At 40.4% G+C, this 71,082-nt stretch overlaps 5 protein-coding genes across 6 annotated transcripts in view; 2 read left to right on the top strand and 3 right to left on the bottom strand.

Annotated features, from left to right (window-relative positions):
- The first annotated feature begins 5,367 nt into the window (after positions 1-5,367).
- Positions 5,368-39,727, top strand: nr3c1 (nuclear receptor subfamily 3, group C, member 1 (glucocorticoid receptor)). Of its 2 annotated transcripts, XM_072668247.1 has the most exons (10): positions 5,368-5,730; positions 7,536-8,713; positions 28,150-28,301; positions 29,565-29,591; positions 31,832-31,948; positions 32,983-33,264; positions 34,099-34,243; positions 34,733-34,863; positions 35,016-35,173; positions 37,530-39,727. In XM_072668247.1, exons 1-10 carry the CDS (start codon positions 5,728-5,730, stop codon positions 37,680-37,682), a joined length of 2,346 nt encoding a protein of 781 aa, XP_072524348.1. In that variant the 5' UTR covers positions 5,368-5,727; the 3' UTR covers positions 37,683-39,727. The 2 variants fall into 2 exon arrangements, with proteins under 2 accessions (XP_072524348.1, XP_072524350.1); XM_072668249.1 differs by lacking the exon at positions 29,565-29,591 and having other exon boundaries at positions 5,369-5,730.
- Positions 39,728-41,900: 2,173 nt separating this feature from the next.
- On the top strand, positions 41,901-44,567 carry fgf1a (fibroblast growth factor 1a). The gene is made up of 3 exons (XM_072673576.1): positions 41,901-42,219; positions 42,957-43,060; positions 43,900-44,567. Exons 1-3 carry the CDS (start codon positions 42,063-42,065, stop codon positions 44,095-44,097), a joined length of 459 nt encoding a protein of 152 aa, XP_072529677.1. The 5' UTR covers positions 41,901-42,062; the 3' UTR covers positions 44,098-44,567.
- Positions 44,568-45,056: 489 nt separating this feature from the next.
- Positions 45,057-51,812, bottom strand: ndfip1 (Nedd4 family interacting protein 1). The gene is made up of 8 exons (XM_072668250.1): positions 51,584-51,812; positions 48,646-48,730; positions 47,866-47,996; positions 47,691-47,778; positions 46,598-46,722; positions 46,374-46,440; positions 46,183-46,291; positions 45,057-46,037 (listed from the first exon to the last, which is right to left on the bottom strand). The coding sequence occupies exons 1-7, from the start codon at positions 51,611-51,613 to the stop codon at positions 46,185-46,187; spliced, it is 633 nt and encodes a 210-aa protein (XP_072524351.1). The 5' UTR covers positions 51,614-51,812; the 3' UTR covers positions 45,057-46,037; positions 46,183-46,184.
- Positions 51,813-55,399: 3,587 nt separating this feature from the next.
- gnpda1 (glucosamine-6-phosphate deaminase 1) lies at positions 55,400-60,624 on the bottom strand. Its single transcript, XM_072673579.1, has 7 exons — positions 60,564-60,624; positions 60,085-60,275; positions 59,870-59,971; positions 58,579-58,761; positions 58,274-58,458; positions 56,277-56,451; positions 55,400-55,603 (listed from the first exon to the last, which is right to left on the bottom strand). The coding sequence occupies exons 2-7, from the start codon at positions 60,206-60,208 to the stop codon at positions 55,563-55,565; spliced, it is 810 nt and encodes a 269-aa protein (XP_072529680.1). The 5' UTR covers positions 60,209-60,275; positions 60,564-60,624; the 3' UTR covers positions 55,400-55,562.
- Positions 60,625-62,287: 1,663 nt separating this feature from the next.
- hspa4b (heat shock protein 4b) overlaps positions 62,288-71,082 on the bottom strand; it is an 11,105-nt gene continuing 2,310 nt past the window's right edge. The window contains exons 4-19 of the mRNA XM_072668251.1: positions 70,873-70,995; positions 70,590-70,689; positions 69,373-69,506; positions 69,014-69,258; positions 68,715-68,791; positions 67,805-67,956; positions 67,471-67,577; positions 67,245-67,378; positions 66,949-67,145; positions 65,087-65,179; positions 64,823-64,975; positions 64,600-64,725; positions 64,196-64,303; positions 63,983-64,102; positions 63,207-63,368; positions 62,288-62,764 (exon numbers count right to left, since the gene is read on the bottom strand). Coding sequence (XP_072524352.1) covers positions 62,567-62,764; positions 63,207-63,368; positions 63,983-64,102; positions 64,196-64,303; positions 64,600-64,725; positions 64,823-64,975; positions 65,087-65,179; positions 66,949-67,145; positions 67,245-67,378; positions 67,471-67,577; positions 67,805-67,956; positions 68,715-68,791; positions 69,014-69,258; positions 69,373-69,506; positions 70,590-70,689; positions 70,873-70,995 — 2,229 coding nt within the window. The 3' untranslated portion in view covers positions 62,288-62,566. The remainder of the gene's footprint in view (positions 62,765-63,206; positions 63,369-63,982; positions 64,103-64,195; positions 64,304-64,599; positions 64,726-64,822; positions 64,976-65,086; positions 65,180-66,948; positions 67,146-67,244; positions 67,379-67,470; positions 67,578-67,804; positions 67,957-68,714; positions 68,792-69,013; positions 69,259-69,372; positions 69,507-70,589; positions 70,690-70,872; positions 70,996-71,082) is intronic.

Here is a 71,082-nt window from a genome sequence, read left to right on the forward strand (position 1 = left end):
AAACAATCAAAGTGCTCTTATTATTCAAGAATAATTTAATTTTAATAGTTTTGCAAGGTACTGTATATTATACACTCTTAGGGAAACAGGGTTCCAAATAAATCAAGAAAAGGTTCTTTACATGTTTAACAGTAGATCCCTTTTCTGTTTTGTTTTCTAAGTGAAAATATGTGAACACTGTATGTATTGAACAGTGTGTATAGTCGTGCGTAAATATTGTGTATATTCAGAATGACAGCATGTATAATGTAAGTATTCTGAGAGTGTGTATTCTGTTTATTCTGAATGGTAGTGTGTATATTAATTTTTATTTAGTATATTTAGCTGATAGTCACCGTGCACATTCCACCTAGCGCTAGTGCTAATGCTAAGGAGGCACTATGCAATCTGTACGGGGCCATCAGTGAGCAGCAGAACAAACACCCGGCGGACAGTTCATTATCATTGGAGATTTCAACCATGCAAATCTCAAGTCAGTTCACACACTCGAATCCATAGTGTGAATCCATGGCCACTTCAAAGACACAGTGACATGTGGCAAGGCATCCAGGCAATCACCAACTACAGGACATGGTTTAAGGCACAAAATGTCACGTCGGCGAGGAAGACCACATCCAAGCCTGACGAGCAGATGTTATTTCTGACTATGGAGGATGTGAGGAAAACCCACTAAATACTGCAGGACCAGACAACATCCCTGGCAGAGTGCTCAGGGAATGTGTAGACCAGCTGATGGATGTTCTCACGGACATCTTCAACATCTCCCTGAGCAGCTCCACTGTTCCAACGTGCCTCAAGGCCATCATACTGGTGCCAAGGAAGTCCACAGTGTCCTACCTTAATGACTACTGTCCCATTGCACTTACTCCCATCATCATGAAGTGCTTCGAGAGGCTAGTCATGAGTAACATCAAGACCCAACTGCCCAACTCACTGGACCCCCTGCAATTTGCATATCGTCCCAACCTTTCCACGGACGATGCCTTTACCACTACCCTTCATCTTCCTCGCTCTCTCCCACCTGGAGAAGAAGGACACTTATGCCAGAATGCTGTTCATAGACTTCAGCTCAGCTTCAACACCATCGCCCCACAGAACCTCATCAGAAAGCTAAGCCTGCTGGGCCTCAACACTTCTCTCTGCAACTTGGTACTGGACTTCCTGACTAGCAGGCCCCAGTCAATCCGGGTTGGGAACAGCATCTCCAGCACATCACACTGAACACTGGGGCCCCCCAGGGCAGTGTTCCGAGTCCTCTGCTGTTCACCCTGCTGACTCATATACACTCACCCTGCTGCAAATCCCAGCTCAAACCACATCATAATGTTCGCTGATGACACAACTGTGCTGGGTCTCATCAGCAAAGGTGACAAGTCAGCATACAGAGAGGAGGTGCAGTGGCTGACAGACTGGGGTAAAGTCAACAACCTTTACCTGAATGTAGACAAGACCAAGGAAATGGTTGTTTACTTCAGGAGAGCACAACACAACCACTTTCCCCTCAACATTGATGGGTCCTCTGAGGAGATTGTTACGAGCATCAGGTTCCCTGGTGTCCACTTAACAGAAAACCTCACCTGGACCCTGAAAACCAGCTCTATAGCCAAGAAAGCCCAGCAGCTCCTCTACTTCTTCCAGAAGCTGAGAAAGGCCCATCTCCCTCCACCCATCCTCACCATCTTCTACAGAGGCACTGTAGAGAGCATCATTGAGCAGCTGCATCACTGCCTGGTTTGGGAACTGCACCATCTCTCAGTAAATAGTGAGGACAGCTGAGAGGATCATCAGAGCCTCTTTCCCATTCATCATGGACATTTACACCACCTGTTGCATCCATAAAGCATCCAGCATTGTGGATGACCCCACTCACCCTTCTCACAAACTGTTGTCCCTCCTGCCATCAGGTAAAAGGTATCACAGCATCCGGTCCAACACGACTAGACTCCGCTACAGCTTTTTCCCACAAGCCATCAGACTTCTCAACTGAATGGATGGACTCCTCCATACACACACACACACACACACACACACACTCATTCACCCAAGATTTGAAAGCATTTTTGTACTAAATACTACCTTACAGCGTCATTGCACTCTTTTGCACATAGTTTCTGCACATTGCATTCATATTCTGAATGACAATGTATATAATAGTGTGTATATTCTGAATGACAGTGTATATAATAGTGCGTATATTCTGAATGACAGTGTATATAATAATGTGTATATTCTGAATGACAGTGTATATAATAGTGCGTATATTCTGAATGACAATGTATATAATAGTGCGTATATTCTGAATGACAGTGTATATAATAGTGTGTATATTCTGAATGACAGTGTATATAATAGTGCGTATATTCTGAATGACAATGTATATAATAGTGCGTATATTCTGAATGACAGTGTATATAATAGTGTGTATATTCTGAATGACAGTGTATATAATAGTAGATATATTATGAATGACAGTGTATATAATAGTGTGTATATTCTGAATGACAGTGTATATAATAGTAGATAAATTATGAATGACAATGTATATAATAGTGCGTATATTCTGAATGACAGTGTATATAACAGTGTGTATATAATAGTAGATATATTATGAATGACAGTGTATATAATAGTGTGTATATTCTGAATGACAGTGTATATAATAGTAGATATATTATGAATGAGTGTCTATAATAGTGCGTATATTATAAATGACAGTGTATATAATAGTAGATATATTATGAATGACAGTGTATATAATAGTAGATATATTATGAATGACAGTGTATATAATAGTGTGTATATTCTGAATGACAGTGTATATAACAGTGTGTATATTCTGAATGACAGTGTATATAATAGTAGATATATTATGAATGATAGTGTATATAATAGTGTGTATATTCTGAATGACAGTGTATATAATAGTAGATATATTATGAATGAGTGTCTATAATAGTGTGTATATTATGAATGACAGTGTATATAATAGTAGATATATTATGAATGACAGTGTATATAATAGTGTGTATATTCTGAATGACAATGTATATAACAGTGTGTATATTCTGAATGACAGTGTATATAACAGTGTGTGTATATAAGTGTGTATATTCTGAATGACAGTGTATATAACAGTGTGTGTATATAACAGTGTGTATATTCTGAATGACAGTGTCTATAATAGTGTGTATATTCTGAATGACAGTGTATATAACAGTGTGTGTATATAATAGTGTGTATATTCTGAATGACAGTGTCTATAATAGTGTGTATATTCTGAATGACAGTGTATATAACAGTGTGTGTATTCTGAATGACAGTGTATATAACAGTGTGTGTATATAACAGTGTGTATATTCTGAATGACAGTGTATATAACAGTGTGTGTATATAACAGTGTGTATATTCTGAATGACAGTGTATATAACAGTGTGTGTATATAACAGTTTATATTCTGAATGACAGTGTATATAACAGTGTGTATATTCTGAATGACAGTGTATATAACAGTGTGTGTATATAACAGTGTGTATATTCTGAATGACAGTGTATATAACAGTGTGTGTATATAACAGTGTGTATATTCTGAATGACAGTATCTATAATAGTGTGTATATTCTGAATGACAGTGTATATAACAGTGTGTGTATATAATAGTGTGTATATTCTGAATGACAGTGTCTATAATAGTGTGTATATTCTGAATGACAGTGTATATAACAGTGTGTGTATTCTGAATGACAGTGTATATAACAGTGTGTGTATATAACAGTGTGTATATTCTGAATGACAGTGTATATAACAGTGTGTGTATATAACAGTGTGTATATTCTGAATGACAGTGTATATAACAGTGTGTGTATATAACAGTGTGTGTATATAACAGTGTGTATATTCTGAATGACAGTGTATATAACAGTGTGTGTATATAACAGTGTGTATATTCTGAATGACAGTGTATATAACAGTGTGTGTATATAACAGTGTGTATATTCTGAATGACAGTGTATATAACAGTGTGTGTGTATATAACAGTGTGTATATTCTGAATGACAGTGTCTATAACAGTGTGTGTATATAACAGTGTGTGTATATAACAGTGTGTATATTCTGAATGACAGTGTATATAATAGTGTGTGTATATAACAGTGTGTATATTCTGAATGACAGTGTCTATAATAGTGTGTATATTCTGAATGACAGTGTATATAACAGTGTGTGTATATAACAGTGTGTATATAACTGTGTATATTCTGAATGACAGTGTATATAACAGTGTGTGTATATAACAGTGTGTGTATATAACAGTGTGTATATTCTGAATGACAGTGTATATAATAGTGTGTGTATATAACAGTGTGTATATTCTGAATGACAGTGTATATAACAGTGTGTGTATATAACAGTGTGTATATAACAGTGTGTATATTCTGAATGACAGTGTATATAATAGTGTGTGTATATAACAGTGTGTATATTCTGAATGACAGTGTATATAACAGTGTGTGTATATAACAGTGTGTATATTCTGAATGACAGTGTATATAATAGTGTGTGTATATAACAGTGTGTATATTCTGAATGACAGTGTATATAACAGTGTGTGTATATAACAGTGTGTATATAACAGTGTGTATATTCTGAATGACAGTGTATATAACAGTGTGTGTATATAACAGTGTGTATATTCTGAATGACAGTGTATATAACAGTGTGTGTATATAACAGTGTGTGTATATAACAGTGTGTATATAACAGTGTGTATATTCTGAATGACAGTGTATATAACAGTGTGTATATTCTGAATGACAGTGTATATAACAGTGTGTGTATATAACAGTGTGTGTATATAACAGTGTGTATATTCTGAATGACAGTGTATATAACAGTGTGTGTATATAACAGTGTGTATATTCTGAATGACAGTGTATATAACAGTGTGTGTATGTAACAGTGTGTATATTCTGAATGACAGTGTATATAACAGTGTGTGTATGTAACAGTGTGTGTATATAACAGTGTGTGTATGTAACAGTGTGTGTATGTAACAGTGTGTGTATATAACAGTGTGTGTATGTAACAGTGTGTGTATGTAACAGTGTGTGTATCTGGTAGCTTTGGTGCATTCAGTATCTAGTATGATACAGTGGGTCAGACTTCCAGTCCCCTTCACCCCTGTGAGCGACCACCAGCAGTGATCTTACTAGCTAAGTACTCAAACTTGTAGCGTGGGGTCCCCCGGCCTAGTACTGGTACCGAGGACCCCCGAATGACACCAAAAGCAACGACACGCGACATGAAGGGCCGTGTGAGCCATTACTGTGAAGGCGAGGAGCTGTTATGGCGCTGTGCTGCCAATAGGTCGCAGTGCGAGTAGTAAACAGGGCGGCCGCGGCTCTACTGTAATCTCCATTTTGAATGTTTTCATGGCAAAGTTAGAGCCTGTTTGCTGGCGGCGGGGAGCGCAGGAAAGCCACTACTTTCTGTCCCGCGGGCTGTTCTGCATTCTCAGGAATACAAGCAAGCCGTTAATCTCGTCAAATCGTCTGAACTGGCTGCTCCGGCCAGGCTTTAAAGTTGGGCAAAGCTGTTGAGACGACCTCGGCGCTCAGAGTTTGACAGAGGAGGAAAGTGTTGTCGCCTCGCTAACGGCTTAGCAGCAGAAATAACAACCTCCAAAACAATGCCAGATGATGCGACAAATCCAAGCGGGATCCTAAAGACCGAATGGTATGTGTCTGATCACCTATTTACCTGTTTACCTACCCGCCTCTTATTTAGCTAGCTAGTCTCCTACTTCAACTGCTGTAGCCTGCCTGCACGCTAGTTAGCTAGCTTTGCCCAGCTAGTGCTAGCCAGCTAGCTATAGCTAACAGAGCTGCGTTGCGTTGCGCTGCCCATGACAGGACCCCATTAGGGCACAGTTGGCATGTTGTCATTGCGACCTACACGTTTGAACCCCTTATTTTGCAGCCCTATATGCAACACAGACAGTGTGCTTGAATCTCTGCACACGTTACCATGTGCAGCAGTCCACGGCTCTAAATATAGGCCTGTCTCGATACAGCCTACTACGCTAAGCTATTTTAGCTACCGTAAGCTTAGAGCACGCAGCCAGTGTTTTCCAGCCCCGCTCCTGGAGAGAGAGATGGAGAGCTGGAGAGAGAGAGCTGGAGAGAGAGATGGCACACATGAACTGGGCAGGTCACTGCCTTCCCCCCCTCTCTCACCCGGCTGATCTGATCTGATCAGATCAGATCAGATCAGTCAGATCAATAAGCACCACATTATAAAGGTTAGAAGGAGAGTTGGTGAGTGTTATTGCAGGGGGGAGTGCTCCCCTGCCAGACTTAAAAAAGAAGAAAAAATCACAGTCCTGCAGACCAAACACTCTTATCTAGCTCCTGATTCAGCTCTGTAACTAATTCAGCAAGCTCCTGGTGTGCTGGACAGGTCAGGTTAGTCCGGGTAAAGGAGGGAGGACACACAGCGCTGCAGAGCAAGGGGGTCTCCAGGACTGACTCTGGGAAGCACTAAGGAAAGAGAAAGGGCTCCAGCTCTGAGGTTATAGATATTATGGATATTTGGGACAGTTTGACTTCAATAAAAAAAAACATTTTTTAATGCTTTGGCTTTTCTATGTTAGCAACTGAAGCTGTAGATTAAATAAATGACTATATTTCCATTATCTGAGCTAGAGTATGGACGGACAGTTTTTTGTGTTAACACACTGGGATATTAATGATAACATGGTCTTTATTTATTGAGTAAAGTGCTGGGTATAAGGAAAGGGTGTTGAGTTATCATCACCATAATACTTAGATACAAAAAGAAAAACATTTAACATTTCTGTATATGTTTGTGTCGCCAATTAAGAGGTGATATCAATCACATGTATGTTTTTTTTTAACGTTTGATTTTACGGGATTTTCTCACAATCGTCTTTCTATAAAATGATCTTAGTGCACTTGCTATTTATTAGGCTTCTTTAAATCTAGAAAGTAGGAAGAATTTTTTGTTTGCAAAAAAAAGTAGTTGTAATTTTGTGAATTGGTTTAATGAACAACGTTTGGTGACCGGTTTCTCCTCCATGCCCTCAGCCTTCACTTCCATGTGTTCACATTTACCAGCAGCTCACCTGACTTAACCTAATGAAACACTGTTTAACCAAACCAGGTATGGGGTGGTAACTGTAAATATTGGTCTGCCTCGAGGAGAGCTTTGGACAAACTGACACACACAACAGAAAAAATGGATGCTGTTATTAATGGTGCTATTCTGTGTTGTTTATATATATGTGTATTGATAAATGTCACCAAGACTGTTCCACCTCTCAGTTATGCAACATAATCATACTATAATAATCATAATTTTAATGTATTTTATTACAAGGCCACATTTAACACAGTGGGGAAGAAGACAATATAAAAGTACAAGGAATGTAATCGCTGTGTTTTTGTAGGAATGTAAGGAATGTAATCGCTTCTCTAAGTGTGTTTTTAAAAGAAATTGTCTTTCCTTGTGTTCAACTACAGCGTCGAGAGATGGATCAAAGAGGTCTGAAGAACGGCGTGAAGAGAGATGAGCGCCTGATCACCCTGAATTACAGCGACAGCCAAGCTGAGGGAGTTTTGCATAACGGAACACGCAGCACTATGTCCATCGCCCCGACTTCTCTAGTCCCTCCGCCCAGCCCCTTGATGCAGCCCGTGTCTGGGGACCTCCCAAATGGACTCAGCAGCTCCCCCACTCCGGAGGAGCTCACTGCATTACCAGCCACACTGGACCTCTATATGGAAGATCCGGACTTGAAAACGGCTGGGAAGGACCTGAGGGCTCAGCAGGCTTTCCAGCAGCCATCTTCGCTGGGCCTCTACAGTCTGGGCGACAACTTCTCGCGGCTCGAGGCCAGCATTGCAGATCTCAACAGCTCCTCTCCTTCTGTGGACTCTCTAATCGGAGGAGTGGATCCCAGCCTCTTTCCACTGAAACATGAGGACTTCTCACCTATCGGCAAAGGAGATATAGATCTGGAGCCGGATCCCTTCGGCCCTATCGGGAAAGACATAGACTCCAGTAACACAAAATTATTCAGCGAGAACACCATGGACCTCCTGCAGGATTTTGAGATAACTACATCACCTTCGGATTTCTATGTGGGAGATGACGAGTTCCCACCGTTGGGTGAGGACTCTCTACTGGGAGTCATTGGTCCAGAAAGGGACTTAAAGCCTGCAGTTTCAGTGAGCGACATCAACGGCACTAGCAACAATAGCAACAACATCAGCAGCAACGCTGGGGTCAGCAGTGCCACCGGCTGTGCTTCTTCTGGTGTGTCCACCCCCATTGCCGCCCCTGTGGTAAAGGTGGAGAAGGAGCCTCTGATCCAGCTGTGCACTCAAGGAGTGATCAAGCAAGAGAACGCCAGTGGGCGGACCTTTTGTCAGATGGCTGGGTCTAATGTGTCGAGCTCTCTTGGTGCCCCTTCCATCTCCATCTGCGGGGTCAGCACCTCCAGTGGACAGAGCTACCGATTCGGAAGCCCTGCTGCCGCCGCCACCATCAGCATCCAGCAGAAAGATCAGAAGCCTATTTTTAATTTGTATACCCCACAGACCATTGTTGGGGACGGCTGGGGGAGAAGTCTTGGTATACAGCAGAGGCCCGGTGACAGCTTCACCAGCACCCAGAGCTTTACAACCAGCTATGCCAGGTAAGGATCTACACTGATTACTGCAATGTTAACAGGCTTGTTTGGTCAGTTTGGACGGATGAGGAGCACAAATCTAGTCGGGAAATCGTTCGCTACTTGTGTTAATTTCATTGAGGTTCAGAAGATCAGTTCACACCCACTCCTGCATTTCACAGATGCAAACAGGACCAAACCGGTCACGTATGATGGCATCTGTGGTAGATGGTAGACAAATGAAAAACACAGCGCATTTCCTCCACACGCACAGCCAGGAAATAATAGGTCATGTAGCAGACAAAACCCAGGCCCCAATGCGAACTCAACACTGCCAACTGCATTAACCATATCAGCCCTCTGGCCCATCACTTTCCAGATTCCACTCCTACGCCTCCAGCCATGATCGCTTTCATGCGGCTATAATCTAGGTTGAGATGCTGTTATTTATGCCATTGATGGGCCAGACAGTCTGACTCGTTCTCCTCAAACAGCAGCTGTTCTGTTTGCCCTGGCATGATCACTGTGCTCGCGCTCGCTAGTCTACAGAGACATCACTCATCACCTGGTACAGTAAGAGACTGAACAGACTGTTACCTGCAAACCAAGAGCGTGACCTCCATTGAACTGCTGAGAAAAGCCATGATCATGATCCTGCTATTCGTGGAAAAACAGTTTCATTGAAAGGCATATCTGCTTTTTGCTTCTACCCAAAAACGGTGCTTCGAGGGGCTTTGAGCGATGCCATAGAAGAACCACTTTTGGTTTCATTAAGAACCTTGTTTGAGAGATGTGTGATTGTGAAGGACCTATACATTGATAACGAACCTTTACATCACATGACAGATTATCATTTTGGACATGCTTAACCTTTCATACTGTTTCACATTTTCCAACAAATGATCTGAAATGTATGACGCTATAGAGACGTAGCATCAGAATCTATATATACATCTGGTTTTGTACAACAAATTATGTTTATTTTAATGAATGATGAATATTAATGTGTACTAAAATGAAATTTCAGTAAACAGACGGACTTCTGTGCAAACTGGTGGGGCTGTATACACTTTTGCCCTGCCAGGAGGCCATAGACCTTTTAAGGTGGTAAGATATAAGGTGAGGATACAAGGAATTAAATGCTTGCTGTAGCATAGTGAGTAACAACACCTTTTTCCCAGAGTAGGGTTCGATTTCCTTACCGTCAATCACCCTACACCAATCAGAGTCCTTGGCCAAGTCTACTAATACCACATTCTCCTACCTAATTCCTAATTAATACGTAAGTTCTTTTGGAAAAGAGTTGTAATCTATTTATTTGGGACTCTAGAGACGCTCCTTCTTTCACTTTCACTATGGTGACTCTATGGTAAAACGCCCCACAAAGTGACTGGTGTGCTCGATTATTTATACATGCAGTAAACCCTGTCGCATGGCATTTGTGAAGCCCCTGGCTGAGTTCATTCCCAACCAGGTGTGGATATGACTGAGACAGTGGGCGAAGGGTGGTGGTATCGCGGGAACTGCTAACTTCCTGGGATATTCTAGAGCTGCCATAGTGAAGGTGTACTGAGAATGGACGTCTCGCACATTGAGTGCCTCCCCACGGCATAACAGTAGCACCCCACGGGCCATTGATGCCAGAGGGGAACGATTACTCCAGCAATAGGTACAAACCAATCAGCTCACCACTGTGGATCGGTTAAGCTCCACAATAAACACTTTACTCATCTAATACATCAGTCCATGCCACAACGTCTCGCTAGTGTCATCCGAGCCATGGGCCGTTATTCCAGCTATTAGGTATGTGGCCATAATGTCCTGATAATAATGACCGTGTATAAGACTGATTAGTAGCTGTGTAATTAGACAGTAACTATAGACTTCTGCAGCTTGTGTTATTGGGTTCTGTCGTTATGGTCAATCGTAAAGTGGTGGGCAGCTTTTACAGAACTATTCATAATGTAATTGTATTAAGGTTAATGATGGACATGGCTCTTCTGGGGCATCGTTCAAAGAACCATTTGAAGCTCCTTTATTTTTAGGAGTGTTGCTGTCAGCTATCTGGTGCAGCCATTAAGAGTTAAGGAGTTTATAAAAGCAGTAAATGGCAGCTCCTTCAGATGAGTAAGAGTTATGTAACTGATGCATAACTGGATCATTTAGTCTCAACAAAACAATGCAGAGTGGCCTCGTCTGCTTTTCCGATGCCACGTTTCCACGCTCCCACTAATCTACAGTCTTCTGAGGACGTAGAAACAGCTCACAACACTGAATTCGTTGTTTCCTCTGTATCTTAATGAAATAGTAGTTACGTAGGAAACAAGGAAGTGTCTGTGTTGCCTCTAGTGAGCAGGCCGTTTGTGACACGCCCTCTTCTGCATCACGCTGAAAATAAATATGAAAGCAGCACTATGAGCCTGCAGACCAGGAAGGAGACCAGGAGTTCTGGATCGGTGCCATTGAGGAAATGAGTAGGAAAAAACACTGACCATTTTGTTAATGACCCCACGAAACTTGTTCAGGAGTCAATAGGGGTCAAGCCCTGTTTAACCAGTGCAGGCAGTTCAGTCTCCCAACGAAACCTTGATACAAACAGTCCCTATAAAACCTCATGTGCTTGATGGGTATGTTGTTGTGGAAGGCTGCAGTGTGGGGCTTTTGTTCAACGCCCACTTGAACAAAAGTGGCAGAAACTACAGCGCACAGTCCTTGGCTGGGGAAGCCTGCAGCTTTTGTGGTTGAGATCTGAAGGAAGTCTAGCGTTTAGGAGTGTCAGAAACTACATGTGGCCCAGGCTGTAGACCAGGTCTGCATCTGACTGTGGTTTAGGCCTGTATTTGGGTGTTATGCAATGGCATACAGTACGTATACAATACTTCTGTGTGGTTTACTGAAAACTGAGTCACTATTTCAGTCCTTAACCAATATCATAAGTCCCAGTAGGGCTGTCAGAAGTTTAATATTAATCCAATTCAGTGAACAAATGCAAATAGAAATGTGGGGAATGTCTATTTGAATGATTATTCAGCATTATTCAGGCTACCATACGCACGGAAGAGTGCGCCAGGTCCATAAATAAAGAAAATGGTCAGTTTTGGCTTTAATTGAGTGTTTTAATATATCAAAATATAGAACCTTTGTTTACTTTGAATGGTAACAGGCAGAAATGCAACTGTCTCTTGAGCAAGCAGCTCCAATCCAGTGCTCTGTAGCACAGTATTATAATAACATGTGATGTTTATTTACATATAATAGGGAAGCATTTAAAAATTGTAATGTCATGATGCCAGAAATGTGAGAGTAGACATCACAGAAACCATCAGTTCACTTTAATGCAACTACATTTATGATAAGTAAAGTTTGGAAGCCGTCAGCACCAACTCCAGCACGCTCATGCCATGCTCCTCGCTCCTTCCGCCGTCCTGCTCTCGACTGTTATTTCCAGATCTCAGTAGTTAACCCTCGGAAGCAGGGCTGTACCTAATGATTCATTTTTATATCAATTAATCTAATGATTATTTTTTTAGATTAGTTTATTAATCTAACAACTAATTTAACTTTAGATTACTCTAATGTGAGTGTGTTAGGAATTAAAATAATTTCTCAAAAATAATTTCTCAAAAAATAATTTCTTTAACATTGCAATATTTTCTGTAATCGTCTTTTCTTAAACACCTAGAATGCGCTTGAGGGCATGATTCTTTAAGAATAAAGAAAATGCAACACATCTAACAAAATAAATAAAACTAAATTCACGTCACTTCCCAGAGAAACACGAGATCAGTTTCAGCAAAAGTTACCTTTTTCCAAATGACTCAAAGTAGTGCAGAAATCAAATCCTTTAGCTCACAGGCTCAGCCTTCATGCCTCTCTCTCTCTCTCTCTCTCTCTCTCTCTCTCTTTTTTTTTTTTCTTGTTGTTGAAAGAACACAATAGGCTGTGAAATTGATGACCATTGATGACTCCTCACAAACAAGAAATCGGACATTTTGCGGACTATATATGTTGGCAGAGAGCCATTTGAGAACCAGCTATGTGTGTTTTAAAGCTCCCGTGGAAAAAAAGCCTTAGGTATCTACAATGGACGATTAAGAAACGGTTAGCAATGCAACTTTCTGTGTGAAATACTCCCACACTTTAAATGCATGCAGCCGATTTATTTATTTATTTATTTATTTATTGGTAGCTGCAGCTTGCGCTCGGGAAAGATCCATGCTTTCAGTAGGCAAGGCCGTCTTTGTGACGCATCAGCGCACAAATGAAAATCGATATAATTTCGTAGTCGATGCGTCGCCCCCGCACTACTCGGAAGTCCGGTATCACCAGCAATAACAAAAGCATGGAGCAATTTGATTTAAGTTGTTTCGCATTAATGGCTTGTTGAAACAAGCTGTTGATGAAGTGATGAAGGTTAAAACACTGCCTTTCCTGTGGCAGACAAGGGTTTGAATTCCCCAGCTGAGCTGGGCAAGTACACCACACTACACCATACCACTACACAATTAGAGTCCTTGGGTAAGACTCCTAACACTGCTTTCTCCTACTTATGTAGCAGGATTCACATGTAAGTCGCTCTGGATAAGCGTGTCAGACTCGTACTTGCATGTTAATGTGCCTTACACATGGGGCTAATTACTCATATAACTGTGTAATTGCACTTAATTACATACATTAAAAAATAGCAGTAGCTACAGCCATCTGCAAATTGTGCTATTGGAGGTCGTTGTGGGAGCGCTATTAAAAAACTGCTCACCCTGAAAGTGCACCATGAGGTCCGAGTAGCTGGTAGTTTTGGGGGGTGGGTGAAGGCCACTGTCAGGTGGTGGCTTACAGCCAGCAGCGACAGATGGCGAAACAGAAGAGAGCTCTCATCTTCAGTTTTCATGTGGGCTTGATTATCTGGCCTTTGTGGTGCGCGGGTTCCGAGTGGGAGTCGGGCTTTAGCTGTGTTTGTGTTGGTGCATCTCGACCTGCGTGACATTTAATGTTGCTCTGGTCTGCGGTTAGAGCTCTCTCTCTATCATGTGTGCACACTCTGTGGGTAATAAGGTTGGCGCTGGGTCATGGATGCCACTTTGCTCTCACGCAAGCACACCCCAATCACAGCTAGACTGGTTTAACGTGTGAGAGTGTGTGTGTGTGTGTGTGTGTGTGTGTGTGTGTGTGTGTGTGTGTGTGTGTGTGTGTATATGAGTGTGTGTTTGCTCCTAGGTATTGTTTTTGTCTCCTCCTCAGTCTGGCGGGGTGTCTCAGTCAGAGGCAGGTCGTGTGTAGACTGGCTCCAGCTGAATCGTTCCCTCCCCCCACTTTGCTGGATAAAGTTCTCATACTAATATGTGACTCAGTAAGGCCGGGGCCTGCCCAAGCTTCTCACACAGATGTGAATAAGTAGTTTTTTTTTTTTTTTTCCCCTTCTCTCTCTCTCTCTCTCTCTCTCTCTCTCTCTCTCTCTCTCTCTCTCTCTCTCTCTCGTTTTTCCCCTCTTCACTCACTCCTCTGCCAAGCACACGCCCACAGATATATTTTTAACACGCTCTAACCAATTCCCAAATGAAGATCTTTAGGCTAGTTAAAATGTAGGTTGTCGGAGAACGAAGAAATCTCTCATGCATACAATACACCTAGAGTATGCACCTTTGGGGGGGGGGAAATGTGAACACCCCATGAAAACATTTTTCTTTTTTAGATATTTAAACATCTGAACATATGATCTCCATCTGAGCAGTACTGAGAGATAGAGGTTATATAACCAAACACACACAACTGAAGAGGGTCTTTCATCAAATCATTTAGAAAATGTAATTAATAGAAATCCAGGCCTAAGATTAGGCCTAAAATTCTAAGCAGTTGCTCCACATCAGCTGCAGATTATTAGAACAGGCTTAGAGAGACTTTTTAAGGAGAATGTCTTATTTAAACCTGAGACATTAATTATGATTATTTAGTGTGATCACCATGGCCAGATCCAAAGAGTTTTCTGAGGCCTTTAGAAAGATTGTAGATGCGAGATATGAGTCTGAGAAGGAATTTAAAAAGATCTCAGAACAATTAAAAACTCAGCCGCTAAATGTCCTCTAAATCATTTACAAGTGCAGAACATTTCAAACGGCTGCCAACACGGCCAGGTCAGGATGTTCTAGCAAGTTCTGCAGACAGCAAGATGCGTAAATAAGTCTCCAACAATCCTGAAATGTCATCACGGGACCTACAGGTAGCTCTCGCCACAGCTGATGTCAAAGTACAGCATCTACCATCAGAAAGAGACCAAACAGGTTTAATTGAATGGGAGATGAGCAAGGAGGACACCCTTGCTGGCAAAACCCAAAAAAAATAAGGGCAAGACTAAAGCTTGCCAGCGAACACCGAGACCCTGTTTACACCTGGCGTTGATTTTAGAGTTCACTCTTCCCCATTTAAACCTAGATGTAAACACCCGAAAGACGCATTGTGATTGGATAATGATCAGGTTACAATCGAATCGATGCTTAATCCACATTGAGAGATGGACATAGACTGATCTTGTCCGTATTTGTTGACATCAGATGTCATCCGATCACACTGGAGATGCATTTTATTGACAAGTGTAAACAGGCCCCTAGACAAAGACCAGGACTTGTCATTGTGCTTTGGGCAGATGAATATAGGAGTGTTTTTGTTTGGTCAGTTGTATTCCATTTATCTCTCAATGTGGTTAAAATGAAGGTAAAATGTCCATATTTAAATATGTTTAAATATGCTTGGGGGGAAAAATGATGAGGTGTTTTAATTTTAGCATATAGTTTAATATGCATGCAGAGACTGTATATGCTGAAAGTCTAAGTCTGTAAAATATCCAAACTTCATTCAAACAAGACCTTTTATGCAACATAATCTTGTCACAAATGGGCAATAACTAAGACTTTATGATACATTTATGTGACCCTGCATTATTTGTTAAACCTTTAGAATGAAGACCATCTGTTCATGTTACTGTATATACGTTTATATACATGACCCTACTTTACAACAAACATCTGTTCAGCTTTAAATTTGAGGAGCTCTATTGTAACAATGGACATTCACAGCAGGTTTCTGTAGGACACTTGAAGCTCTGTTCAAGTCCACATGAATGAAGGAATCATTTAGCTTGACTGACCCTGAGGAGCAAAGCTTAGAGAGAAATGTGCTAACTAGACCGTAATGCTATGAAATCCATCACAGTCTCAATAGTGGAGTTCCAGCACAGTAGGAAATAATGATTTTGGCCTTCCCTGACAATGCATCATAGAGAATAGGCATCCTATGGATTGTATCTAATGTAACTACCAGCACCAGTCAACACCACTCCTCATTTACATGAGCTCATGGTAAAATCACCCAGGGCTTTCATTTAAGTTATTTGTCAGAGTTCATTTCAACCTCAAACCAAATTAACTACAGTTTGCAGTTTGATTTAGCAGGGGCATCACAACTAGGGGCGTACAAAAATATCAATATGTGGAAGTATTGCAATATAATGTTTTGCAAAATGGGACTGATGCTCAACAACACAGTATTGATTTTATTAGATTTTAATACTGTCGTTTTAAATAGTTTCCATGCAGATATTGGTGTTGGGCAGTGGTTCATTTAGTGTTGTGTTTGTTTTTCTTATTGTGTTTTTATGACGGTTTTGTTAAAGTTTCTTTTAAAAAAATTAAATCACAATATATTGATTAGAACCACCTGTATCGTACTGCGTATTGTATCTCTAGGTTCTTACCAGTACACAGCCCTAATTACAACAGATTAAAATGAAAGAGTAATATGTGCTCATTCCCACAGATGTATTACACTAATCAGTTCATTTATTACATGAGAAACACCTGCATTTTACATGTGCTGTTGTAATCCTACACAGAATCACAGTTGTGTACAGCAGGAGAAACGGCAACAAAAATCCTCAGACGCATAGAGCTAGGTTTCTTTCATCTATTGTGAACACAACAGTAGTGCAAGTTACAGTTTGTTCCAACTAGTGTTGTATATCTCCCCTGAGGTAGGTACAGCGTGTTGTGTGGTAAGCAGTAAAATGTGAACAGTGAACACACACTCTTGTATAACTCATATTTTTATGGCGTGTAGGACTGATGGAAAAAAAAAAAACACAAAAGCATCTTTTTTCTTTTTTTTTTAGAAAAGTACAAAATAAATAGAATAATAAAAAAAGAAAGAAAACTTGTGTAGTAGGAGGAGTGTTTCAGATTGTTTAAAAATTTTAAGTTTGAGCCCAAGTCTTCCGAAGCGTCTTGTATCATTTGCGCTCGCTGTAGTCAGACACCAATCAGCTTGATCTGAGCTGAAATATATTTATTATTTAAATATATTTAATATATTTGTGTATGTATGTATATATGTGTGTGTATATTAACAAGTAGGTTAACATAGAATACACTAAACCCATATATATGTATTCTGTAGAGGCCAATGTTTTTTATATATATATATATATGTGTGTGTGTGTGTGTGTATATATGTATATGTAAAATTAGATGGAAAAACACATTTTATTGAAGTGTGTGTGTGTGTATGTATGCATGTATGTGTGTGTGTGTGTGTGTATATATATATATATATATATATATATATATATATATATACACACACACAATGTTTTATTTTTTTTACAAAATGCATGTTTTTATCAAGTAGGTAATAGTAATAGGGATCTCCTCTCTTTAAAGTAATTGTGGAACATTTCTGTTGGCCCGTTCTGCCTAATTATGTCAAAGTTGTAATTAGATGAAAACCACATTTTTTTTAATTGCGGTTTAAATGTGACATCATCGTGTGTCTGTTAAGGAACTGACTGTTGTTTAATGTTTTATTGCTGAGGAACTTCTTCAGAAGCTGCATGTTGCCAAACTGGAAAACCCAGCATATCTGTATTCTACCAGCTCTGATATTGTTGATGAATCTGACTGCAGTCCTCACTGTTCAAATACTACACTTTTTAACTCGTGTCCCACTTTGGAACAACCTAAGCATAAACCAGAGGTCACCAACCTTGGATTTCAGTCCAGTTGTTGTTCTGCAATTGGTGTCAACTTTAAACTGTGCTGCCTAAAATAGGTTCGGTTTTAAAAAGGCTGTTATTCCACCCTCATATTTTGGAGTCTGTGTTTGCTTGTCAGTTTTCTTTAGTGTCACGTTCTTCCCTTTAGGAATGTCCTGCCTCCGTTTGTCATGAATATTTGGCACAGTGGTCATCCCTAGCTGTTAATGGGGGCTTTGGCCTCCCTCTTATTTCCTTCTTTTCTTTCCAATCTGTCATGGAGTTCTGCAGAAATCCTGACAGTCAGCAGAAATGCATAATAGATGAAGATCAGCTCGGTGGTAAGTGCTTTAGCGGGCGGCCATTGGCCTGACCTACTTTTCCTTCTGCTGCACAGCTGGCCGGCAGCGGACAGCTTAGTGGGACGGCAGCGGCCTTTTTGGAATTGTTTTACGATTATGGATTCTCTCTCTCTCTGTCTGTCTTTCTTTTACCTCTCTTTTCCTTTCTCTCTCTCTCTCTCTCCCCCTCCCTCTGTGTGTTTGTGTGGGTGTGTTTGTGCGTGTTGTACGTGCCTGCATGTGTGTACTTGCCGTTTTGGTTTGCCAAACATGTTTTTTGGATAAGTGCATGACCAGCTCCTGCGCCAGCTTATGGCAGTACAGTATTCATAAATGAGGGACGTAGTGGAGGAGTGTTTTCAGAGCTGTGAGGACGACCTGGTTGCTCAGTAAAGCTGACCTACATTTCTGTCATGGTCTTGAAAGCACTGACTCATCTGTCACCATTATTTTCACCTGTTAATGAGGCAATGTCACGGAGAGACTCGCCATGTAGTAGTGCTGGCAGACATTAACCATTTACATTGCCTTTGAATGCCTGCTAAGGAATCCTGCATATCATATTTAATATTTATATTTACAAAGTCATCTTGAGAATATGGATTTTAGCTTAATCTTATGGTCTTACTTGGTTAATCATTAGTGATTATGCTCATGATCGATCAAGTTAAACCATAAAATTAAGCATCCAGTTAAATATCATATATGAATTATATATATATTCTGGTTTGAATCTCCAAAATGATTGTTTTACTGGAGAAGGACAAAATTTACGTTCAGTGGAAGTCAATGTAAAAAGATTGTGTGTATATGTGTGTGTGTGTGTGTGTGTGAACACATTCAGCATGTTAACATTTACACATTACTGCTTAATTGGCACACTACAGGCTTTATTAACTTCCCCTGAGGGAGGGACGACTATACGGCACTAGATGGAACAAACTGTAACTTGCAAAAAATCTATTCAAATTAAATGAAAAGGATCCTAGGTTGTGTTTTTTGTGCTTTTTTTCTGTTGTACCAAACCATAAGGTCCACACCATGGTGTGAACTAAACCTCTACACCCCTAGTAAGTCAATTAAATGATAACGGAAAAAAACACCACACATTTTGGCACCCTACGTGATTTGGGTAATGGCTTGTTCAGTTATCGGTAGGAAACAGCAGGCCATGCAGATTTCAAGGGAGAGGTTTTCCTCTGATGACTCTTGAGTGAAGGTTGTATTTATGCTAGTGTTGCTGCACAGTAGACCAGTGCACTCTATACTCATACTATGCTAACTCTTCCTGAAGGTCTTTTGCAGTTGAACTGGGCTTTCTCCTGCTTTGTGGGCATCTGATTTTTTATTTTTTATTTTTTTAGGGAGCCCAGGGCTGTTTATTTTTGAGGAGTCCAAACATTTATAAGTACTGAGTTTTCCCCTCCGAACATATCCCTTGCTGGTGTGAATAGACTAGAGTACAAAGATACATGTAGTACCTTACATACTTCCAAATAGAAAAGTAGCTGAATTCACTAATTAGAAAAGGGCTGTCTGGATAAGTTTGGGGGGGAAATGACAGAACAGAGAAGTCTTCTGTGGGTTTGTAGATTTCATGGTTTATGCATTTTTAAAAAATAAATGAAATCACCCAGTCTGACTTTGTACATCAGGCCAATTACCATCATGTTGATGGCCAACTGTCGGGACTCGTCTGGAGTTTTGGAAGGAATGCAGAAAGCGATGGCATGCCTGACTTCCCTTTTCTATTTTTGAGGCTTTTACCTCAGGGAAGAACAATTTCCTTCTTTCTGCCGCGCTCAGTCTCTGAGACATTTCAGAGACGAAACTGCAGGCTGCAGAGTCATTCAGCAGGTTGTTTTTGGTCTAAAATGGGCTATGGTGTCTCTCAAAGTGCAAAAAAGCTTTTAAGCTCGGGATGGTATTAAGAGAATCTGTTAACCTGAGTCTCGTAGCGCTGCATGTGAAACTGAAAGTGGGGCGAAATGTTATGAAACAAACTGAATGGGGAAGTTAGAGGTGTGTTAGGCAGGCCTCAGTCAGACGATACTTGAAGTTAAATGTGATCTGTGTGTGTGCCGGCTGCATGTAAGCGCTCATCATATATGACATATATAGTCTATAAATCCGCAGAATGATGGCAGGTTTGTGGGAGAGCGCCCTGCCAGTTTTCTTTACGGTCATGCTAAGCACTGTGTGTTTAGGGAGCGTGCACTGTAGGGAGCGTGCACTTATAAATCACAGCAGACTTTTCAAGTGTCGTTTTCTCTGGAAGGTCACACTGTTCTCATTTACTTAAAAAAAAAGTCTGGCTCTCAGCTGCTTTATTTTTCCCCTCTGTGTGTTTAAGGACCACCCCTTCAGTGATATGAACCACCAAATGTTTGGCATAAAGGTTTGCTGGTGCGCTTTGCCTGATCTGACACACCACTTTAACTTCTGAAAACGAAACATCTCTGATATACACAAACACATTGTACAAAGTTAAAGCCTAATATGTATGGTGAATGCCTTTTAGTCGCCACGTTGTGTGTTTATATATACTGGACTCCACAAACATCTTCCTAAGTGAATGGTTTATAATCATTTACAGGTCCTGACATTAAGCCTTTTCCCCTATGGACAAGTAAATACACTTTTTACTTGTCTCAAGGCCAAAATTGCACAGGAGAAGGGCCAATAACAACATTTACAAATGACTGCTGGATTCTGTAAGTTTATTAAAATGTTCAGATTTGCACTGGTCGATTCCTACTATGTGTATGAGTAAATAAATAACAGGCAATAATTATCTCTAATAGTCTCTTTCCCTCTTTTTCACACAGTCCCTCTCAGTCCTCAGAAAATCACCATTCTTTTGAGGCAAATCAGCTGGCACTAAGTGAGCTGTGGAAAACTGAGTCCTGTGGGGTTTTGTTTGTTTGTTTGTTTGTTTGTTTGTTTGCTTGCTTTTTAACTCTGTATAAAATTACTGCTATCAAAAAAAGCCACCTTATATGGTGTGAGCACACTGTGTGCTAGGCAGTACTTTAATGGTTACATTAGGGGCAAAGGGCAGTTAGCGCAAAACATACTGTGTTCTTTATCGTAGCTCCTTGTATCCACGAGAGTTAATGAACGAATACCCTGCTAACCACGGGAAAGGAATTAAATAAACAGCAAAAAAAAAAAAAAAAGTTTCAAAAACGGTGGAGGTTTACTGGATTAGGTGACCGCACTGGTGTTATACGGCTAACACATTTGGGAGCACAAACGATTAGCAGCAGTACATAGTATAGTTTTATTGTTTAGAAATAACCCAGGGAATCTGTCGCTTTTCAGGGGCTGCCTCTGCAGGTAAGCTAAAACTACAGCTTTACCTGGATGCTGGTGTGTCCACATAATAGATCGTATGAGAAATATAATTTCCTGGTTCTCCACTAAGTCACGTCTGTGTAGCCATACAGTACATTACTTGCAAATATGGGTTGTGTTTAAAAACATCAGACTTCAGACTTCTTGTGACTGGACTGTTAGCCTGTATGTTCTCCCTGTCTCCCAGCAGTGGAACATAGCAGATAGTCAAATGCAGATTTTGGCATTTGAATACGGTCACCTCGAACAGTTAACCAAATACCCACGCATCCATACCATCCAGATGGAAATATTGGAGATTATTTGTCCTGATCAAATTCGGGTACCCAAATGCTGAGTATAGTCTGATCCTGATCTGATCTTCGTCCTTTAATAGATAATAGAGCCATGTAAGACGCTGTGGGCTTACACAGATCAGCCATAATATTAGCGGGTGAAGTGAAAAACACTGATTCTCTGCATCTACAGTGGCGTATGTCAAGGGGTGAGATATATTGGACAGCAAGCAAACGGTCAGTTCTTAAAGGTGATATGATAAAGGCAGGAAAATGGGCAAGTGTGGGAATCTGAGCCACTTTACAAGGGTCGAATTGTGATGTCTAGATGGCTGGGTCAGAACATCTCCAACACATCAGGCAGGTCTTGTGGGTTTTTTCAGTACGTAGTGTTTTAATGAACTGGTGACGGGGTCGTCATCTAAGGCTCATCGGTTACCACCTCACAACCTAAGCAATTTTAGCCTGTTTTAAGGACGATTTTTAGTCGTTGCTGAATTTAAGCTGCTGTCTGAATGTAAGATTTACCGGCTGACGTTGACATGCAGTGTGATTTCTAAGATGCAGGTCCATGTACTTTTCCCCCTTTTGCATGGACTTTCAGCGCACAGCACGGCTCAAGTTGGCACATCTGTGATCACTTTCGATGTACAGGGTGTAGACTGAACTCTAGCACCCTCATAGCAGAATGTCAGTCAGACCGACAATAAGACTGCTGCTGAAGTCTTGGTGCCGGGTACCACAGGACACCTTCAGAAGTCTTTGTGGAGTCTGTGTCTTGAATAGTCTGATCTGCTGTGGTGGCACAAAGGGAGGCCAAGTGAATATTACGCAGGTTGTGCGAATTTTATGGCTGATTGGTGTGATACTGTCTCTTTATAATAATTTGGCTACCAGTAAATATAAAATGCTTCAGTTAAATCACTTTCAATATGTGCATGATGATACATAGTCAGACCAGCTGTCCGCTGTATTTTATGGATGAATTACAGTTTTATGGTATTGTGAATGCACTATTAGCCTGGGCCTCTCTCTCAGTTTTAAATGTGCAGTTCAGTGCCAGTTTAAATCCAAATAAACACAGTAAAACTGACTGATTCCATCGTTTTTAAACCAGCCATATAAGTAAAAGATTTGGCTGGATGTATTTCTCACATAGTTTTGACGTCATGGCCAAACAAAAAAAAAACACACACAAAACATACACATACAGCTGGGTAACCGCCTCAAGCCTTGAGAAAAGTTGGCCTGAATGCAGTCAAAACATTAGTACTGCAGACGCCCTGGTGTTTTGTTCCACTGCAGACGTCTGAATTAGTTGGTCACCTTGTGAAAAAGTGAAAAAGTGTCTCACGGTCTCACTGCAGGTTGTGAATGATGTCTGATTACGCCACTTCTACCACGGTGGATTAGACATGTACCAGGGCTCAAGCTAGCCATTACCAGATCCATTAAAATATACATAGATTAGACTGGATCCCAATCATCAGGATTGGATCGGGATATCCCTCATTTTCGCTCCCTCTTACACTCGTGCATGTCAGAGTAGGATCTTGGATTGACACGTTTCAGAGCTTTACCTGGAACTTGGCCAAGTTGTGACTGATTAGCCTAGCAGCTGCCACTGCATTGAAGATAAAGATGTCTGATAAAGATGTATACTGTCGCTGTCATGCAAAAACCTTGTATCTCCAAAACAACAGCTGTACAGGATGGGGGGAAAAAACTTCTGAACTTTTAATGGAAGTCGATGTAAAAAGATTTTATTCCACGTCATGTTGGAACCTTTCAATGGGTCTATTTGTCATGAAATTTAGACACAATGTAGACTGCAACTGATTCCCATTAAAAATTGGAGATACAAGGTGTTTTGTGTGACAGTGACGCTGTACGATATTCCCCAGACCTACAGTAGTTGTGTGTAAGAGACTTTAGAGCAAAGGCATTCAGACTTTTGTTTCCACCCCATCCTTAGCATCTAACACCACCAAGATGGAGTCGTCTCTTCCATTTTGGGGAAGAGAGGGTGTCGTTCATTTACAACTCAGTCATTCTGCGCTAGTGAATCAGATCAACACAAAGGGACAAGACAAGACAAGATTTATTGCTGTGAGTCAAACCTTTCCTCTGCTGCACTCGGCGCCGGCAAACCCATCAGACTTGTGGCACACAGCGATACTGCTAACTGATCTAAATCTCATGTTGATTGGCACCCTGTGTGCATGGCTACTTGCACACAGGCATGCTAAAACCATGACGTCTTCTCCTGGCCCATGTGATCAAGCAGATGGTGCTGTAAGCAGCTCTTGGGCTATATTTCGAATCTCTCACACGGCCCAGTGAGTTTAAAATTAGGTGGATTTGGCACCGGTTTGTATCCGTAACTCATTTAGCTGAGGTTGGAATTGAGCGTGAAATGGGAATGCACAGTACTTTAGGTATGGGACTGTACACTCATGCTATTATATACTGGACCTCACAGGTTATCTGAAAATATGGCTATAATTATAGCCATATTATTGATATTTTGTCTTTATATTTTGACCTTATATAAAATACTCTTTAAAAAAAAAAATTCAAATGCTTCAAATGTTTTTTTGAGCGATGACAAAATGTGTGAAGAACCTTTACATCAAGTGAAAATGAAAAGCGATGGGGGAAAAAAACTCCATGGCATCTCTCAAGAGACCATTTGAGACGCCTTTATTTTTAAGAGTGTTGTGTCCAGAGTGACTCGTTACACAAGTGGATGAATGTAGTGTTTGGATTCTTACCCAATGACTGTTGGTGTAGTGTGGCATGATTGCCCAGACAAGGAATTAAGCTATGCCACGATAAAGGCAATGTTGTTGCCCACTACGCTACACTACACTGCACTACACCAATCATACATATCTAGACCTTATATAGCATAACATACGCATATGTATATAACCCCAGTTTGTGTAGAAAACCAGGTATATAAATAGATTCAGAAATATACGCGACTGCTCTTCAACTTGAAACTTTAGGTGTGTCCAGAATAAAGAACAGAGCACTAGAGGATTCTGAACTGACTGGAAAAGGTTGGAGAGCTGGACAAAAACAAAAATGTGGGCAGGCTAGATCTACAGCTGGTTCTGACATTTTTTGATCAGAACAATATGATAAGCTATTTTTCTTTTGTGATTAAATTTCCAGACATGTATTAACTGCAAAGAATCAACATCAGTATAATCATCGAAGTACCAGCATCCCTCAAGTCTCCAAGTGCCTTATTGGCACCTCACAAGGGTTCTCAGACCTGCTTTATTGTGGGATACTGTCAAATAGTGTGTCGGTGTCTCTGCTTTGGTGTGGTTCGCGTGACCCAGATATTGTTGAGCATCTGAAATTCTTAAATGGAGTCAAAACTGTGCAAATGTGGCTGTGTAACCCTGTAGCTCCTGATTACCTGATGCATGTATGTATGTATGTATGTATGTGTATACAGTGGGGGAAAAAAAGTATTTAGTCAGTCACCAGTTGTGCAAGTTCTCCCACTTAAAAAATGAGAGAGGTCTGTAATTGACATCATAGGTAGACCTCAACTATGAGAGACAAACTGAGAAAAAAAATTCTGAAAATCACATTGTCTGATTTTTAAAGAATTTATTTGCAAATAATGGTGGAAAATAAGTATTTTTCAGAACATAGTTGAGGTCTACCTATGATGTCAATTACAGGTCTCTCTCATTTTTTTAAGTGGGAGAACTTGCACAATTGGTGACTGACTAAATTCTTTTTTTCACCACTGTGTGTGTGTGTGTGTGTGTGTGTGTGTGTGTGTGTGTATGTATGTGTGTATATATATATATATATATATATATATATATATATATATATATATATATATATATATATATATATAAAATAGTAACAGTAATATATTTATTTATTTATATTATTTGGAACATCAGGATACTTATTTTATTTTATGGTACAAGGAACCCATCATAACATATCACAATAAAAAACAGCTATTAAGAATTGAAAATACAGTGACTTTTATTTACAGTGTGCTGCACTATATCCAATTAAACAGGCTAATTATTCTCCCTATACTGAAAATGCAGTTGTTTTAAGTTCTGATGATATCCTTGATGTGCTCAGAAAACCATATTGTTCATCATGAGATCAGCATTTGTCACAGTAATTAGCCATCAATGCTACGCATGCTTTCCTGGTTCTAACTCTAGTCCTGCCAGCGTGACCCCGTAGGTCTCTCCACGAACTCGAGTTATGTATTCGAGGGACCTAAAAGGTCATCGGTGCTGCCAACTGCTGGACTCCTCTTTTCATATCCTACTGAGAGCATATTGCAGTACTGGCTCAGGTCCAGGCCTGGTGAATGAAAGCGAACCTGCCGTTATGTAACCGAATATAAGCAGACTTGGGATTAGAAACATATTATAGGAGCTTCTGATCTTAAACAGCAAGACTGGTCAACCGTGAACAGGATGAGCAGCTTTCTTTTTTTCTTCATTTTTGTTCTGCTTCATTTGGCAGATTTGCATGTAGGCCAACTACTTGGTAGTTTGTTCACACATATCTTGTTTCTGTTTTTCTGTCTCTCTCTCTCTCTCTCTCTCTCTCTCTCTCTCTCTCTCTCTGTGGGGGCGTTGCTATTAGAGCTTCGTGCAGTCAGCGCGTTGCCAATGTGGATGTGGGGCAGGGCACAAAGCTCTGGCCATAGTCAGCAGTTGCCCCCTGGTGGCTGGAATAATGCACTCTTAAAAATAAAGGTGCCACAGAGGGTTCTCTCACAGAGAGTGAGGTCTGAAAAACCCCCACTTGTGCTGCCTGTAAGTATGTTTGTAAAAGAGATGTGTGAGTGTGAGGGACCTAAAGGTGTGAAGAACCTTTACCAGTTTAAAGGTTCTTCACACATCTCTTTTACAAACATGGTTCCTTCTGGAAGCAAAAGTGGTTCTTCTTTCACATTACTTAGTGAACCCTCAGTAGCACCTTTATTTTTTAAAGTGTACTTTCCCGTTTTAAAGCGACACTCTCATTACGGTTTAGTCCCCCTGCAAAACAAGTGCTAATTCCCTGGGCCTTCATTAGACCGACTGTAGGGACATGTCTACCACATTTGGACCAGCAAGCTTCCATGGTAAGGGTAAACCAATCATCAGCCTTGCTGGTAAAATATTCAGCTGGGCTGAAATTAGACAGGACATCTCATTTTGTGTTTTTCAGGCCTTGTACATATGGGGGGTTTGTCTGTGCCCCCAACAATGAGGCAGAAAAGAAGAGTAATTGCTAGAGAAATAATTAAGCAAAATAATAATTGAACACCCTATTCAGACAGGATTCAATTTACACGAGGTCCTTGGGTAATTCATTAATTCACAGGGGCTTCTCTGTGATTTTATTTCCATCCAGATCGGCCATGCCTGTGTTATTTTCCCTCCTACTCTTAAGAAAATGACCGACTGAATTACTCAGTATTTTTTTATTGAACTCAGTGATGGTCTGACAGTTTTAGTCCCAACAGGATTCACAGCTCTGTGTGATTTTACAGGCAGATGTTGCCTCATATTGGAAAGGTTTTTGATCGCTTTAGTCTCTGGGCAAACGTATACAAGATTCTCCAGTAGATATGGAAGATTTTCTGATTTCTGAAAATGAACTTTGTGAAATCGTAACTTTCTGAAACAAATACTTTCTAAAAATGAAAACATTGTAAGAAAAACTATCTGAAAATAAAAACTTTTTGATTCAAAAACTTTATAAATATGAAAACTTTGGGATTTGGGAATTTTAAAATGAAAACTTTGTGAATCAGGAATTTGGAAATGAAAACTTTCAAAAACAAAACCTTGAAATGAAAAACTCCTGAAATGCCTGAACTGAAGTTAGAGCCAGCATCTATTCGACAGTTTGGATGCAACTGTTGTGAATGTGATCGTCTGAAAACATGAATTAAACATCCTCAATAAACTTGCTTATTTTCTAGTTATTTTGTTGTTGTCCGGATGAGTTTTGTGAGGAGACACTGAGGTTTTATTACTGTCAATCTGAATAGAACTGTGAAGTATCAAGGAAAGTGACAAATCAGTTACAACAGTTTCTTTCTTCAGGTCTAATTTGGCACCTCTGAGAACAAGGCAGATAATAGAAGAAGGAGAGATGGATCAGATCAGATATTCATAATCATTAAATGAGAAGGCATTTACCTAAATTAGAGAAATCTGCTTAATTCACTTTCATCTTACTGCATAAAGCTGACCCTGACCTTATTGAATATATTATGGAAGACTGAAAGAAGACAAATGGAATGGAGATATAAAATGATGACATTTAATTTAAATAAATTATCAAAATCATGCCCTCAAGCTTTGCTCCTGTCACATCAATCTTACATAGAGACCACTCTAATCTGTCTGCGTGTGTGTGTGTGTGTGTGTGTGTGTGTGTGTGTGTGTGTGTGTGTGTGTGTGTGTGTGTTAGCACCACAAGCAGGCCTGAGGCCACGTCCTCGGGGAAGTCCAGTGGCGCCACACACAAAATCTGCCTGGTGTGTTCAGACGAGGCGTCGGGCTGCCACTACGGTGTGCTGACCTGCGGCAGCTGCAAGGTCTTCTTCAAAAGAGCTGTGGAAGGTGAGCGGCTGACACACCTGCTTTACACAGGGATGGGCGTTGTAACAACTTCTGCTGTTTGAACAACTGTGAGAATTACACCAACAGTGTTTGAATATTGTGATGAAAATATTTCGATCATGAAGAAAATGATTTTTTGGGTTAATGTAATGTAGAACACTCAGCTGATCTACAGAATAGTAAGAGGTGCTCAACCTGACATTCTTCAAATTTGTCATTCATTTGTTTGCAATATTGAAATATACAATACTATGCAAACGTTTTAGGCATCTTTATCTGAACAGTAAGTATTTTTACTTTTAAGTAAAACAGTAATAGCAGAACAAATACTAATAACATTCATTTTATGTCACTGTGTTGATTAAATCATCTCCAAAGCTCATCGTAGTCATCATAGTATTATTTATAGTCATCATCCAACACCTGGTTTGGTAAATCAGTGCTTGATGATGTTAAATCATGTGAGCTGCTGATATAATTGGGGGTGAGAGATTACAAGACTACAGTTAACTGCTCTACTCCACTACAATTCCCACAGCATCATGCAAATTCTAACGATACTTGCTACAGATCTACAGCTTAGGTTTCCAGGTGGAACACTTATCAGTCTTCGTTCACTACCTGGACACCTTGTCTATTAGGGGTGTAAGAAACTATTGATATATCAAGTATCGCAGTATTATGTTTTGCAATACTGTATCGATTCTCAAACGCATAGAATTGAATTATTCAATTTTTAAAGTGTTTTCATGCAAAGACAGCAGTTCATTGTGTGTTGTGTTCAAACCCTTACTGATCGCTAGATAGCAGGGTTGTGCTCTGACTTCATATCCCACTGTTCTGACTGTTTAAAAACAAAAATCAACTTATACTCAGATTTTCTGTGTATAGTGGTGTGTTTTTATACTATGACAGTTTTCATAAAAGTAGATAAAAACATTGCAATTAATATGGCCTTGTTTACTGAATCACAATATATCACAATATAATACATTGTAACCCCTGTATTGTGATACATATTGTAATGGCAGGTTCTCTCCAATGCACAGCCATGTTGTCTATAGCTTACCATGTACCATGCCCACCATACCACAACTGTTACACCCCTAATAGCCACCCATGAGGCTTATATAGATTGTGTAACCTCAGTCACATTTCAGTTGTTTAGTTGTCATACATGTATATAAAAAGTAAGCTGTACAAACACAGTGAGACGTGTCCTGTTATTGTTGCTTTCCCTTTGTTTTTCGTGCGTTGGTGAAGGATGGCGATCGAGACAAAACACAGATGGTAACTAAACTCTGTAAATGCTGCTGCTGTCCGCCTCCTGTCACTCCCCCCTGCCTCTCTGTGCCTCCCCATGTAAAAAACAGATTATCAGCATGGTGTGACAGAAGAGCGCATGTGTTTCATGGCTGCCGATTCAACCATTCATCAAACAACATGATTTTGTTCTTTTCTGTGAGGTGCACAGACGAACCTTAGTAAATGCGGGAACCACACCGTGATGCGTTCTCCTGTTTGTTCTGTATTTCATTTCATTTGAATGAAAGAGCAAAAAAAGAACAATTGAACCATTCTGTGTTTAGCTACATGTATGGATATGGTGTGTGTATACATACTGTATGTAGTAAATGTATAATTATGCAGCGCGGGACTTTCCCAAACACAGATTAGAGCAGCGTCTGGGCTGAAATAGATTTTAATGGAGAACAGAAATAAAAAGAACCAAATCTGTGTTTGAGAATGCACCCTGCTGAGTGGTTAAGTGCTCAATTAGAGGACATTCATTCACTAAGTGATGGCTTGGAGCTGCAGCCTCTGCTTATACTCATGGCCAGCCATGCTGCTTTGGATGACAACCTTGAGCTTCTCTGTGGTATTGCCGCAACACACTGGCACTGGATTCACAGAATTGGACAGATTCTCTGTACTAGGGGTGTAACGCTACACAATCACGGTTCGTCTCACACCACCGTTTGGACCTCATGGTTCGGTACAACAAGTAAAAAGCTGCAAAAACCTCCAAAAGCATAAGGCTACCCCAGATTTGTACCACCCAGTGTTGTGTTCGGGCTGTGAATTGGCAAAAACGATACAGGGGTTATGATTCAGTATGTTGTGATATATTTTTTTTTGCGAGTTTTTTAGGAAAAACTGTCATTAAAAAAAAAGTTAAATCTTTATATGCAGTCAGAACAGTGGGATCTGAGGACAGTACAACACTGCTGTCTAGCGGTCAGGGTTTAAACACAGCATTGCAGGACACCACCATCTGTCACTACCTTTTACAAGTAACCATTAAATAAAGATCGTGTGTTTTTGAGAATCAACACAGTATTGCAAAATATAACATCCCAACACTTCAATATATCGATATATTTTTTACACCTATATGTGTATAGTTGTAAAGTCGTATAGCTGTTCATCCAGCAGTGTGTGAGCGTTAGCATGTTCAGGGCTCCGCCGCACCGAATCATGAGAGAAAATGGGGCCACCATAATTTTCACACATGTGGCGATGAGAGCCAGAGAGAGAGAGGGAGGAGAGGCAGTTACCATAGCGATCCTCTTCAATCCACTACAATTCCTATAGCCTTACTATCAGCTCACGCTTCTGAAAGTTGGTTCAACATTTGGTCTTCGTCCGTCTCATGATTTGTGATTTTCGTACCGTGACGTGCCGTTACACCCCTACTCTGTACTGCATGGAAAGCTTTCTAGGAGAGTCCACATTTTAAAGTTTCCTCTGCTTGAACACACCTGATACTACTGATCACCTGTGTTTTGCAGCTAAAGTGAGGAACATATTCTAGAAAATGCCCCTGGCTTTTTTCTCAAATTGAAAGTTTAAATAAAAAATGGAGTATGAAACATTGATTCTAAAATATAGAGTAAATAAAAAACTCCTGAACATCTAAATCTGGAAACTAAGCTGCAAAAACAGCCAATTTTGACCCAAATCCATCCATCTGATCCATATATCCACCTATACAGCACTTTAGCTTCACCAATTTATGTTGAAGTTAAGAGAAGCACTGTAGTCTGGACTGTTTTGTAAATGAAGTGGCCAAGCAGAAACAGCCTGTTTAATTCTACAGGATGAAACAAAATTGGAAGAATTGGAAATGAATTATGGCTGGTTAAGTGTGTAAACTCACACAGTGGCCACAAGTGGCCCTCAAGGAGAAAAACATAAAAATATGATATGGGCCTCTTAATAAATTAAATTGATGTGTTAGAGCAAGGACAGCACACAAGTGTGTATAGTAATGACCCGCAGGGAGGGGCTGAAATACGCTCTTCTAGATCAGTTAATAATCCTGGGGAAGTCTAAAGTTCCAACGCAGCTCAGTTGATAAATGAACCATATTGTTCCTGTTTGTCAGAAAACAGCGCTGTTTAAAACCAACAGACCTGCTGTTTCAGTCATGACTTTTGACACTAGCAGTAAAGCCATCTCCCCTAGATAAGTCTCCAAGATTTGCTGTTTAATTAAAATGTAAATTTCTCTGCCCTTAATTCTTACAGGGCAGCACAATTACCTGTGTGCGGGGCGGAATGACTGCATCATCGATAAGATCCGCAGGAAGAACTGCCCTGCCTGCCGCTTCCGCAAGTGTCTCATGGCTGGCATGAACCTGGAAGGTAAAAATAAGTGCTACGAGTATTTTATGATAAATAGACCAGTAGAAAATTTTAAAGGAGGCATATTTTTATTATTATTATTTATTTAAGCTGTTCTTTGATGGTGAAATAGTATCTGATTTTTGGTTTGGGAAAAAGTGATCATATCCAGCCCAGCGGAGATGTCATTTATAACCTGTTTGCCTCAAAATGAAAATTGATTGTACAAGCCTGTTTACAACCCTGTTATATTGCCACAAAATGAAACACCTTGTATGGTTTCAAAAAATAAATATGCTCTGTTAGATAATCTCTAGTTTTATTGGCAGGTTAACAGCACCCGCAAAGCTTGTATAACCCACATATATTATAGCATAGTTTAACACCGATAAATAAAAAAAATAAATAAGCGTTTTTAGCTGGTTAGCTTTTAGTCCTGCTCCATTCACAAAGCCAGGTTTGGCTTTCTCAAGTCTTTCTGATTTAAAAAAAAAAGCTGCAACTGCTACTATGATGTGAGTTTAGCTCCAGTTGATTTCAGTTGAGGTATTCTAGTTTCTTTTTGCGGGAATGTACGATGAAGAGAAGAGATTCGCTTTTAGCCTAGCACGGATACCTGTTTGTTCAGCCGGTCACATTTCAGCTTCCCCAGACACTGCTACAGGAAAAGCTGCGGTCATGATCCATATTCTTTGCCGCTGTGCTTTACCATATCACCAGTTTTGGCTAGAGCTTTCACTAGTATGGGGATTTGGAATTGGCCCAGTGTTTAAGGTTCTTGGTAAGTCACTGCCATGCGTCAAAATCTTATTATTTTTCTGTGCCAAAAATACACATTTCCCTTAGAGGGTAGCTTTGAAGGAAACCCTTATGTGTGTTACCTACAAAAACATATTATTAAGTATATTAAGGAGTTTTCTTTTATATAGTTGCACTTAGGCAGAAAACAGTCAAAGCGGGGTTTAAATTAAACTACTGACAAGATTTTTTTTTCTAAATATTGTGACTGGCATGTTTAAAACTTGATGTAAAAGGAAAGTAATTGTCTTCTGCAGCACGTAAAGTCAAGAAGCTGAAGGGCTTAAAGGGTGTGCAGCAGGCAAACACGGCTGAACTGAGCCCAGCTCCAGTGCAGGAGGTGCGGGCGCTGGTGCCCAAGGCCATGCCCCAGCTCGTGCCCACCATGCTGTCCCTGCTCAAAGCCATCGAGCCAGAGACCATTTATGCAGGCTACGACAGCACACTGACCGACACTTCCACTCGCCTAATGACCACCCTCAACAGGCTGGGAGGCCGCCAGTTCATCTCCGCCGTCAAGTGGGCCAAAGCTCTGCCAGGTACTGAATACTGTCTTTTAATGGTTTCGCTGAAACCTCTGCCCAAAGCAGCTTTTATTTCTACCATCTGAAAGTCAATGCATACACTATGTGTCCAAATGTAAGTGGACTCCACTTCTAATGTATGCTTTCTGCTACTTTAACTTGCACCCGTTGCTGACACAGATGCCAATAGGACTCCCTGGAACAGATAAACATGAACCTACTGGCACCATGCCTAATGCCAGGCGTGGGCTAGTGGGTTATAAAGCCCCCAGCATTGAGCTGTGGAACAGTGGAACAGTGTTCTCTGGAGTGATGGTGCTCCATACAGTACTTTTGGGAGTTGCCGATGAGAAGGGATGGGACATCTAACATCATGACCTCACTAATGCTCTTCTCTCTGAATGCAATCAAATCCACAAAGCAGATCAATCAGATCTAGTAAAAAAGCCTTCCCTGGACAGTAGAGACAGTTACACAACTCTTTCTTAATACATTTGATTTCAGAAGAAATGGTGAATGAGCAGGTGTCCCAATACTTTTGTCCATATGGTGTATAAGCCTTTCTGTGACATTTGGGCTGGTTCATTTCATACATTTCACTTTTCATTCATTGATCATGGACAGAGAATCATGTTTGTAACAGAGATTTCCAACTGTGGCGAACCTTTTAGAGGTCTAAAGAATTGTCACTTAATGTAAAGAACCGTCACTTGATTTCTTACCAGTTTAAAGGTTCTTCACACTCTGGAACCAAAAGTGGTTTCTTGTATGGCATTGCATAAAGAACCATTTGAGGCACCTTTTTTGTAAGAGCGTAGGGTGATAAAACACTAACTTCTTCACCTTTAGGTTTCAGGAACCTTCACCTGGATGATCAGATGACCCTGCTCCAGTCCTCCTGGCTCTTCCTCATGTCCTTCGGCCTGGGTTGGAGGTCCTACCAGCAGTGCAATGGCAACATGCTCTGCTTTGCTCCAGACTTAGTGATCAATGAGTAAGTAGCTCCACTTTCACTGTAGCTTTGTAGTGCTAGTCCATACTGACCTGCGACCACTTTTTAAAATATTTGTGTAACAATGACCCATATTTATGAAGATCTCCAAGTACGAGAAGAGAAGGTTTAAGATCTGCCCATGCAGTCGTATTCAGTGCCATGTAAAAGACACAAACAGATCCCAAGTCAGCACTATTACTCGGCGGCGTTTCATAAATATGGGCCAGTGTTTAGGATTGATATAATGTAAACAAATATGCTCAGCTACTGTATTGCAACTCAAAAACCCTTAAAACCCAATGGTCTGTATGTTTTTATTAATATTTAACCAGTATTATCATATTTTATGATTGATAGTAATGAATATATAAATCAAGCACATAGAGGAGATTTAGATATGGCTAGTTTACAAAATTCCAGATTTCTGATTTCCAAACTGTTGCTAATGAATGACTGATTATGTGTGTGTGTGTGTGTGTGTGTGTGCAGGGAGAGGATGAAACTGCCCTACATGGGTGATCAGTGTGCACAGATGCTGAAGATATCCAATGAGTTTGTCAGGCTACAGGTGTCAAACGAGGAATACTTGTGCATGAAGGTCCTGCTGCTGCTCAGTACCGGTGAGAGGCCGACGACATGACCTGCTTCTCTCGATTTCACACAGTTTATACAGCAATCAAACCCACACAACAAGCGAGTGTCCCTGTTTGAGTCGTTTACATGTCTGTGCAAAATGGAAGGAATATGTTTACACCCTCTTGTTTCTCCTCAGTGCCGAAGGACGGTCTGAAGAGCCAGGCTGTGTTCGATGAGATCAGGATGTCCTACATTAAAGAACTGGGCAAAGCCATCGTCAGGAGAGAGGAGAACTCCAGCCAGAACTGGCAACGATTTTACCAGCTCACTAAGCTACTCGATTCAATGCACGACGTAAGAATCAAGAGGTTCATTATTAGTCCTGGGAACAGAAACTGCTGTTCACAAAGTATCTGCTAATCTTTTATCTAAGACTGGATTCCTTGCAGTTTTGAGATGGTTTAAGTCACAAGGCCTGATCCTACTGTTTGATACTCCCTTTGTTAGTTACTCTGTCCCATATAATTAAACTCCAGCTTTCAGTTTCTTGAAATGTGAGAAAGAGAATGTATTTGATCAGAGAAGAGGCTGATTAATGTAGCTGATGAAACCTGAGTGGGTTTAATAGTCACACCAGACAACAGAAGACCGGACAGTCGAAAGATTTGGAATTCTATTAATTTTCTAAAATAAGTTGTTGAGAAAAGTCTTAACAAAAACTCCTACATCGGATTCATGAGAACAGCTCTGCTCTTATAATGATGGATCCCACTGTCCTCGCAAACTGAACAAATCCCTAATAAGAGAACACTGGTGTATGTCAGAATCTTGTAAAGTGGGTTTTAAGAAGACATTTCTTTTCGAGAGCAGATGTTAAATAAGGCCCATTCTTAATCATCTAGATCAGAGTTAGATCTGAGATGCATGCTGTCAGTTTGTGAGGTGCATTATTGAAATAGGAGGTGGAATCTGCTCTCATGGTTCTGCAGAAGGCATTATACCTAAATGCCTTCTGCAGAACCATGAAACCCAAGACCATGGCTATGGATAATTTGCCCAGTGGTTAACAAGTAAATAATAAACAGAAGGGGACCAAACACTGATCCTTGGGGTGCACTCTTTGGGGAAAATGTTTGTTTTCTTGAGCTGGCAAACTGTGTTCTGTTGGAAAGATATCACCTGAACCAGTCTAAAGCTGGGTGTAGAAAACCAAAAGGGAAAAGATTAATTTAATGCAATACAGTCTTGCCGCCATTTGATAATTTTTTTTAATACAGTAAAAAATGACTGAACATGTAATAAAGCCTACCAGGAGTAATAAGTCTTGCATCAATTTTGCATGGATAATTTCTATTTCATAGTTTCATAATTCATTTATAGTCTTTTTTTATATGAAAGAGGCCTTATATAGAATATAGTTTTTGGTATTGATAATAACAATGATGGTAATGTAACATGCATGTGTGTCATTATGATAAATATTTTACAAAAAAATACTTTAGGGCAATATGGTAAATGGGGAAATTTTACCTTACCCCATAACCTTACTTAAATCTCTCTCTCTCTCTCTCTCTCTCTCTCTCTCTCTCTCTCTCAAAACCACATACTTCCAAATGTTCTTTCCATAGTCCTCTAATAATTATAGATTTGAACAGCTTTTCTTGTACAATTTAATATAAATGCTTAGAGCGCTTTACCTGTATTCCACTAATAAAAATCAAATGACCCTAAAAAGTTTCCGGAGGAATAAATCCCTGGAATGCCGTTTAGCTGACTTCTTAGCCACAGTCTGGGAGGAGCACAGTCAAAGAAAAGGTCAGATTTATTGTCATTCCTTCTCACCACAGACATGTTGAGTGGGGAATGAATCATAGTTCCTCCAGAATGCAGTGCTATGTTTAACAGGAAACAGCAGCAGCTAATCAGACTAAATGCAGTAAATACAGCCAGTAGATTCAATAAAACAAAGTCCTTTACTCATTTCATATCCATTATGCATCCTTCAGTCATGCTACTGCACCCCTCTCTTTGCCCAGGGACCCAACAGTGGCATCTTGGCGAACCTGGGTTACTGCTTTGTGATCAGTAACCTAATCCTCTAACTGCTGAGCCACCACTACCCACTGTCTTGTACAGTAGACTATGCAGAACATGAGTACAGCATAACCCTTAAACACAGGATACAATACTAACGTGCATGAATATGTACTTTTGATTAGAGCACACCGAGAGTAAGGAACAGTCCTCGTTAGCGTGGATCACTGGCCAAAGTGTGATCTGTGCATATAAAGATACTTTATTGTGGCATCTGATGTACAGTGATCGGATGTAGCGGGTAGTGCAGTGAAAGACAGTGAGGAACATGAATGAGGTAGTTGAGGACCATCAGGCCCACCTGTTCAGACTAGCCAGTCAGTTGTGGGCTCTCAGGACTGTCCCATAGGGTTCAGACATGCCAGAGGCAACATGCACACTCCTAAAAAAAAAAAAAAAAAAAAAAAAAAAAAATCAAGGGGCTACAAAGGGTTCTTTGAGAGATGCCATAGAGGTTCCACTTTTAGTTCCAGAAAGAACCATGTTGTGTGGCTGTTCCATAGATTGCTCAAAGAACCCTTTGTAGCACCATTTGGTTTTTAAGAGTCTGCTTTGTATCACCCTTTCAAGACTGACTTTGCTCACTCCTCATCGCTCTGTCCGTTCTCCTCTGCAGATGGTGGGTGGACTGATGAACTTCTGCTTCTACACATTTGTGAACAAGTCGCTGAGCGTGGAGTTCCCAGAGATGCTCGCCGAAATCATCAGCAACCAGTTACCAAAAATAAAAGCCGGGAGCGTCAAACCGCTGCTCTTTCACCAGAAATGAAAAGAAAACCGCACCCTTCCGCCAGCAATGGGACACCATGCCTTAAAACTACACCGCATCACCAGTCGTTCCTCACTGAACATGCAGAGGGACAGAGAGACACAGCTGAAGAAAGAGAGGAGGACAGAGAGAATGAGTGAGTGAGTGAGTGAGTGAGTGAAAGAGAGAGAGAGAGAGAGAGACAGATTGAGGTTGTGTTTGTGGGACAATGGACGGATGGGGAACAGTATGCAACCAACCCAACACGGAACCACAGTGGACGAGTGTTGAGTTTAAAGACGGGTAAAGAAAGCAAAAGAGAGCTGAGGATAAATAGCTATACAGTTGGAAAGATATAACTATGATGTTCTATGGTGGAAAAAAAATGATACCATAAATGTTGTCTCAGGTGTTTGATTCTTAACATTACAATAAGTAGTAAAACAAAAGCTATTTCTCTGAGATCGTTGTTTGTATAGGTTTCTCACACCTTTCTGTTTTCGGTCTTTGAGCAAAGGCAACACCTTAGCACTTACTGTCAGAAATGCTCTACCTATAATAGTAGGTTTTAGATTTTCAGAACTTCTCATTTTTATGTCTGTGAGAAATACAAAGAGTTTATTACATCATCGGATGATCTGATACACATCTTGTTTGAAATTATCATTTCAATAATATGTACAGTGAAATGGCTTTGGCGTCGGTAGAAGTCAAACAGAGAAATTTTAATACTTTACACATAACATATCTTTACTATTTTCAAGCTCACATTGTTTTTTGCTAACCGCTAACGGAATTACACGATTATAGCAAAAGGGAAAATATGTGCCTTTTTTTTTTTTTTTTTTAAGCTCCTCCCATTTTAGCCATCTTCTTCTGTAACTGTGCATACTGAGCGTTTTTGCATCCATCATGTTAGATATTGTATTTGATTGTATTTTTATACCCACTTGCACTGGCGATTTTCCTTTTTACCATGGCCGTGTATTTGTTCTTGGCAGCTCCATGATTGCGTAGTGCGAACTAAGAAGAAGAAGAAGAAAAAAGTGGTCCTTATTGCTTTGGTATTGAAATTAGGAGTCTAATCTGTAACCCTGCATCCTTTTCCCGTGTTGTTTTTTTATTGGACGTTGGACTAAAATGCTGTTTGAGCACCGTCACTCCTATATGAAATGCTTTCGAGAAGAGAAACGTCACACGGAGGACGCTGGTGTTTATGCAGGTTTTCACGTTATTACTCGTCATTTGTTGAATGGAGTGGAATAGGAATGAGTTAGACTATGTGAATCATGGTTCTGATCGGGAACGCTATTTGGTCTTTTTGTTCTTGTGTGTGTGTCCTCCTTGCCCCTTGTCCTCATCGTCATCCATACAGCCATAACGTCAGGTACAGATTTCATCACTATAGCCAGACTAGGACTAGGAAATGAATGCCAGTAGCCAAGGTTCCCCACGAGCATCCTACAAACTGTCCACTTACAAGGAGAATGAAATACTGTGCAATCAGTTCACATCTTAGCTTCAGAAGATATCAATATATATAGAGAAAGAGAAATATAGAAATATATATATATATATATATATATAGAAATTATATATATGTAGAATCTTGCCATTACAGCTCAGGCCCGCAATCTCTTTGTTTGCAGTACCTCTTTTCAGCTCCGGGTGGTGGCTCCTCAAATCCTTAAATGGTTGCGTACGTGTCCTTGCCCATTTTAGCGGATGCTCCTCTGTTTAATCAGCACAAAGCTAACCCTCCTAGTTTTTCAAGTGCTAATGACTTTCCTGCCCGTTTCCTAGATAAAGCGCAGCAGACGAAAGCAACATGCTAGCCTCACTACTCACTTCTCGGGGAATTTCTACGAGCCTGTATTGTTGTAATCTGTTCTTTCTGTGCCAAACGTGTACTCATTTCTGATTTTTAGATTCTCTAAACTGTGCTTGTCTTAACAGTTGCCAGAGGTTGTGTTGAAAAGGAAATGTAGAAAGACATGGAATATTTTCATTTTCCTCTGTTAAAGCTTATACATGTTTAATACATGAATAAAAAAGACCAGATTATAGCTCGTCTCCATCTTTTCGCTAACCCAATCTTACCAACAATCTTTTCAGCAGCCTGTTTCCAATGGTGTACGCTAATGTGCGTGCACTCAGAGTATATCTGTATTCCAACTGTAATTGGTGGATTTGGTGTTATAGTGCTAGGTGCACTGTAAAAACTCTGGGATCAGGGCTCAGTGTTGTGTATCTGGCTATGATTGCTGGGCATTTTTAAAATAAATGTTAGCCAGGCGTGTTTTAATCTTTATCTGCTGCATCTTTACCCCGGGGTTGGTTTTCACATACAGTCATTTCAAAACGGGGCGGTACACAGCTCCAGGGGCCTCCAGTCAATGTGTTTCTGTCCCTGTAGGTTTCCTCCGAATGCGTCAGTTTCCTCCCACCTACAAATAAACACATGGTAAGTGAATGGGCTGTGCTAAGTTACCCCTAGGTGTAATAGTGGTACCCAGCTGCCCTGTCCAGGGGATGTTCCTGCCTTGCTGAACTCCATGATTCCAGGTGAGAATCCACCACCTTGATGAAGCAGATAAGATGCTGAGTGAATGATTTTAACACACTTTCCTGTTTGAGTTTAGTTCCAGTAAAGGGGAATCTGTGATGTTTTGACCCAAATGTCAAAAGCCAGAGTCATTCTGGCTATTCCTACAAGTTCCCAGACGTCAGAAGGGTTTAGCAGGGGAACAAGCCTCTTCTGGAATGACCTTCCGGATAATGTTCAGGACTCAACCACAGTCGCAATCCTCAAGTCTAGCCTGAAAACTTAATCATTAAGGTTTCTCTTTAGATAAAGGTCGCAGGTCCAGGAGTTCCTGGACATGGGGAATTGAGGTAAACTGAGATAAGATGAATGCCAGTATTTTCAGAGTGCATTCATGTCTGTGTTACCTCCTGGCTCGCTCCTTTTAGTTCAGATTTGCCTCTATACTCTGAAATGTTAACATGCTCTGTACTCTATGAACCTAAAGACAACCAACTGCACCTCTTTACCATTTTCTAAATTTAATTACTGCCCACCTTTCTGCACTGAAGGTTGGGCTGTCATGCCTCAAATGCCAGTCACAGAGTCACTTGACCAGCAAATCACAGTCCGTTCATGTAGATGTATCCCATCAGGTGTAGCATAGTTAAGATAATAATGGTGTCTTCTCTATAGTAGGCTAAGCCTAGAGTCCCTGGGTGGGACGTAAGATGCATTCCTTAAGTAATTACATACACTTGTAATTTTAGGATGGTCCTAGCAGAGTTGTCCATTATAAAAATGTAGAAAGGCACGCAGTTTGGTCTTGGAAAAGCCAGCAATCCAAAGCAGTCCATGATGTCAGGCTGCTTCTGAGGTGGGCTTTTTCAAGTGCACTTTCTGTATCTTTCATATTAGCAGGATCGTCACTGGCGCTGTAATAAATCATGAAGAGGACTAAGAGAAAATACAGTTTTGTGAAAGAATTTGGAGAAAGTGAGAGTTTTTAGTTTGTTTTTTTTTTGTTAAACAACAAAACAGACTTAGTCTCAACATTTTATTACATTAAATTATTAAAACAAGCAATATTGTGTAATATTATTTTTCATGGGTAAACCCAATTACGTCAGACAAGTATTTTGGCTGTTCCCCTACATTTTCTAATGTAATTGATAATGGCTGGTACACCAACATTACCAGCCTGACCACACTGGCCCACCAGAAGGGCCAGTTTAGGGTATGTTTCTCGTTTTTCGTTGGCGTCATCTTGAGTAAGACCATTATAACCATGCTAGTCCACCAGTATGACCAGCTTGACCCAACTAGTCAACCAGTGTGTCCAGCATGACAACCAGCTGGTCCATCAAAGTCAGCTGAAAACATAGGCAAGGCTAATCCAAGAACTATGATGGGTCAGCCATCCTAACCAGCATAGGGTGTGTTTTAAGCTGAATGGCCATCAAAGTCCAGTTGGACCCTCTGAAGCCAGCAAAAGGTGGTCTTCAGCTGGATTTTGCAGCAGGCTATGTTTTCTACATGGAAGGTTATAATATATAAAGCTGCATTTTTAGGTCGTTTTGCATTATAATTTGGGGCATTTGTGTATTTAATATCCTGATATAGTGGATTAGTCCTGCTGTGTTGCACTAATGCGCACTGCAGCAATGCTATTCAGCCCCATGATAACCGCCCCAACTGCACACAACTCCCAGACGAGTGTCTGAGCTAGTCCACATAGCGAGACTGTTCAAAGTGCACCTGCGCTGTCAGAGCACCGCTCAGTGCACTTCGCCACCCAGGGTGGGTGGGGGAGAAGGAACACACATCTCATTTCCGTTTGCCCCCTAAGCTACATCCGATGGACCTGCTGAGCTCTGATGGAGGCAGAAAGCACGCAGCTGTCGCAGGAGCAGCAGCCCAGCATAGCAGACTACAGAAAACTGACCCACCTGTACTGCATGAACGGAGGATACCAGCTCCACATCCTCCCAGACGGAGCAGTGGGAGGAACCAGAGATGAAGAGGACAGCTATAGTAAGATGAAGCCTGTAGAGCAGCCCTGTCTGCTGTAAATGTGCTGGTAAATAATGTACTGGGGTGCTTCAGGTTAGCTATAGCAGCCATGACAGCAGGTGAGCAGTGAAAATATTATGAGGTTGGGGATATTATATATATATATATATATAATAATACATTAATTATAACCAAAACTATACTTAATATCATAAAAAAAGTGGTCAGCCATAAGCTGGTACCCACCTGCCTACTAATATTGTGTAGGTCCCACTGGTGCTATCAACACAGCTCAGACCAGTCGAGCCAGAGACTCCTGACCTCTGCAGGTGTCCTGTGATGCGAGTGGCAGATCCTTCAAGTCCTCGAGTTGTGAGGTGGGGCCTCAATGGGGGATCTCATCAGCACCACTTTTCATAGATACTGACCACTGCAACTGGGAACCCCCTCCCACAAGACCTACATGTCTAGCCATCACAGTTGGATCACTTCACCTGTCTGTGGTTTTAATGTTATGGCTGATCAATGTATGGCCACCTATTCAGCTTACAGCAGTCTAGCCCTGCCCATTCAGATGTCAAGTCTAAAGAGTTCCTAAGCCCTGCTTCTGGAATGCTGAATGTTTAGGGCAGCCAATCAGAACAGAGGCTATTTACATACAAGACAGCAGCAGGAACAGCATCCCTTTTGAAACCTAATGAAGTGATTGACCGCTCAGACCTGCATTGTTAGGAAAGCTACTATCATGTTTTTTAAAGGTGTACTGAGGATAAAGGCAGTGAGTCCTGGAGTGGTGGTGATTGAGGGAATAGAGGCCGGACGTTTCCTCTCCATGAGTGAGGACGGCACGCTGTGTGGCTCAGTGAGTATAAAATATACTTGATTTCAACCTACATGAGAACTTCAGAAATTTGAGACATTCAGACAATGATTGAAATTTTAATAACCAATATTACCAGCCTATAACAGTTATATAGATTTCTATCGATCAATCATTTGAACTTTGTACTCCAGCAGTTGATTAAATTGGGCTGCATGACTGTATTTTGCACAGTCACATTTCATACACTCAGACAGCAGATGTCTTCATGTGTATACGGACCACATTGCATCCAAATGTTTATGGACACCTTGTTCTAGTTAATGAATCCAGCTGCTTTAAATTCCTGAAACAGATGTGCAAGAAGTGCACAGACACAAAGCTTGTCTAGTACATGTAGAGAAGTATTGCCAATGGAATAAGACTGGAACAGATTAACATGGACCTACTGGCACCATGCTTAAGGCCAGGCGTGGGCTAGAGGGACACTGGAGCAGTGGAACTGCCTTATCTGGAATGACGGTGCTCCATCCAATACTTTTGGGATGAGATGGCGTGGTGATGATGCAACATCCTATCACATCACTAAAGCTCTGTTAGAAGTGCAAATAGTAGCATTGTGCAGAAACATCTATGATAAATATAATAAGATGAGGTCACTACATTCATATCTCAGTATTTTCACAATCTATTCTTGTACAGCAAAAATATGTACAGTGTTTTCAGCGTGCAGGATCATATTTTCTAGATGTTTGCAGATTCTGGTAAAAGCATTGGCCAGCATTTCATCCATTTGATAGATTGGAGAGCCTCTAATATCTTAACATAACATACAATAAGCAACTTACCGCTGAAGCATTTGTGTCTGTTTGCTTTCACAGCCATCAGTAACCGATGAAAGCTACTTTTTGGAGAGAATCGAGGAGAACCACTACAACACATACCGAGCACAAAAGAACGGCCCCGATTGGTATGTCGGAATAAAAAAGAATGGGAAACCCAAAAATGGCTCAAGGACCCACATCGGGCAGAAAGCTATTTTCTTCCTCCCTCGACAGCTCGACCAAACAAAAGATTAATGAGTAGCAGAGCATTCCAAACGAGTATTTACTGTAGCAGTACATAAACCCTGCTAACTTCTGATACACACACACACACACACACTTTAAATGGGAATTTGCTTGTTTAGCTTTACAGCAATGCCCAAAGGCTTCACTGTAGTCCAGAATTTGATGTTGTTCACATCAGCACAGAAGTAATGATATAGGATGTAAGACCGTAGTTATGTCTTTAAAACCGAACCTCAGACAGAGTAGAAAAGCTACTGTAGACAGAAGTAGGAGATGCTGCTCACATAATACTGAATGTACACAGAGCTAACCTCACTTCAGATTATTTTATGTGTATTTATGCTCATGAGAAGATGGAGGATTTCCACCGTTTTAACTGTACAGAACATCTTTTTATCTTGGTTTTAAATTTACACTTATTTTGAACCATTAATAAACTGGGTACCTTATCTCATATAATAAACCCTCTCTATACACTGGCCATGTGTTTCTCATGTTTTGCTAATTATAAGGAGATGCCAACAACATAAATGCCTTATATTGTAGGCTGCCTTCAGCACTGGGTCACAACCGAGTCAGAACACTTTTCAATAGTGACGCACCAGAACACAAAACTCACTGGGTTTGGCTCGGATCAGATCATTTTTCGATCAGGTTGTTAGTTAAAGGTGTTTGAACAATTCACAAATAGCGACTGAGCGATTGACACAACTAGCAGTTAGTGTTCGCTTGCAAGCATGTTGAGCCGTCCAGTCATGTTGCATTAGCAGCAGTTCAAAAATATGAAGGTTTCATGTGGTAAAAGTGGGGGAAAAAAAGGAAAACAAGAACGTTGATTTAAATTGGTCATGAAAGACTGATTAATGCCCTTTTAAAGACTTTTGTTTCCTCCAAAGTATAATCAAAGCCTTCACGTTAAGCAGATCCATAAAGGACTTCCTTCCCAGAGAATCACAGACCACTTGCGATCTCACTATAGAAGCAATCTTTATTAAAAGTTACTTTGCACAAGTGTAAACATACAAATCACAATAGATCACATTGTGCTGAACCATTTCATTAACATGCCTTTCACTAAAATCTTTATTAAGAAAATCAACAAGTCAGTGGTTTAACTACTGCTACTTTGGCATCATAACTTACTGCAACACAGATCACTGAAGAAATAGTCAGACGTTCAGGTCTTTCACTGAACGTTAAATTAGATCAGTATATTGAAACGCTTTGCATCTGCTCTTGACTTTTTTTTGGTCCTGATAATGATGATGATGATGATGATGATAATAATAATAATAGCAAAACCATTTTATATAATCACACCCATTAGAGAAAGACTAATCATTCTCATATTATATATAATATATATTTGCATAAGGCCTAATATTTCCCTGACTTTAAAATTGGCTGTTGCTCTACCTTCAATGTATCTTCAAAGTGCATGTGTAAATAACAACTGATATTACACTGTTCCTAACACATCTACTCTTCGTAATTCACAAAAAAAGAAGAAAAGTTTGGTTACAATACTTACTCACAAAGTAAAACTAAAATTTCCCCAGCACTGTTTATGAGAAAACTAAACATGCCCATTGCATCACCCAAACTATTAACTGGGTACGTTGTGAATTTTGTAAGGAATTAAGAGTCTTATTTCCTGGCTGAATATTATAATCTTCGGTGTATGCTACTTAAGAAACATTAGCAAAAGAGAATGCGTTAATGTTGCGACGGCAGATTGCACTGGATATTAGTTGCTGATAAATACATGATTGGAGGACTATTAACATCCTTGTAAATGTACAGAAGAGTACCTAAACCTTTAATTCTTTTCTAGCAGTACATAAATGTTTAAAGCAGCTATATTCTTCTTTTCGCCACTTTAAGTCCTGAAATTTGAAGCTCGAGTTTTGCCATTTTGTTGAAGTCGTAATAGTCCTGAGGTGCAAGATCTACACACACACACAAACAAGAGCACTGGGTTAAGAGAGCAGCAGAAACACACAAAATTATTAAAAAGTCTGTGGTGACCACAATTCACATATCTACTGAAACGAACAGTCACAATCCGGAATAACCATGTCATGATAGATTTACCTTCAATAGATAAAAAGCACTCTGGTTCGAGGAAGGGTGGAGAAGGAATGATCAGCCATGTTGCGCACTCGAGAGTAGTTAACAAATCCTCTGAAGAACAGCAGGAATCCTGTTTAAAAAGGGATTAACACTTAGTATTGCACAAGGCACAGTCGGATTTGGAAAAGGACTGCTGCTAAATAAACACTTACCTACGACCAGAAAAACCCACCACAGCCAGTACTGCCCGTCAAAGTATCCAGGAAAGTATGTGGAAAACTGTACGGAAATAGTTCAAACAGTAAACAAAAGAAAGTTATTGACTTTACAGACAATTTTAATGTCTGTGATTCATTTGGACCAGGTCAGCACAGACTGCGTTTCTGTGATACTCCTCACAACTGCCATTTTATTAACAGAAAGCTTATGGTCTTACCCTGACAATCAGGACCCATTTAACCAAGGACAGCCCAAACCCAGAGACGGCCCCGTAGCGCCCTGCTGCTGAAGTGGTGAGGCAGAAGGACAAGAAGAAGCCGATCCAGTTGAAAAGGAACGCCACTAATTAAATAAATAAATAAAAATAAACACAATAAAATATTAGATGGTCTTGTGAGGAGGTCAAACACATCAACAACAAACCGCTGCTTGGAGAAGAGAAGGCCTTAGTGTATTGGCGGTCATAATTACTCTAATTTAATCATAATTTAGTTACTTTCCTAATGAATGGGTCTGACAGACCGATCTGACATTATAGGCACAGGTATTCTCAATAGGATGTTTAGAAATCTGTGAAGTGCTATGAATGTTGTTACTGATCGGTTGAGCCTACGTTCAATTTTCTCTTTTTTGTAAAAGCTAGGGAAGCACCAAGATCACTCTTTTCCTTCCAATACCTCATGCTCAAGTATCAACAGATACAGAATACCAATATTGATACAGTTAACAGTAATGAGCTTCAAACCATGGCTTTATTGCAGACCAATAAAAAAAGAAAAAGAAAAAAGTACTTCAGCAGTACTGCAGCAAGTCAGCATTCAGTTAGTCTGTACAGTATGCTTAAAAGTACTAAGCTTCAATGAAGAGAATTAAACATTTTTAAAACCAAAAACTGGGCAAGCATGCAAATCGTAGGCTACTGTTCCATCAGTTTGTGCAGATTCTTGCACAGCATTGTTGTTTAACAGGTCAGTCATCCCTCCAAACACTGCCTTTTCAGATTCTGCAGGGGGCGTTTTTGGCTACTGCTTGTGGCAAGCTTGAAACAATCCTAAAACATTGACACATAGCCTAGATCATAAACTGCTTCACAGTATCAGTGTCTACTGCTGATACTGTATTTAAGCTCTGGCATCAATACAGCACAAGTTAGAAATAAACAAATAAATAAATACATACAAATTATTAAAGAAATAGCAAACAAATGTAGTTTACTAAAATTAATTACTAAAACTAATCAAAAGTGACAGCCTTGCTTCCCGTCATCAATTCTCTAGTAGGTCAGGGATAAATACATTCTTCTCTCTTACTGAAAAAGGTTAGCATGAATATGCCATCATTCCCGACTCGCAGTTGATCGACATCGTCAAAGTCGTCTCTGGAAACAAAATCCTCATCCTATGAAGAGACAGGGTTTGAGAGGATTATGTGAGAGTGTGAAAAGGTTTCTGGCACAAAAAGCAAAAACGGACAGTAATTCCTCACTCTTGGTGCGACGAGAGGAACGTTGGACTCCGCCTTGGTTCGCTCTGCTTCATCGTATGATGGTAAAGATGTTGCAACATTGTATGAAGGAGGTTTGGGGTAATTCCCTTCTTCTTTGTAGTCAAAGAAAGCTGTAGAGGAGAAGAGGATATTAGTCTGAGTTGATGTATTCCTCTCGAGGGGTAAACATAAAAATGTATTCCGATATTTTTCGGGATTCAGCCTAAAGGCCAGACAAAGGTTGTTTGTATAAATATTAGTAATATTGCTCAAAAAGCAAAAATAAAACATGAATTTCAAGACAGTTCTCCAACACAGGTTCTCAACCTTGCTCTTGCACATTTGTGCGTTTTCCTTCTTTAACACACCACCCTACAACACACCCTACAATGAATAAACTGATTCATTAGTCAGGTGTGCTGGATCAGAAAAAAACGAATTGCACAGGGATGAGAGGCTCTCCGGGACCAGAGCTGAGAACCACTGTTTCAACTTAAAGCCACAAAAGCCTTTAAGCAAGGGTGTGCAGGCATCCACAAAGACAGTAAATGAGATACACCCAGAAAAGAGCAGCTTTACATTTTTACACTCCACTGGAATCGTTGCATCCTTTCAAATCAGTGTGAATGTAAAGAGCTCAATAAATCTGAAGAATGCTACAGAAGAACCACTTTTCCCCCCCTAAAGAAATGTCAAACAGAGGTGTGTGTGACTGAAGAATCTTGACATTCTGCTTCAAGAAGCACCTTTATTTTTAAGAGTGTTAAAATCTGGCTTTACCTGCATCTGCTGCAATACTGTTGTATGGTGGGGGCGCATCATTCGCCTCCTGGGGCACCTCAGGTGTCTCCTCCTCATTAGTCAACTGCAGATGAAACAACAGAGCTCAACATGCAGAATACACACATTTTAGCCTGCCCCACCTTCACGCCCCCACTCCCACAACGCCGGGATTGCTTTGCTCACATTGGGCTATTTATGCTGTGAGTCAGTGTGACCACTCTTAGGCCTTGGAAGTTCCAATTATGTATGCCGCAGTTTTGGGTGTATCCAGGTGGCAAGATGCCAGGTTGAACTGCACAACTGTCCACAACCGAAGTGATAAAGACCACTGATGGGGGGGAAAAATCACACGCATTTCTAAAAAGAGCACAAGGGGTGTTCCTCTGACGCCATCTCTGCTGACTGACGCTGTCCACGCTGCCTTTTTTTCCTTATTTGAGTTTAGAGTTTAAAAGATCAGCCTCAGAAGGCCGTAACCGTTGGCCGTACAGCCTACCATTGTAAAAGCACCACATACACACTTCTAAAAATAAGCCTAACCTATAAAACACACAAACATTTCTACTGCTCCACAAGTGTCCTCTCGGCCATTGTCCATTTCCTTACCATCTGAGCTGTCCTTATGTTTCTCTCTTAGTCATTTTCTAATCTGCCCAGCTCTCTCTGGCCCTCACTTTCATTCTGGTCACTGAAATCTGAAGCTGTAAATACTGGTTTGTGCTTATCCATTGGTTTGCTGGTTTGAAGGACTGTTATGGCACCACAGTCAGGTTTCCTTCTTACACAGCTGCGTGGTGATCTCACCCTCCATAGCAAATAACCATTTGCTCCAAATTCAACACAAAATACCACTTTTAATGATGACTGGAGTCTCAGATCTATTCATGCACAGCCAGACACCAGCTTCTGGCAGCGTTCCTGAGAAATCCTAGCCCTTTCCTCATGGGCCAACGGCCTCCAGATCACTAATGTTCTTGGGTTTGCTGGGATTTTTCTATGGGGTTCGAATCAGGTGACTGATGGCTGCTCCAGAATCTTCCAGGACTTCTTCTGAAACCATGTCTAGGTGGATAATTGTCCTGTTGGAAGGTCCAATAATGCCCAAGCTTTAGTTTCCACACAGAAACAGTGTTTTCTCCTAGGACGTCCTGATACTTGATTGAATTTTTATTACTTTGGTATTTAATGCAAAGCTGAAAGTTTTTGGATTTAAAAGTCTGTTCAGCTCCTGGTTTTATCTTTTAGTGTACCTGTTCTGACTTTTCAAGTAAACCTTAAATGTATCACATTACACCTTTTAGTTTCACAGTCTGTAAAGATTAGAAATTGAGTTTTTTGTTTGTTTGTTTGTTTGTTTGTTTATGCAAATATGAGAAATAAAATGGGGTTTTCCATACTACTTTTACATTAAAGCTATACAAAGTTACCCAACAGCCTCTATTCCTATACAGAATAGCCTGTATGGCAATAAACAGATTTTACAGAAATGCGTCACCAAGTTATTGAACTTCCTCATATCCAACATGTCACACACTGAAACACATGTGACACATAGCTTGTTTAAAATTGGCCACTTTCAAATATGGAACATACATTTCACCCATATAACAACATATGCGAGCACAGACGATAGAAAAGGCTCAGCGGTTAGAGCTCCGGGCTATAGATGACAAGGGTTGTGGGTTCGATACCTGGGCACCCTCTCTGCTCCCCGGGTGTCGCAGCAATGGATGCCCACCGCTCCGGGCATGTGTGCTCACTGTCCACTGTGTGCGTTTCACTGGTTTGTGTGTGTGTGTGTGCGTGTGTGTGTGCGTGTGTGTGTTCACTGCACGGATGGGATAAAAGTGAAAGCCAAATTCCATCTGTGTCCAACATTAATTGTAGATATGGTTCAAAAGTCTCCAAAATAACAAACTTTACAAAAAACCTTCTTAACTTTCAATGAAAGTCTGAAAGTCAGATTTCATTCCTTTCATTTGTCATAGTGTGGTATTTCTATTGGGCCCATTCATCGTGAACTTTTGACAATATAAAAAAACAGCTAGACTCACACAATGTCAATAAGGCCTACATTGATTGTATGGATGTATTTAAATGTCAATCAAAAACATGTATGGTCTGTAAACTACACCTCTCCAATATACAGCTACATATTTTTAAAGATATTCCTAAGCATTTATGAGGAGCATGTAGGTCCATATTTTATTAACCTCTTAAGTGCTGTGCTACACTGAAGAATAAAGCTTTAACCCCTCTGACCGTCGAACGAGGCTGGGAGCTTCACCTCTATCAGACTCCAGGCTAATATTAAACACTCCTGCTTTCTGTGATTTTATTATTAGATTATTCATACACTTCTCCTCTTCTGTAATTAAGTGCAGTAGCAGTCAGTGCATCAGTGCTGCTCTACTAGAAAGCAGCCACCATCACTAGGAAGTGAACGGGAGGCTAGTCAGCGGTTTGTTTTCAACTAGCTAGCTAAGGCCGAGGGGAACATTAGCTAGCTAGTGCTAGCATTGCTACATGAAGACTGATCGGATATGTAATCCTTACACTTCATGTCAGCAACTTTACAAAAAAATGAACACGTACTCATTAACCCTCTGGAGTTGATGAATCAGCTAGTTAGGCCAAGCCGCTCAATAAAAGCCACTAATGTTGCTATCTAGCTAGTTAGCGCTAGCTAGTCAGGCTAACTAGGCTAATTTCCTCGCCCTGTGTCGATGTTAAACCAGGAGCGGTTCAGCCCATGTCTGAGCCCGGAGACCCAGAGATCGGTCAAGTGTGTTCAGCTGAATTACTGTTAATGTCATATTTCATAACACAAGCCCACTGGAAATCATTTAAATCCGCTATCGAGACGAACAAGAGAGCGAGCTAACGTCAAGCGAGTCAGATAGCTAGCAAGCAAGCTAGCCAGCCTGATCCTTACCTGCCGATATCCGCTTCTTTGCTCAGCCATACTTCGGTTCGTCTGCTTCGACCTCTTAATTCATACGATTATCTATCGGACTGGTGATCTCTGCGGGGTTGTCTCTCTCTGTCTCTGGGTTTAAGGTGCTCTACTGGGGCGCCAGTAAAGTCGCTGCTCTGGTTAAATGGAGCTAAAGCCCTACAGCCATGACCCCACTGCTCATGCTCAGTCTGCCAGCGACGAGTCGCTCAGAGCGAGTCGGCTCTCAGAACTGACTCACTCCTAGGTAAACATTAGGAGTCGATTCCCACTGAATCACTGTTTTTATACATGGGGATTTTTTTTTTTTCAGCGACTGTTTCAGGCTGTATGTAATGAATTTACTTAATCTCGACCTAATGATTTACTATATTGTTATTGTTAAATATATAAATAAAATATATATAAATAAAAACTATTACAGAATGACACAATGCAACTTTTTCATTTCAAATGAAGTCAAATGATTTTACTGTTGGGTCACATTAACACAGAAGTTAAGTGAAAATCCTAGGTGTAGTATCTTGCAGTAGGTAATAAAAAAAAAAAAAAAAGAGGAGGGGGAGACGAGAGGCTCACTTTACGTCACTTGGTGGAAGCAAGTAGCCTTCTTCACCCTCCCAGCACTGTAGTGGAGGCAACTGGTTGAGAATTGGATAATTGAGTTATAGGAAAAAATACTTTCTTGCAACGCAATTTTGCCAAAGTATGTCATAATTGTGTGTTACTTCAATATCGGTGCTATGCGAGGTCCACATTTGGACATACGTCTGCCAGAAAAAGAGGAGAAAACATAAGGGCCTAAGAGATCGTCACTGTAGCTGCAAATGGCTCTTTATTTTGTAGCTGCGCCACAGGACCCCTCTCCTCGATCACTGCCCCCCTCATTGTCCCCAACACCTCTTTCTTGTGGTGTTAGTTCATCTCTGATTCTGTTGCTGGCTTTGTCTCATGTGATCTTTGGCCTGGTTTCCTAGTGTCCCTCAGTAGTTCCTATGATTAGCACACTCCCTGTCCTTTACATGTTGTTCAACTTTGATCCAAATGCACTCAGTGAAACTGGATTCAGTGAAATCTGCCTTATGTCAATCTGCCTTTTTCTGTATAGCGGAATGATTTACAGCTACATCCAACACAAATGATTAGAAACTTCTCTAATATAAAAAAAAAAATCTACTGAATGAAGAATAAAGAGTCGAAGCTTGTTGGTGAGTCGATTGATCTGACTCACTGAACAGAGCCAGAATTCCTGTCACTATTCACCCTGTGCCTTTACAGCTCAGTACAAAGATTAAACCACGGCTTATTATACAACCGATAAGCCTGGACTAGTCTTTACAACAGGGTTCTGTTTTTGTAAGGCCATTGCCATAGAGTACTGAGCCATTTCCAACAACCAGAACCAATTATTAATTATTGTACCACATGTTACAGTGTGTACGATACTGAACCACGGTGTTTATGATTATGTGCATTCTGTCTGTACTTCTGTTGTGTGTGTGTGTGAGAATGTGTGTTGTGCATCCAGTAGTGTGGTGTGAGGGCCTAGGCATCCAGGATCTTCACTCACCTAAACATGATGTGACCATTAAAAAGTCATCATCAATCAATCAATTATTTAGATTATTGCTGTTTTATTTCATTTTTAAACACACACACACACACACCCACACACACACACACACACACACACACACACATATATATATATATATATATATGTACACCCAGTCTGTCAGGAGACTGAATTCCCATCTTTCTGTGATTTTACTGAGTTACAGAGTTACCAAGCAAGCTAACTGCTAAATTAGCTCCTCAACTGAACACACTAATCTCCAACAGCAGTAAGGCTATGTATGCAGTTTTACACTTAATCTCAGTGTACCACGCTGTACTGTAGCGGCTACGTGATTCATATAATTAGGATACTAAAACTCAGCGTACTGTACAGCGGTGAGTTTATGCTGACATGGCATAATTATGCTCACGAGTTTATGCTCATGTGTTTTTACTGTCATGGCAGTTGTGCACTGTATTGCTGAGACTAGGTGTGCGACACTACGCCCTCAACAGTATCAACTTATCGGTTAATTATTTCATTTTAACCTTTATTTCACAAGACACCTTAAAAATCTTAATTCAAATATAATATGGTCTGTTCAATTCAACATGTCCTCATTCTAAAACATAGGAGGAGCTGAACTACTTTTTTTTTATTTTACATGACTTTTAAGGCTTATTACTATTAATAAGTGCTCAAAAAGTGAATTGCAATATTGACTCTCTGGAAAGATTAGCCATAACATTAGCACATTAACATTAGCAGGTGAGGTTTCAAACATTGGTGTTTGAATGTGGGCCACTTTGACAAGAACCCAACTGCGATGGCAAGAGGACTTGGTCAGAGCATCTCCAAAACACCTGGCAAGGCTTGTGGGGATTTCTGGTATGCAGTAGTCAGTATCTACCAAATGTGGTCCAAGAAAAGACAATCGGTAAACAAACCACAAACCTCATTCATGTGACCTCTGGAGGCCCCACCTCACACCTCACAGGACTTGAAGGCCCTGCTGCTAACATCTTGGTGCCAAATACCACAAGACACCATCAGAGGTCTTGTGGAGTTCATGTCTTAAATGGTCAGAGCTGTTCTGGCAGCACAAGGGGGACTTATTAGACATTAGGCAGGTGGTCTACATGTATTGCACTTATGTGCACCCTCATCTCATCTTCTTATGAGTGTTTTTTTCTGGGTCACAGTAGGTCCGGAGACTACCTGGAATCTTTGGGTGCAAGGCAGGAAAACTCTCTGGACAGGACGCCAGCCCATCACAGGGTGCCACGCATTCTCCCATTCACTCAAACACTCACACCTATGGGCATGTTGGGAGTTGAACCAATTCACCTACAATGGGAATTTTCTGAGAGGTAGGAGGATTATATATGCATGCACCCACATGAAACGTAAAACAATGTTTATTATCAGAACAAAATGACCTTGGATGGGACAGACAATAATTTGATTGCCTTTTTTTAAAAACATAAACTCAAAAATCTAAATGTAAATGGTGGTTTTATTTATAAAAGCTTTATCTGTAAAGTCACTAGTGTTATTTAGATCATTTTCCTGACTAATACTGTGAAACAGTACTTGCCACTATAGCGGTAGGGTGACCCTTTTAGTCCTATTCAGTATGCAGCCAGTAGTAATAAGCTAATACTCACTGTTATTACTTGTATTACTTTTTTATGAATGATTTCTTTCCCTTTTTTATGCTTGGTGTAGTTTAGGGAGAGCACTAGTCTGTAATTATGAAATCAAGTGCAAATGTCAACCATTTCAGGGACTGAGAGGGAAGCGGTTTTGCTGACTATAGGCCAAATGAACAAGCAGGATCTACCAATGAATGTAGAGCAGTGGTCTTAATCACTCCTCCTGAAAAGTTTGTTCCTGGTTTGTACTTTTATACAAACAGGACCGGCCTTAAACCAGTTTTAAGGCCTCCCCTAATATATATATATATATTATATATAAAATAAAATAAAATAAAATATAATATATTTAAGAGAACCCAAAGACAAAATGAAGAGTCTCACATGACAAGGGGAATAGAATTACATTCAGGAGGAACACTGGATATTAAAGCCTTGTGTTAATGCACAAGCGCTAAAGCCCTCTAACATTTCACAGTATTTGTCCAAGCATTAAAAATTAAACTTCATTTATTAAAATTATTGAATCTATTTAAGTCATTAAAAATGTGTGTCATTGTGTCACGGTGGGGATGACATTACTTAACTTCACAAGATTTTATTAAAATGTAGTATTTTAAATACAAAATACAACATACAAATCATTGAATTATCAAGTACAAAAGTGAAAAAATGATGTTTTAGATCAGATTTTCTAATTAAATCACCAAAATGTCCTTTGTCCTTCACATTTCACCCTGTGACACTACGGTTCCTCTACCAGCTTATTGTGAACGTGCATCATTCCTGTAGAGTAAAGAAAAAGGAAGATTACAGACACAGTAAGATTAAAAACACAACTGGGTCTTACCAGGCTCAAGTCTCATCAGCTCATTAGGGTAACAGAGAAAAGCAGCTTCTAATATAAAACAGGGCAGGTCACTGGGTATTGCGCTCCTGGGTATTGTTTGAGCTGTATGTAGGAGGGTCAAGGAGTGTCATATATTGAGCAAGTTTGCGTTCACTGATGTTCTTGGTTTATGTATTCATAATATGTTGATTATATTTTTTGTTCACTGACAAACATGAGTGAGCCCAATTCTAAAGCCACCATTGGGTCTGATGTTGATAAATGCTTTAAAAGGGACCATGTCCACATATTTCTTTTATTTTCCTCTGATAGGTGTTAATAAAGTCAGTGGCTTTATGTGCCAAAACCAGTCATGATTCATGTCCAACTCTAAACCCAGTTCTTAGGTGTATATTTTTGACCAGTGTTGCGAGTCGGGCGGGGCAAAAGTGTACTGCCAACTCTCCATTTGATAAGTTAAACTAAGATACGTTCAGAAACTTTATTTATTTAATGGTGACTGAAGGTGAGCATCTGAGTATCAGAGCTATGAAGCTTAGGGTAGAAACTGAACCTAGTGGGCATATTAATCAACAGGAGCAACACTGGACACATGATCCCGTGTGTTACCTTTGAAGTACTTCACTGTCTTGACCCGCAGCTCTTGGGTTGCGTCCTCGTCACACACAAACACAGTCTGGGGGTGCTGCTGGAACGCTGAGACGGTCCACATGTGGTTCACACCCTCCTCTATGGCCTTATACAGGGCAAATGCTTTGTGTGCACCAGTGATGAGGATCATCACCTAACAGAAATGAAAATACAGTATAATGTAATCTGAGACAGAGTCTCGACAGCCTGCAGTTATACAGAGAAGCAGCTTTCAAAACTATTTAACATAACAGTGAGGAGAGCAGAGAAAGATATAATTGTCACTGTTGTCCAGCAATAGAAATTACATGTACAGTAGGGTGGGCAATATAATGCGTTTTCCTCATCTTAAAAAATTATATCACAAAACACTTTTCTGAGCATTTGGTGTATCATCAGTATTTCCAGACATAAATTAATTTTGTGGATGTGGATGCGTGTGGATATGTGTGTAGTGGCCAGAACTTCACACTTGCTGATAGTTTCTTTCAGAACAGAGAAAACAAACTGCATCTGAGGGCCGCAGAACACAAAAAAACAATAAATTAATAAATTAAACCAAGCTGATTTTAGAGCCCATTTACACCTTTTGGTGATCAGATCACATTCAGATTCTCAATCCAGGTGTAAACATCCCCAGAACGCATTGTGATTGGATTACGATTGAATCACCACCTCCAAATGTGGTTTGAGTAAGAGACGGATACTTAATACTTAAGTGTAAACAGAAAGTGTGATCAGAATCATTCAGGCCAGCAGAAAAAAAAACAAATTTTACTAAATTAATATTAATAATACGCATTTAATGCTTACTGTGGATCTCGGCTTCTACATGAAAGAACCATCTATTGTTCCACTGCGTTTTGGAATCCCCACTGTTTCTCCAAATTGTTCACAATCTCCCAGAGCAAGACCGTTTTAGGAGAAACTTGTTTACAGGAAGTAAAAGGGAAATTAAGTATGTGGTTTCTTATTTTATTTTTTTTTAGACTGGAAATTCGATCTTATCTGGTCTCACTGTGGATTAATTTTAATCTAATGAAAACCATCCATCTCCAAAACGGGGACTTTACAGGACAAGGCACCAATGCTCTTAACTTGAAATGGATATTAATGTAAAGAAGAGTTTACTCCAAATAATTTACAGCATTTATATTGGTCCATTCATCCAGAGTTATTTACACAGTGTACAGATCAACTACAGGGTTCAAACCATGGGGAAAACGAAAAAAAAAAACGGACAAAACGGAGATACAGGTTTTTCATCCAGATGCTATCCGAATACAAAATGTTAATAGCAGGTATAAGCAGACTCTTATCCAGTCCATGCCTAAGTTGCATAAACACTTGTAAAGGTATCGTTTGCGATGTGCTTAAATATGTCCTAAGTTTCAGGTCGATTCAGGTGGGGTGCTGCACTGTTGTGAGTATAATGAGATGCCAGAATTCGGGTCACTTTTTGTGTTTTTAATGCTTATGTTAGCTGCGTTACCAAGCCTGCTAATGGCTAAGTTAGCTCCAAGCTAAGCACAACTTCACCATAGCAGTTTCACATCGTTTTTGCTGTGACGGGATGTACAGCACTGAGCTCTTGACAGTATCAAGATGCCAATACAATCATTTACTTTTTCTGTTTATGGACAGCACATTGGCTATCTTGGCAGTATCCACTGCACAAGACGATGCAAACTGCTTATGTGATTGCAGCATTACAAACAGTAAACAACAACAACCAGTGTATTTGCATAAGCTGCACTGTAAATAGTAGCAGAGTGGTCAGCCGGTTGTTCTTATTTTTCTTCTTTTAATTCTTTAGTAGTGCATTTTTGCAAATGTTAAGGTAAAAATAATTATACATACTGTATCCCAAACGTCAAACGTTATATGTTTGCCACATTATCCACCCACTTGTGAGAGTTGATGAAAGTTACAGGCCTGCAGCAGAAGATGTCGCTAGCCTGGTGTTAGATACGTACCTCCCGCGCATCCATCACTGTCCCGACGCCTACAGTGAGAGCCATGGTGGGGACTTTAGACAGATCTCCATCAAAGAAACGAGCATTGGCCAGGATGGTGTCCATAGCCAAGGTCTTCACCCGGGTTCGGGACACAAGGCTAGAGCCGGGCTCATTGAAAGCAATATGGCCATCAGGTCCAATGCCTGCAACATGAGCACAACCACTTAACATCTTAAAGCACTGCCACATAAAAACCATACACCCAAACAGTGCGTCACCTTTAGCTAAATGACAGGAGGTCACAGTTCACTCTGCAATCTTACCACCTACGAAGAGATCAATTCCTCCAGCAGCTTTAATCTTATCCTCAAAGCTCTGACATTCTTTCTGTAGGTCTGGAGCGTTGCCGTCCAGTATGTGCGTGTTCTCGGCCCGGATGTCGATGTGCTTGAAGAAGTTATTCCACATGAAGGAGTGATAACTTTCAGGATGATCTCTAGGGAGTCCTACACAGAGATGGCATTTATGGCTTGTAAATATATCATGATATTTGACAAATGACTATTTGACTTCGACAGCAGACACAATGCACCATCAAACAGCAGTGCAGAGGCTTTCGCGGTTAGTTGCAAAAAGTTACATATAGATACACTATATGGACAAAACTATTCGGACACCTGCTCATTCACTGTTTCGTCTGAAAAAGAGTTGATCCTGCTTTTGTTGGAGTAACTGTCTCCACTGTCCAGAAAAGGCTGTCACTAGATTTTGGATCACTGCCTTCAGCAACAAGAGGAATAGTCAGGTCAGGACACTGGAGCATCACCACCCCATCTCATCCCCAAGGTTTTGGATAGAAATGCACTGCTCCAAAGCTCAATGATGGGGGGGCTTTATACCCCTCTAACCCACACCTGGTATTAGCCATGGTGCCTACAGGGACTAGACAAGTTGTGTTTGTGTGTATTTGCACATCTGTGTCAGCAATGGCCGCAACTTAAAGTACCTGAATGCATTCATTAGAAGGGGTGTCCACAAACATTTGGACATATAGTGTAGCTACACTATTTGGGGAGCCCTGTATCCCAGATCTAAAAGGTTGGTCAAGTTGGTCATACTGATCGACTAGACTGGACATGCTGATCATTGTGTCCAACCAGTTTGGTCATACTGGGTGACTAGCCCAGTCATGTTGGTCTCAATCTCAAACATGAACATACCCCATGAAGGCCAAGAGCTTACTGGCCTTCAGAGCTGGAAAAAGCTGGTCATCCAGACAACATACCCTGCCAGCCAGCTGGTTATCAATATAGCTTGGTCATGATGGGCATGATGGTCAACTAACTTGACCATGCTGGTTGACATATTCGCCTACCTAGCTGTTATTTTTTTAGGGAGGCAGGACAGAGGCTCACAGTGAACACACCAAACTCCACACAGACAGCAACCGGAGCCAGGAACAAAACCAAAACCTCAAGCCCTGGAGCTATGCGGCACGCAGAACCTGTGCCACCTGTACCGTAAACATACCCTGTGCTGATCAAGCATTAACCAGCTTCACCAGCTATTTTCCATCAGGATGACCAGACAACAGTGTGAGGTCGAGACACTTACCCACATACTCGTCCATGTTGAAGGTCTTCACATACTGGAAGGATATCTCTCCTTTCTTGTAATACTCTATCAGTTTTTTATAGCATCCTAGAGGAGTGCTCCCTAAAACACCAAGCAGAGAATAATGAGAGCAAGCATTGGCAAGGGGTGCTCTTCACTACTGTAGCTCTAACAGCTCGGAGATCTAATCAGGGAGAAGTGTGTGAAGCGAGTACCAGTTGGAAGGCCCAAAGTCAGGAACCGGTCAGGTCCAGGGCTGAAGCGGATGATCTTGTTTCTGATGTACTTGGCTGCCCACTCGCTGGCTGCGTCGTAGTCGCTGAGGATGATCAGCTTCATTGCTTCCGGTCAGTCTCGCTATTTCAGAGGAGGGGAACTGGGCTGACTCTGTAGGCACGAGCGTGAGCTGAAATGCAGAACAGCAGGCTCCAGACTTTAGCCTCATAAAAGTGACTGTGAGTGGCCGGAAGAGGGCTTTATCAGAGGTAGGAGGAGGAGGAGGACTCGAGGAGGAAGGGACATGTTCCTGAAAACATGCAGTGCCGAAATAACGAGAGACAGACAGACAGACAGACAGACAGACCGACCGACCGCGCTCACTGTTCACTAGATACACTGATACCCAGACTTCACCAAACGCAGCACTACTCCTCCTCCTATTACTACTCCTACTACTACAACAGCAGCGACTCACAAGACCTGATCATATGACTCGTGGTGGGTGAAGCTCAGAATCAGCTGACTGCTTATTCCCCACCTCCTGCAGGAAGAGGAGAGCCTCAGGAGGAAGAGGAGGAAAGTGTGACTGAGCCTCTGGACTGCACGGTCAGCACCTCTGGACTGAAAGTGTGTTTTTAAAGCTTTTAATCCATCAAAATCTGATCAAACCAAAGTCTGTTTTTCACTGACACAGAAAAACTGAACTGCTTTGATAATTGATCCCAGAAAACAACAATGGTATAAAATAAATAATATAATATAATAGATATAAATAATGTATTGATTTATTTTTATACTATTTTTATTTTCCGTAATCAATTATCAAAGCAGTTCAGTTTTTGTATAATATAATAATATATATATAATTTATTTTTATACTATTGTTGTTTTTTGTGATAAATTATCAGTTTTTATATAATTCAAAATATATATATAATTTATTTATTTATATCATAGTTGTTTTTTATGATTAATTATCAAAGCAGGTTAGTTTTTCTGTGTCAGTGAAAAATAATAATAATAATAATTAATTAATAATTAATAAAAATAATAATAATTTTTTTCACCATTGTAAAGTCTATTTATTTATTTCTCTCTCTATTTCTTTATATAATATAGGTATATACATAACAAAAATAGAAATGGGAAAGAAGGGAGCAGGTGGTGTGCTATATGAGCGGAAAAGTGAAAAGTACAATGTACAAAAAATATATAAAAATGGTTGATGTTAAGCAGGATGTATAATACAATCATTTAAGAGTTGGATATTCAGTGACAGTTTGGGTGCCTCACTGAGCCCTGGTTTAAAGGTTATTTGATTATTAATAGTACATATGTGTGGTAGGGGCGAAAAATGCTTATACATGGTTGCACAAGCCATTTACAACCCTGTTATGAAAAAACCCAGCTCTTCTCTGATTGGTTGGTTTACGTCAGCGTGACCACCTACTGGAGCCACATAGCATAGCACAACATTATTAGCTAGCTAAAGAGATTTTAGCCAACCAGCTAAGGGTTAACTGGATACCCGCCTTGCATGGACACCCGCTTGTTTCCCCGGGTAGCTTCCTCACACAGCGCTTTTCACTTCCCCATCTGCGGTGTGGGCTGTTAACTCTAGTCTGAGGTCTAGTGCTAGCCAACATAGTCCAATTTGGTTCTGAGGTGGCAGACATTGGAGAGATGTTAGCTAGTGTTAGCTTTTAGCTTAGCACAGGTACCCATTTGCCTTAGCCTAGCAAATACCCCCCTCAGGCACAGGGCTGGCCATGGGGTCATGAGGCCTGGTTCATAAGGCAGCCCCCACAACTTGCTGCTTGTTTGTGAAAACTGACAATAAATTAGTTTTACAACATTTAGCATAATGCTAATTCTAGTTTCAGTCATTTTAATTAGAATTTTATTTATCAGAAATGTGCAGTTATTCTTACCGGTCAAAAGTCAATTTAAAGATGTAATTTTAATCTACATTTCCAAATTTCAGGCATCTTAAAAGTTTGCTTGTTCAGACACAATTTCAGTTCACAAACTTTTGATTAAAAGATTAATCAGCATTCTGTTATCTATAGATTTAACATCAGCAAATGAGGCTTAAAAAGTTGGCGGTTAACGCAGAATAAGGTAAAAAAAAAAAAAATTATATATATAATTGATATTAAATAATCAATATAGCATTGTGAAATAAGGCACCTGCACAAATGACACTTTAAACTTCATATTTATTAAAACCCAACAGTTGCCACAGACCCAAATATTTTGCAGTACACTACATATACTCAACCATGTGCGCACACAGCATTGATGTCAAAGAGCACTCTTATTGCATTACGCTTTCGGATTATTTATTCATTTTTAACAAAAAGGATGAACATGCACCATGTAGCCACTAATCATTCTGACTGTCGAAACAACCTCATGGCAGGAAGATGGAATGACTTGAGTGGCGGCTTGGGAAAAGGACAGGAGAACACAGCCAACTTAGTCAAGGTCCATGTCTGGTTTGGAGTTGGTGGCTTCTGCCCCATCTGTGGGCACTTTCTCCTTGCCCCCAGCCTCGGCTTCAGTGCCTTCTTGCCCGTTGACTGGTCCATTTTGTTCTGCTGGTTTTTCGTCTTTTGGCAGCTCCACTTTTGGCTTAGGCTTGGTCACGATGGGGTTGCAGGTGGAAAACAGCTCCTGACGGACAGAAAATGGTGGCATGGAATTTAAACAGTGGATTTCTTGATTACATTAACAGTAAGAGTGTAGCTAAACATCTTGACAAATAAATTAATTAATTAATTAATGGAAAAAAAGAGAAAAGAACAAAAAGGTACATACAATGACCATGAATACCATCACTGGACATATGATTAGCTTTGACTGACATTTTAACCCAATATCTGATGTATTTACTGTTCTCGAGAAGAGCAGAATTATTTAAGTGATGCTAAACTGACATATCTGAATGTTCTTCACCTGTAAGGCCTTTGTAACCATACAGAAAGAAAAGGGACTTTTTACATATTTTTGCCAGTAGTTGAAGAGTTAAGTAACTACCCCTTTAACATTAATACAAGCTTACAGCACAAGAAACTGGTTTGATGGTCAGAATGGGTCCATTAGATAAATGACTCACCCTTGTTTTTGCTGTAATCTCTGCAGTTTTCACCACTGGCTCCACATTCAGACTCTGTTTACTCTGCTGATTCATTTTGCTGTTCATCCAGATCATGACTTCATTTACCATCTTATCGACTTTCTGCACTTCCGCCTCCTCCAAATGTTCATACTGCTCCTCCTTCCATTCAAAGAGTACAAAAACCATTAGCTAACAAATAACTTGCAACCCACTTTAGGGTACTTTCACACCTACCTTGTTTGGTCAGGACCTTCAGTTTGGTCCAAACCAAAAGAGTAGGTGTGAAAGGTGCCTTTGACCATTTGCAGTGCTTGCTTTTTTTTTTTTTTTTTTTTTTGCTGGTTCAGACCAATTACATGAAGTTAAGGTGGGCTAAAGTCTCCCATTAAACAATAAAAGAAGAATTATTCAGAAAAGAAGTAAAAATTAGCTGCAAGTTTTTAAATTGCAGTTTATATGGACTAGTCTTGTCTTGTGCTTGAAGTTGGTGCTGCTGGTAGTAATCCCAGAACATTAGCAGTACAGTGGCCATGAAATAAATCCGTTCTTTAATACTTTTCAGAAAAGGCGACCCACCAATGTCTGCTGCATTCCCCTCTACAAACCTATAAGTGTCGAGTATAGAGAGACGCAGCTCACATAATGACAGCAGGATGTAGGTAAATCATGCAAAGTTCTTAGTGCACTCGCTGAAACCATACCTAACTTGATCAAATACATTCACTGTAACAAAAAACAAATTTTAATAGTAGTTCTTAGTAATCAACTTTTACCTTCATTTTGAAGGCCTCCACAATCTTCATGTACTGCTGAAGCTGTTTTCCCAACTCCTCAAAAGCTTTTGGCCGCTCTTCATACTCTGTGTATCTGTCCTGAATGGGTTGGCCCAGTTTCTGGAAAAGCATTTACATTTCAGAATAAAACCAGCATGTAGAACACCTACCTCATTCACGCCATAGCTGAGGCACAAGCCCACAGTATTCTACCTTTAACTCAGCAAGTCTGTCAATGTACACTTGCTTAGGTTGGTCCTCTCCATCTTCATACAGCCAGTTTTCTGTGTCTTCCAGTTTTAAGGAGAATGTGTCCCTGTCCTGTAAATAAAGAGAATGACAGTAGAAATATATGTGAGGCTCTAGAATACCAATGCAGGTATTATGCATTAGTGCTAAAACAGACATTAAGAGCAAAATATATGATGATCTTTCTGGATATCTAAAACAAAAACAAAAAAAATAAGCAGTCACCAGGTCAAAATATCAATAACTTGGTTATCCATCCTCTTGCTTTAAAAGCAGGATTGAAGCTTATCTAGAGAACATTAGACTGGGTCTGGTCATAATTACATTCTGCATCTGAAGCATCTGAGCCAACAAAGATCCATACTCACACTTTCAGTGATGAACTTCTCAAACATGCCGTGCAGTTTGTCCCTCATATCATACACATACTCCTCTACGTTGTTCTTGGCATCGTTGCGCTCTTTCTCAAGCTTGTCCTGCATGATCATCTTTCCCTTTGGAGAAAACAAAGCACCATATGTAGATCAATCAGCAAAGAGGCAGAAGAAGTCACATCCTTCAAATGATGGAACGCACAGACAGAAGCCGTACCTCGTTCTCCACAAACAGATTAAGCATTTCAATCGCCAGCTGCCACTGCGGATTGTTTTCAATGGGTAGTTCCAGGACTTTTGTCTTGACTTTAGGCTTTTTAGCTTGTGGAGGCTGATCAGACTTCTTTTCTTGTTTGCCTTCTTCTGATGTCTGAATAAAAAGCAAACCACAGAGAAAACCAATCAGTACATGAAAGCCTGAGAAAAGCTGGCTAGCGAGAGCTTGGTTGGAAACATAAGCACATCACTGATGTGATATTACCTCCATTTCCTCAGATTCAGATTTTTTCTCTCCATTTTCCTTCTGTCCATCATCCGGGGACTTCTGCTGATCTTCATCCACCTGCATTTTGCTCTGAAAAGTAGCAGAACAGCTTGTGTTATATAAACATGCTAAAATTGAGCTCTAAAGAAATGCATATTATATATATATTATATATATATATAAATAAAATCTGAATTGTTTTGAGTCTTGCCCAAATACTCTTATTGGCATAGCGTAATGCAAGGGCACCGATCAACCCCCCTCTCTGCTGGATAAAATATGCACCAGTGAAAATCAGTGGCATTTGAAAAGGGCGTTCTTAAACGAGTCAGACCTGAACACTAGTCTGCAGTTATGGCTGGGCAGTGTGACCAAAAATGTGCATCACAGTAGTTTATAAGATTTTGGTGGCTTCACGATATATTGCAGTGTTTTTATATTTATTTATTTAGCATGACTGACTTCATTTAGGTTTACATTTTATTCCATTTTCAAGAATAAAAATATACATAAACTTTGCACCATATATGAAGAAATCAGTGTGCATTAAACAGCTGAATAATACCCCCCCCCCCATTTATCCTTGGTTCTGGGGACAAAATCTATCACAGTATATCATAGTAAAATTAACTTCGAAAACAGCCAAAAGAATTGACTTTCTAAAATAGTATGAAATTCTATTTAGTGTTATTTTCATGTTATTTTAAAATTGCTTCCCTGTTTTTAATGTTATGTTTTTGTTTTCATTTTATTATTTTGGGTACGGTGACCTTGAGAGTCCTGAGAGGCGCCTATAAATAAAATGTATTATTATAATAAAACATCAAGTCCGTCCTTGTAGGTTGTGTAACAGTGCCTTACTTTACTATTAATACACATATTTAACAAAGTATTATTAACAAAAGAGAAATAAATAAATGTCATTACTGCAAAATCTTTAAACACATCAAACTGCACTTAACACAAAAGCATGGGGTTGTGCCTCACAGAGCTGCTGGTTGAGAGCTTGTCTCTACTCGCTGCAAATTGTGGGCTCGCTGACAGTAGTGGTGGTTTTATTTTAAATCAGGTGGATGAGAAAAAAAGCTCAGGGGTCCCTGGGGAGTGAGCATGTGTGCGCTAGCAACACATTAGTGCTAAGCATTTGTGTGAAGTGTCTAAATCTCGCCATGCTAAATTCTGTTCTGGGCTTTTTTCGGTGCACACTGTGTAAGAAACAGATGAATGTTTAAAGGTATACTGAACAAACCTACATACTGCCAAACACTACCTGCAATCAAACATGCAAGACAACTTCACGGTTCAAACTCTTTTTACGAATAGACTTTCATACTTCACAACATAAAAACAATGAGCGTATTTAAAGCCTCTCTCAGTAGGAATTTGTTTTTACACACATGGTTATTGAATGTACTATTCAACACTTAGTACTACATGCAAATCTTTTGTGCAAGATGTAAAACCCTCTGAAAATAATTTGGTGTTTATTCCAAATTTACGGCTCATTAGTTTCAGAGCTATCCTTCGAGATTTCCAGATTTTCCCAGTACATGTAGGAACCCTATACTCTCCTCCTGCAACACCTCTTGCACCTGTGCTAAAGGAGGGCCACGTACGCTGGATTAGCACATGAGGTATAGGATGAGGAGGGCTATATGAAAGCAGGACCAGGAGTAAGGCCATATTTAAGTATGCATGTGAAGCTGGGAAAGCTGACATCTGGTATTTTTGCTAGCTGAGCGGTAAGTGTAATGGGAGAGGGAGAGAAATCCCCCACCCCTAGACCACAGAGTGACCCGAACAATGTGATCTAAATGATACAACTCAATGGACTGCCCTTAATATGATCAAGGGCATACCTCTTCGTCCTTCTCTGTGTTTGGTGTCGAAGTCTGCTCAGTATCCATGGCCTCCTCTCCCTCCTCAGACTTCTGCACCTCCACTAGCGAGGCACTGGACACGCTGAAGATTCCATGGATGTTGATCCGCACTTTTACTTTCACTTTTGAACTCTCACCAGTGGCTTGGGGGACCACCTTCTGGATCATGTACTGTCCTAATAAATGCAAGCAAAACATACCATCTTAAATGACAAATACTGGGCAGACGATTAGTACTATGCACAGAAAAGAAGAGTGTTGCAGATAATACATGCCTATTGTGGGATCGGGGTAAGGTAGTTCTTTAGGGGTGTTGTAGTAGGCATCCAAGGAGAATGGTTCTTTCCGGTAGAAGGTTAGCACTTTGGAAAATGGAGCTGCGTGGTTCATTGGGAACACCTCACAGTCGCTGTAATTGAGGAATGAGAAAATATTTTATATAAAAATCATTCAAACAGTGAAATCCAATCCAAAATCCAAGAAAAAAAAAACAGTTTATACCTTACACCATCCTCTGCTGCAGAGCTCCATTTCAGAGAGATTGGGTAGGGAACTACATCCGTTATGGAAAACTCACGGACTTTGAAGGCAGGAGACAAGATTGCACACTGTGGAAAAGTGAAAACAGCCACACTCAAAGAAACATTCAATAATAGACAATATTTTTACTCATTACTTCTGCTTACTACTTTCTAAAGGTCTTGATATCATTCAGCTAGTCACTCTGTAAATATCCCCCTTTTACATTAAATTTATTTTAAAAGACAAGTCTTAAACTCAATGCTGTTCAAGCAGTGCTTCAAAGGAAACTGTAGGATGCTGACAGCACACAGACCTGAAGGGCACATCCTCTGGCCACAGCCTCATCCGCATTCAGGGTCATGCTCAGTTCCTTCCCAAAGAACTTGCTGATTCGCTCCTTAACTGCTGGTATTCTGGAAGCACCTCCAACGATTTCTACAGCGTAGATGTCCTCATTCTTTAAATCTAAAGTAGGTACGACAGATACACTTTAGAAGGGTGAACCAATGACTGCTCAATTTACAACGACAACTTTCTACAATATGCACTATATGTAATATAGTATAGTAATGTATATGTAATTCATGCGTTCAGCTACTTTAAGTTGCACCCATTGCTGGCACAGATGTGCAAATGCACACACACAGCTTGTCTAGTCCCTGCAGAGAAATACTGCCAATCCAATGAGACTCTCTGGAACAGATAAACATGAAGCTATTGGCATTATTCTAATGCCAGGCTTGGGCTAGAAGGACAAAACACCCCTCAGCAGTGAGCTGTGGAGCAGCAGAATTGTGTTCTCTGGAATGATGGAGCTCCATCCAATAATTCTGGGATGCATTGGGAATGAGGCAGGTCTGTCATCACCCAACATCCTGACCCCACAAATGCTCTTGTTGCTGAATGCAATCAAATCTTGACAGCAATGCTCCAAAATCTAGTAAAAAGCCTTACTTTGACAGTAGACACAGTTACTCAACAAAAGCAGGTTAAACTCTCTTTTTTTAATTTAAAAAATCATTGACTTTGGAAGCAACAATAAATGAGCAGGTGTCCCAATACTGGTGTCCACATAGCATACAGTAATTTGAATTCTCCTACTAGTCTCTTCTCAAATAATTTTCAAATTCATTAGATTATGATATTACTAATATAATAATTGGTAGAGACAGCCCTAGATCTGGCAAGACACCCACGCTGATAAACAAGCTCCTGCTACTCACTTGCTTGTTCCATTATACTGCGCAGAGGAGGCTCTACTCTAGCCAGAATGTCAGCACACATCTCTTCAAACTGACCTCTGTAGGAACACAATGAGGAGAAGACATTCAGACATTCAATGCAAAGTAGTGAACCATTTTTCCCTACAGACAAATCAGGAAATATTACTGAATGATCTGCAGCAGCAGTTTTTCACACAGCGGACTCTAGACAGTTCAGACAATGCAAGAATCTTAATATTTGAGATCAAAAAGAGGGCATCTCCAATATCCCAACATTATTATTTTGTGGAATACGCTACCTGTTCAGTTTTCCAGTAACGTCAATGTCATTCATGAAGCACTCAATATTAAGAGGCAGATCTGAAGAATTTGCACTCATGAGCTTTTTGAGTTTCTCACACTCCTGGTAGAGGCGAACCAGAGCCCTGGGCTTGGACTTCACGTCCAGCTTATACTTCTTCCCAAACTCCTCACAGAAATGGTTCACGAGGACCTCATCAAAGTCTTTCCCTCCCAAATGCGGGTCAAAGGCTGTCGCTAGAACCTATATGGATAAATAAAAGGATGTCACAGCACCATATTTTTCCTATGCTAAAGCAGTTGAGTGCTGTGAGGGAAATATATGTATATTGATATATAGATATTTGATAGCACACACCTTGAGCTTGCCTTTGTTGAAGGCACAGACAGAGACCTGGTAGCCTGAATGGCCAAGATCCACAAACGCCACTGTCCTGGGCTTCTCTTCAGGGGCTGGGAGGTCCTGTTTGTAAATCCCATACGCCAGAGCCACTGCAGGGACCAATGCACATTCCATTCACTCATTCAGCAGCAGGTTCTGACACCATGTTTGGATCACGATCATATTTCTAAAATTTGTCAGGTAAGGTTAAATGTCACACACATGATTATTATACATATATAGTCAGTCATAGGAAAGATGGCACACAAGAGTCACTTCTACTGTAACATCCAAGGTCCCCATTCACACCTGACATTAACATCCATTATGGGTGATCTCATAACAGGGTAGTGCAGAATCCCATAGATGTTTCCATCTGGCATTTTGAATGAGCTGCAACTTTTTTTTTAACTTGTTTTTAAACCAAACTGTTCCTTGCTTGACTTCCAACACAGGCTAGCTCAATGAATGGTCAGGAGACCTCCAGAAAAAAAAAAAAATTATGCAAAGCAGCTGGGTTTGTCTGTGCTCTGACTAGCCACTAGAACCTGTGTTCCAGACATGTAGGCAGTACTGTTGTAGGACACAGTACCCTTACGCTCACCCTACAAATGTTGTGATATTATCTATTAGCTCTCTGCGATTACAGCAGGCCATATAAAACACCACAACGATGGCATTTACCTGTACATACTACTGCAATTTCAGCATAAAAAAAAGTTAGTCGTATTACAGAGGTGGGCCAATGTAGTGTTACGAGTCTTGCCCAAGGAATCTTATTGGTGTAGCGCAGCACAGTCACCCAGACCGGGAATCGAACCCTGGTCTCCCACATGGTGTTGTAACTCAGTGGCAGGTAGTGGTGTTATCTGTTGCGCCACACCAACCACGTACTAAATAGTATTATATAGTTCATTTTTTAATAGTGCTAATGTCTGTTCTTTAAGTAACTGAAGAGGTATCCCTACCAAGAATGTTTTTTTATTTCAGTTTCACTTAGTTTCTGGTTAAGCATGCTGAAGTTTAGGGAGAATTTAGTCAGGCTGGGCTCAGGTTAAGCTGGATGTGGAGAGATTGTTCTCAAGCTTTGTTTGTACCAGAATTTTTGGTCAAGTTAACAAACTAAAACAGACATGGAGCTTTTTTATTACCAGAGCAGTGATTCATATTTGACTATGAAAGACTTGCAGTACCTGCAGTAGTTTCATTCATGAGTCGCAGACAGTTCAGTCCAGCGATCTGAGCCGCATCCACAACCGACCTCCTCTCAGCATCAGTGTAGAAGGAAGGAACCTTAAAGCATCACAGACACAGATCAACGGTAAAGATAGCACATGATGATAATACACAAGATATGTTTCTCAGGAGATCCAGCTGCATGATCTTGCTCTCATGATTTCACACTCTTCTTTCAACATGTGACTGAATTAACTGAATATAACTGGCTGGTTAACAGCAACAATGGACAGAACTCACAGATATAACACAGTCCGCCACAGGCTTTTTCAGAGCACTTTCTGCGGTCTCTTTCAGCTTGGTGAGAAGCATTGCTGTGACTTGTTCGATGCTGAACACCTTCTCTTCCTCCATGTATGTGACCTGATGAAACAGCAGAGAACCAGTCCAGCGATACACATTTTACACATGCGTCATAAATGCATATTTCATTAGCTCTAGTCCAGCAAG

Source organism: Salminus brasiliensis, chromosome 2 (assembly GCF_030463535.1).
Source record: "Salminus brasiliensis chromosome 2, fSalBra1.hap2, whole genome shotgun sequence".
Lineage (NCBI taxonomy): Eukaryota > Metazoa > Chordata > Actinopteri > Characiformes > Bryconidae > Salminus > Salminus brasiliensis.

What these genes read in the sequence shown, in the direction of transcription:
- nr3c1 (XM_072668247.1), top strand. An exon ending in CCAGACTTAGTGATCAATGA is followed by an intron (nt 34,244 to 34,732) that starts GTAAGTAGCTCC and finishes GTGTGTGTGCAG; the next exon opens with GGAGAGGATGAAACTGCCCT. An exon ending in TACTCGATTCAATGCACGAC is followed by an intron (nt 35,174 to 37,529) that starts GTAAGAATCAAG and finishes TCTCCTCTGCAG; the next exon opens with ATGGTGGGTGGACTGATGAA.
- fgf1a (XM_072673576.1), top strand. Translation starts at nt 42,063, where the DNA reads ATGGAGGCAGAAAGCACGCAGCTGTCGCAGGAGCAGCAGCCCAGCATA. An exon ending in AGATGAAGAGGACAGCTATA is followed by an intron (nt 42,220 to 42,956) that starts GTAAGATGAAGC and finishes TGTTTTTTAAAG; the next exon opens with GTGTACTGAGGATAAAGGCA. An exon ending in ACGGCACGCTGTGTGGCTCA is followed by an intron (nt 43,061 to 43,899) that starts GTGAGTATAAAA and finishes TTGCTTTCACAG; the next exon opens with CCATCAGTAACCGATGAAAG.
- ndfip1 (XM_072668250.1), bottom strand. Translation starts at nt 51,613, where the DNA reads ATGGCTGAGCAAAGAAGCGGATATCGGCAG. An exon ending in TTCCTCTCGTCGCACCAAGA is followed by an intron (nt 47,779 to 47,865) that starts GTGAGGAATTAC and finishes GTCTCTTCATAG; the next exon opens with GATGAGGATTTTGTTTCCAG. An exon ending in AATGGGTCCTGATTGTCAGG is followed by an intron (nt 46,441 to 46,597) that starts GTAAGACCATAA and finishes ATTTCCGTACAG; the next exon opens with TTTTCCACATACTTTCCTGG.
- gnpda1 (XM_072673579.1), bottom strand. Translation starts at nt 60,208, where the DNA reads ATGAAGCTGATCATCCTCAGCGACTACGACGCAGCCAGCGAGTGGGCA. An exon ending in GACTTTGGGCCTTCCAACTG is followed by an intron (nt 59,972 to 60,084) that starts GTACTCGCTTCA and finishes TTGGTGTTTTAG; the next exon opens with GGAGCACTCCTCTAGGATGC. An exon ending in GACAGTGAAGTACTTCAAAG is followed by an intron (nt 55,604 to 56,276) that starts GTAACACACGGG and finishes TTTACTCTACAG; the next exon opens with GAATGATGCACGTTCACAAT.